The 72,089-nt window shown below is 38.4% G+C and overlaps 1 protein-coding gene across 1 annotated transcript; it reads left to right on the top strand.

Annotated features, from left to right (window-relative positions):
* The first annotated feature begins 16,205 nt into the window (after window positions 1-16,205).
* LOC127671020 (vomeronasal type-2 receptor 116-like) lies at window positions 16,206-50,163 on the top strand. The gene is made up of 6 exons (XM_052165687.1): window positions 16,206-16,420; window positions 29,077-29,383; window positions 29,728-30,534; window positions 32,375-32,602; window positions 36,394-36,517; window positions 49,235-50,163. The coding sequence occupies exons 1-6, from the start codon at window positions 16,206-16,208 to the stop codon at window positions 50,161-50,163; spliced, it is 2,610 nt and encodes an 869-aa protein (XP_052021647.1).
* Window positions 50,164-72,089: the final 21,926 nt, after the last annotated feature.

The following is a 72,089-nucleotide window of genomic DNA, read 5'->3' as shown; positions in this document are numbered from 1 at the left end:
AAAAGCAAAAATATTATTAGATCTTACTACATAAGCCTATACTCAACAAAACTAGAAAATCTGGATGAAATGGACAATTTTCTAGACAGACACCAGGTACCAAAATTAAATCACGATTAGACAAACTATTGAAATGTTCCCATAAGCCCTAAAGAAATAGAAGCAGCCATTAAAAGTCTCCCAACAACAACAAAAAAAAAGCACAAGACCAGATGATTTTATCCCAATATTCTTCAAAGTATTCCACAAAATAGAAACAGAGGGAACACTATCCAAGTTGTTTTAAGAAGCCACAATTATGCTTATACCTAAACCACACAAAGACCCAACATTGAAAGAAAATTTCAGACTAATTTTCCTTATGAATATTGAAGCAAAATACTTAATAAAATTCTCACAGTAAATTAAAGAACACATCAAAACAACCATTTACTATGATCAAGTAGGCTTCATCCAGGAATGCAGGGATGGCCCAATATATAAAATGCTCACCAACACAATAACTCATTATAGGCACAAACTCAAAGAGAAAAACCACACAATCATTTATTTCATTAGATGCTGAAAAATCATTTGACAAAATCTAGCACCCTTTCATTGTAAATGTATTGGAAAAGTCAGGAATTCAAGGCCCATACATAAATATAGTAAAAGCAATGCAGAACAAATCAGTATCCAACCTCAAACTAAATAAAGAGAAACTTGAAGCAATTCCACTAAAATCAGGGACTAGACAAGGCTGTCTACTCTCTCCTTACCTATTCAATATAGTACTTGAAATCCTAGGCAGAGCAATTAGACAACAAAAGGGGGTCAAATAGATACAAATTGGAAATGACAAAGTCAAAATATCACTATTTGCAAATGATATGACAGTATATTTAAGTGACAACAAAAGTTCCAACAGAGAGCTCCTACAGTTGAAATTTAACTTCAGCAAGTGGCTGAATATAAAATTAAGTCAAACAAATCAGTAGCCTTTCTCTACTCAAAGGATAAACAGGCTGAGAAAAAAATTAGGGAAACAACATGCTTCACAATAGTCACAAATAATATAAAAACCTTGTGACTCTAACCAAGCAAGTGAAAGATCTGTATGACAAGAACTTCAAGTTCCTGAAGAAAGAAATTGAAGATGATTTCAGAAGATGGAAAGATCTCCCATCCTCATTGATTGGCAGGATTGATATGGTAAAAATGGCCATCTTGCCAAAAGCAATCTACAAATGAAATGCAACCCCCATCAAGATTGCAACTCAGTTCTTCATAGAGTTCGAAAGGGCAATACGCAAATTTATCTAGAATAATCAAAGCTTCAGGATAGCAAAAAAATGTTCTCAACGATAAAAGAACTTCTGTGGGAATCATCACCATCTCTGACCCCAGGCTGTGTTACAGAGCAATAGTCATAAAAACCACATGGTAGTGGAACAAAGACAGGCAGGTATATCAGTCGAATAGAACTGAAGACACAGAAATGAACCCCCACACCTATGGTCACTTGATCTGTGACATAGGAGCTTAAACCACCCAGTGGAAAAGAACATTTTCAACAAGTGGTGCTGGTCCAACTGGAGATCAGCATGTAGAAGAATGCAAATGGATCCACTCTTATCTTCTCGTACTAAGCTCAAGTCCAAGTAGATCAAGGACCTCCACATAAAACCAGATACACTGAAACCAATAGAAGAGAAAGTGGGGAAGAGCCTCGAGAGCATGGGCACAGTAGAAAATTTCCTGAAGAGAACACCAATGACTTGTGCTCTAAAATCAGTAATTGACAAATGGGACCTCATATAATTGCAAAGCTTCTGTAAGGCAAAGGACACTGTCAAGAGGGCAAAACTTCCGTCAACAGATTGGGAAAAGATCTTTACCAACCCTCCACACAATAGAGGGCTAATACCCAATAAATACAAAGAACTCAAAAAGTTAGACTCCAGAGAAACACGTAGCCCTAGTAAAAGCGGTGTACAGAGGTAAACAAATAAATCTCAACTGAGGAATATCAAATGGCCATGAAGCACCTAAAGAAATGTTCACCATCAAATGATCAGTGGAGCAGCTGGGACAGGAGCCCTCCTGTCACCGTTTGCACCAGGGAGCCCTGCAGCTCCACTTCTCTCTGTGCACTGCCCACCAGGAGAGTGGGATCTCTCAGCAGAGCCTTCACTACTGGACATGGAGGCGAGATCCACACTTTGTCTCCAATAACTGTCTGGAGGGGAATGTTTAGGAATGCACAGGGCATCCAGTGGAGCAGCTGGGACAGGAGCAGTCCAGTCACCATTTGCACCCTGGAGCTGAGAGGCTCCACAGCCATCTGCACACAGATCCTGTCAGAAGAGAGTTGGTCTCCTAAGCGTGCTGACACAGGCTTACAGGCCCACAGGAGGGACAAGATCCAGCCAAAAAAAGGAAGAACAATGAACACCAGAGATAACCAGATGGCAAAGGCAAGCGCAAGACCATAAGCAACAGAAACCAAGCCTACTTGGCAACATCAGAAACCAGTTCTCGTGCCATAGCAATCCTGAATACCCCAACACACCGGAAACGTGAGAGCTGAATTTAAAATCATATCTCATGATGCGGATAGAGGACTTTAAGAATAACATTAGTAACATCCTTAAAGAAATACAGGAGAACACAGGTAAACAGATAGAAGCCCTTAAAGAATTACAGAAAAGCACACTCAAACAGGTGAAGGAACTGAACAAAACCATCCAGGATCTAAAAATGGAAGTTGAAAATTTAAGAAATCACAAAGAGAGACAACACTGGAGATAGAAAACCTAGGAAAGAAATCAGGAGTAATACATGCAAGCATCACCAACAGAATATAAGAGAAAGAAGAGAGAATCTCGGGTGCAGAAGATAGAAAACATTGACACAGCAGTCAAAGAAAATGCAAAATGCAAAAAGCTCCTGACTGAAAACATCTAGTGTAGAGAGCCTTAATGGGGGGCCATGCCACCTGGCAGGAACTTGACATTGACCAAGATGAAGTTCTTCTCCCAGCCTCTGAGCAGAAATTCCTGTGTTAACCATAATCCTCTCCACCTAGGGTGGAGCACTTGGACCAAGGTGAAGTTCTTTGTTCCTCCAGATTTACAAATTCCTGAATTAAGCAGGTGACCCACCCAGCTGCCTGAGCAGTGGAGCCAATGCCAAGTGAACAGCCAGACCAGTTCCCCAGAACATACCCTGGAATTTGGGGGAAGAGTCTTTCCTGAAACCTTAAAATTCTGAGTCCTCCATTAAACCTTGAGGCTTTGAGCAGGTGCTCTTGTCTTGGTCTCCATCTCTTTCCCCCACCTTCCCATGCATCCCCAGCTTCCCTTCCAGGGAACCTGTTCCACATAACTGCAGGGAATTACAGATTGGCGCCCGACGTGTATCCAGACACAGGAAGGTCTCCTGAGGTGACCTTGTCTTGGCGAAGCATTGCAGAAAATAGAAAAAGACAGTATCCTGCATGGGGAGCAAATGCAGGAGCTAAATACGAACACTAGTCTAAAATGTCATCTTTTGTCGGTGTTGTTTTCGGTGCAGAAGGATACGGGCTAGGTCGGACAGTGTAGACCCAACACTGAGCTTGCTTAGGAGGTGACAGTGGGAAATGCGATAGGAACTTCAAAACCGGCATTTGTCCGAAGCTTTCAAGAGCTGCTTCAGGAGAAAAGAGCAGGGTTTGAAAAACAATGGTTAGAAGGTTTTTTAGATCAGATAGATTCTTGTTGCCCATGGTTCCGAGAAAAAAAAAAAACTTTTTCTTTTTCATGTTGACCTCCAGTTGAGCCAGCACCACTTGTTGAAAAGGCTATCTTTTTTGCCCTGGATGGTTGTAGCTCCTTTGTCAAAGACCAAGTGACCATAGATGTGTGGGTTCTAGGTTTTCAATTCTATTCCATTGATCTAGTTGCCTGTCACTTTGCCAATACCATGTAGTTTTTTTTCTTTTTTTTTAATTTATTGATATATTTATTTACATTTCAAATTATTTCCCCTTTTCTGGACCCTCACTCCCCACTCTTTATATAAGAGAACCTGGGAAAAAATTGGAAACGCACTAAGAGCTGCCGAGACAGATAATACTACTCTCTGCCTCTGGATGCTTATAAAAGATGCTACTGATGAAGAGATCTCGCAGGCACCAGAGGAATCTCAAGAAGGAAGCCTGCCAGAGAAGACTTCCTCAGAAAAGTGTCTTCTCTACCCTAACTTAGAAAGATCTAGAGACACTACTGATGAGCTAACATTAGAGGAGGAAGCTCATTCAGATGAAGGAGCTGCCTAATATTAGGGTGAGGATTGGCCTCCTAGTGCAACTTCTGCTCTGCCTGTGGCCTCTACTGTAGGAGATGATACCAAGATGGACATGCAACTACATAAATTGGAGTTTGAAATTAAGTTGCAGAAAGGGTATCAAGTGCAGGAAGGAGCAGTGATCCTCAGACACAATAATCGCCATTAGAAAGAGTTGTAAGTCAGGTTACAGGGAAAGACAGGACACATCTAACTTTGTCGTTGAGATCATAGGCCAGCAGAATATAGTAAGACATTATCAGACCTTGGAGTTCAAAGTGATAAAGGAATTAAAGACAGCTGTGGCACAGCATAGCCCTCGCTCCTTTTCCACAAGCTTTATTGGCTACTGTGATGCAGTCAAACTTAACCCAACAAGATTGGAAGATTCTATGTAAGGCTACTTTGTCAGGAAGAGATTTCTTGCTTTGGAATTCTGAGTGGCGTGAAGCTAGTAAGAGAACTGCCGGGATGAATCAGGTAATCCAGATGGAATACGAACATGCTACTAGGAGAAGGTCAATATGGAGGCAATGCTGATCAGATTGGGTTCCCTGTTGGAGTGTATGCACAGGTTACAATGGCTGCCCACCACTCGTGGAATCAATTAATGACTAAAGGTGATCTCAGTGGAAGTTTAGCAAGCATTAGACAGGCACCTGGTGAACTTTTTCAGGGTTTAGTGGATAGGTTACTGAAATCAGCAAAAAGAATTTTTGGAAATTCTCAAGCAGAATCTTTGTCACACAATTGGCTTATGAGAATGCTAAAGCAGCTTGTCACACCACCATTAGACCTTACAAGGGACAGATAGACTTAGCTGGGTATATTCGCCCTTGTACAGAGATTGGGCCTTCGTACAATCAAAGTCTAGCTATGGCTACAGCTTTGCAAGGAACCACCATGCAAGTGATACTCTCACAGAGACAGAGAATAAAATGTATTTTAAATGTGGAGGTTTGGGTCATTTTAGAAGTGATTGCCCTAGGAACAGAGGCGCTGTAAGTGGGCAATCAAGTTATCCCCAGGAGTTTGTCCTGGATGCAGGAAAGGTAATCACTGGGCCAGGGACTGTAAATCTAAGATATATTCAGAGCTGTCCCGTGTCGGGAACCAGGCAGAGGGGCCAGCCTCAGGCAGAGGGGCCAACCTCAGGCAGAGGGCCAGCCTCAGGCAGAGTGGCCAGCTTCAGGCAGAGGGGCCAGCCTCCCCCCAGATGCCCACAGCAAGCATTTTGTGGGACCATGAAGCTGCTGCCAGGCCAGGGAAATCTGATTTTGAATTTTCAGGGCAACAACAGGCAGCTCAGGATTGGACATCTATTCCACCTCCCATGTTGTATTAACCACAGAAATGGGAGTTCAGACCCAGCCTACAGGAGTTTTTGGATCTTTTCCTGCAGAAACTTGTGGGTTGCTTCTAGGATGAAGCAGTACTATTGTAAAAGAACTGCAGAGTTATCCAGGTGTCACAGACAATGATTATGAGGGAGAAATTAAAATTATGGCTGCTTCCCTTCATGGTATTATAACTATACCTGCTAACCAAAGAATTGCTCAACTTAGTTCCCTTGTATCAACTAACTACCTTCCTGATTCCAGTAAGAGAGGACAGAGTGGCTTTGGTTCCTTTGTTGTGTACTGGGTTCAATCTATTACTAGTAAGAGATCTAACCTTAAATTAATAATTGAGGAAAAAATAGAAGGATTAATAGATGCTGGTGTTGATGTGACAATTATTAGAGGACAAGACTGGCCTTCAACTTGGGCCTTGTCAGATATGCTCACTCACCTCTGAGGGATTGGTTATGCCAATAACCCAAAGCAAAGCGCTAAACTTCTAACCTGGAAAGATGAAGAAGGCAATTCCGGACAAATTCAGCCTTATGCCAAATTTGCCTACTACCCTTTGGGGGAAGAGATCTCTTGTCACAGGTGGATCTTATAATGTGTACTCCTAATAAGATAGTGGCTACCGCTTTACAGTAAATTGCTTTCACTGTGTTTGGTATGGGCCTTGAATTCCTGATCTCTCCAAGACTTTTATCATGAAGGGATGCTGAATTTTGTCAAAAGCGATTTCAGCATCTAATAAAATGACCATGTGTTTTTTTCTTTTTTTAATTTTGTTTATGTAGTGGATTACATTGATGGATTTCCATATATTGTACCATCCCTGCATCCCTGGGATGAAGTCTACTTGATGATGGTGAATTATTGTTTTGATGCATTCTTTGATTTGTCTGGCCAGAGTTTTGTTGAGAATTTTTGCATAAATGTTCATAAGGGAAATTGCTCTTAACTTCTCTTTCCTTGTTTGGTCTTTGTTTGGTTTAGGTATAAGCAGTATTGTGGCTTCATAGAATGAATTGGCTGGTGTTCCTTGGCTGGTGTTCCTTGTGTTTCTATTTTGTGGAATACTTTGAAGAGTATCGGTATTAACTTTTCTTTGAAAATCTGATAGAATTCCCCACTTCCCCACTAAACCCATCTGGTCCTGGGCTTTTTTTTTTTTTTTTTTTTTTTTTTTTTTTTGGCTTGGGAGACTATTAACAACTGCTTCTATTTCAACAGGATTGATTTAACTATTTAGATGGTTTATCTGATCCCGTTTTAACGTTGGCACCTGATAAGTGTCTAGGAAATTGTTCAGTTTGTTCAGATTTTCCAATTTTGTTGAGTATTAGCTCTTGTAGTAGTATCTGGTGATTTCTTAATTTCCACAGTTTCTTTTCTTTTCTTTTCTTTTTTTTTTTTTTTGAGACAGGGTTTCTCTTTATAGCCTTGGCTGTCCTGAAACTCACTCTGTAGACCAGGCTGGCTTTGAACTCAGAAACCCGCCTGCCTCTGCCTCCCAAGTGCTGGGAATTAAAGGCGTGTGACACTACTGCCCAGCTAGTTTCTATTGTTACATCTCCCTTTTCATTTCTGATTTTATTAATTTGGGTAGTGCCTCCGTGCCCTCTGGTTAGTCTGGCCAAGGGTTTATCTCTCTGGTTGATTTTCTCAAAGAACCACCTCCTGGTTTCATTGATTCTTTGTATAGTTCTTTTTGTTTCTATTTGGTTGATTTCAGTCCTGATTTTGATTATTTCCTGCAGTTTACTCCTCTTGGTTGTATTTGCTTTTTTTGTTTTAGAACTTTCAGGTGTGTGGTCAAGCTGCTAGCGTAAGCTCTGTCCATTTTTTTTTTTTGGAGGCACTTAGAGCTATGGGTTTTCCTCTTAGCACTGCTTTCATTGTGTCCCATAACTTTTGGCATGATGATGTGTCCTCATTTTCATTAATTTCTATAAAATCTTTAATTTCTTTCTTTATTTCTACCTTGAGCAAGCTATCATTGAGTAGAACATTGTTCAGCATCCCTGATTATGTATATTTTCTGCTGTTTTTGTTTGAACTAAAGTCCAGCCTTAGGCCGTAGTGATCTGATAGGGTGCATGGAATTATTTCAATATTCCTGTATCTGTTGAGACCTCTTTTGTGACCAATTAATTATAAGGTCAATTTTGGAGAAGGTACCATGAGGTGCTGAGAAGAAGGTATATTCTTTTTGTTTAGGATTGAATGTTCTATTAATATCTGTTAGATCCATTTAGTCCATAACTTCAGTTAGTTTTGCTGTTTCTCTGTTTAGCTTGTGTTTCCATGATTTGTCCATTGCTAAGTGTGGGGTGTTGAAGTCTCCCACTGTTATTGTGTGGGGTACAATGTATGCTTTGTGCTTTAATAAAGTTTCTTTTATTAATGTGGGTATCCCTGCATTTGGAGCATAGATGTTCACAACTGAGAGTTCATCTTGGTAGATTTTTCCTTTGACCACTATGAAGTGTCCCTCCTTATCTTTTTTTGACAACTTTTGGTTGAAAGTTGATCTGATTTGATATAAGAATGGCCACTCCAGCTTGTTTCTTGGGACCATTTAGTTGGAAATTTGTTTTCCAACTTTCGACTGTGAGGTAGTGACTGTCTTTGTTACTGAGGTGGGTTTCTTGTATGAAGCAAACTGTTGGGTCCTGTTTACATATCCAGTCTGTTAGTCCATGGCTTTTTATTGGGGAATTGAGACCACTGATGTTAAGAGTTATTAAGGAAAAGTGATTGCTACTTTCTATTATTTTCATTGTTTAAAGTGGTATTCTGATTGTGTGGCTATCTTCTTTTGGGTTTGTTGAAAGAAGATTACTTTCTTGCTTTTTCTAGGGTGTGGTTTCCCTCCTTGTGTTGGTATTTTCTACTCATTATCCTTTGTAAAGCCAGGTTTATGGAAAGATATTGTGTAAATTTGATTTTGTCATGGAATATCTTGTTTTCTTTGTCTATGGTAATTGAGAGTTTTGCAGGGTATAGTAGCCTGGACTGACATTTATGTTCTCTTAGGATTGGTATGACATCTGCCCAGGATCTTCTAGCTTTCATAAATTCTTGTGAGAAGTCTGGTGTAATTCTGATAGGTCTGCTTTTATATGTTTCTTGACCTATTTCCCTTACCGCTTTTAATATTTTTTCTTTGTTTAGTGCATTTGGTGTTTAAATTATGTGATGGGAGGGGTTTCTCTTTAGGTCCAGTATATTTGGAGTTATGTAGGCTTCTTGTATGTTCATGGGCATCTCTCTTTTTAGTTTAGGGAAGTTTTCTTCTATAATTTTGTTGAAGATATTTACTGGCCCTTTAAGTTGTAAATCTTTTCTTTCTTCCATACCTATAATCCTTAGGTATTTAATTTTCTCATTGTGTCCTGGATTTCCTGGATGTTTTGGGTTGCAAACTTATTGTATTTTGCGTTTTCTCTGATTGTTGAGTCCATGCTTTCTATGGTATCTTCAGCCCCTGAGATTCTTCTTTCTCCTGTATTCTGTTGCTGATGTTTGCATCTATGACTCCTGATTTCTTTACAAGGTTTTCTATCTCCAGAGTTGTCTCCCTTTGTGATTTCTTTGTTGTTTCTCCTTCCATTTTTAGACTCTGGATGGTTTTGTTCAGTTCCTTCGTTTGTTAGTGTTTTCCTATAATTCTTTAAGGGGTTTTTGTGATTCCTCTTTAAGGGCTTCTACCTGTTGACCCATGTTTGCCTGTATTTCTTTAAGGAATTTTTGTGTTTCCTTTTTTAAGGGCTTCTTGTTGAGTCACGTTCTCCTGTATTTCTTTAAGGGAATTATTTATGTCCTTCTTGAAGTCTTCTGTCAGCATCATGAGATGTGATTTTAAATCTAGATCTTGCTTTTGTGTTGTGTTAGGGGTATCCAGGATTTGCTGTTGTGGGAGAACTAGGTTTGAATGATTCCATGTTGCCTTGATTTCTGTTGGTAATGTTCTCCTGTTTGCCTTTTGCCATCTGGTTATCTCTGGTGTTAGCTGGTCTTGCTGTCTCTGACTGTGGCTTCTCTGTCCTGCAAGCCTGTGTATCTGTACTCCTGGGATTCCCATTCTCTCTGTGCACAGTGGTATGCACGCACTCCTGGGAGACCAGCTCTCCTGTGGTGGTGTTTGTGGATGTAGCTCTGTGGTCCAGGATCATCACTATGCCCCCAGGCCTCTTCACACTCCTGCAGAGGGACCAAATACCCTGAGTGCAGTGGGCTCTTTATGATGTATCAAGAGACGTTGTCTTCACTATAGCACACCCAAAGTCCCTGAGTGCTTCTGGTTCTCAAATGCTCTGAGTGCAGCTGATCCTCTAGAATGTATCAGAAAATGGTGTTTTCACTATGGCAGACCTGGGAAGAGTTGGCCCCAGCAGAAATGACAGGCAGCAGCGGCACATATCAGATGTAGGGTTGGTAAAGATCTTGTCACATTCTGAAGGTTGTTGCTTTGTCCTATTGACAGTGTCCTTTGCCTTACAGATAACAGGAAGGTCATGAAGAAGGAATATCAATCTGCGGATGCTTCGCTTCTATTTAGAAAAAAGAACAACATTATCACAAGAGGTAGAGGGTGGGAGGGACTTTGAAGGAAGAGAGGAGGGAGAGAAAAAAAGATGGAGCAGGATCAGATGTGGGAGGAGACTGGGGATGTGTACAGAGGGTCAGGAAATTGAACAGAGGTCTGTAGCAATGGCAGATGGGAACTGGGGGTAGCCAACAGGAAGTCCCAGAGCAAGGAAAGCAAGAGGCTCCCAGGACCCAATGGGGATGACTTTAGCTGTAATATCTAACAAAATGGGGAGAGAGAAACTATAGAGACCATATCCAGAGGTTAGGCACAGCCCCTGGTTGAGGGATGGGTCACTCGCCCTTCTTAAAATTTTAATGTACAATTACTCCTGTCTAAAGGAAATACAGAGACAAAGAATGGTACAGAGACTGAAGGAGAGGCCATCCATAGATTGCCCCACCAGGGAATCCATCCCATATGCAGCCACTGAAATCATTCACTATTGTTGATGCCAACAAGTACTTGCCTGATATGGCTATCTCCCGAGAGGCTCTGCCAGACCCTTACTGATACAGGCATGGATGCTTGCAGCCAACCATCAGACTGAACATGGGGACCCCAGTGGAGGAGTTAGGGGAAGGAAGAATAAGATGATGAGGTTTGCAACCCCATCGGAAGTACAACAATATCAACAAACCAGAACCACCGAACCCCCAGAGCTCTGAAGAATTAAACCACCAACCAAAGAATACACATGGAGGGACCATGGCTCCAGCTGTATTGGGAGCAGGGGATGGGATTATCTGGCAACAATGGGAAGGGAGGAACTTGGTCCTATGAAGGTTTGATGCCCCAGTATAGGAGAATGGTAGGGCGTAGAGGCAGGAATGAGTGGGTGAGTCGGGGAGAATCCTCATAGAAGCAGGGGGAGGGAAGGTGGGATAGGTTTTTTTTTTAAACTGTGAAGGGGGATAGCATATGAGATTTAAATAAATAAAATGACCAATAAAAAATTAAAAAAAAAACAACAAGAAGAAAGAAATACCAAAGTAGACTGGGAAAGACAAGGGTACATCAACCCACCAAAATGAAATGTTTCCTTTTGGAAATTTTTTGTTTCCAAATTCAACTAAGAAATAATCCACCCACTAGAAATGAGACACCAATTATTTGTCTAATAAAAAAGATTGAGCCATGAAATGCACATGCAAACAATGTGAATACATTACTTAGACTAAACTCTTTCTATTTGCAATATATTTTATATACCTATATTCATATGAGTGTAACAAAAATTCATGAAAAGTAGCCTGTAAAAGTAAAAGAAAGCAAGGATTATATATTAGTAATTTGGGAAGAAAGTAAGGGAAGGAGAAGGCAGAAAAATATATTTACTGCATAATAATCACAAACTATAAAAGTACTATTTAAATGGAAAAAGCAATTTTCAATAAATGTAAGTTTTAATAACACTGTAGAGTCAACCATATTATCCCTCCTCACACAGGACCTAAAGCATTTCACTCAATGTATTAGCCATGGTTTTGGTTACTATATATGTTATTGAATTGTATTCATACCTGTGTCCACCAAAATGATGTTATCCTAATTTGACTAGATGAACATAAAACAAATTTCCAGATAGAAACTAACATATATCAATTCCCAAATACTTCATTAGCCATTGAGAAGAAACAAGTCAAAGAATTCATGTACTTTATCTCTATGTAGCTCATGGGCTTTGTGTACCAGTTGATAAGGGTGCTAGTATGTACGAGTTCTATTCCTGACACTTGGTGTTAGATAATATGTAGAGGCTTCCTCCTTAGTGAATACTGATTCATCTTTTTAGCAGTCCTTGCATGCCTGTATCTATTTACCTTGGGCTGGATTTTGTGAGACTAACTCTTATACTTTGTGATATCAACCAGTGTTGTCATTATAAAGATCTTGTTTAGGCACCACTCTGGAAATCAGTTTGGCAGATCTTCAGAAAATTGTACATAGTACTGAGGACCCAGCTATACTACTACTGTGCACATACACAGAAGATGCTCCAACATGTAATAAGGACACATGCTCCACTAAGTTCATAGAAGCCTTATTTATAATAGCCAAAAGCTGGAAAGAACCCAGATGTACCTCAACAGAGATATGGATACAGAAATTGTGGCATATATATACAATGGAGTACTACTCAGCTATTAAAAACAAAGAGTTCATGAAATTCTTAGGCAAATGAATGGAACTAGAAAATATCATCCTGTGTGAGGTAATCCAATCACAATAGAACACACATGTTGTGCACTTGCTGATAAGTGGAAATTAGCCCAAAAGTTTGGAATACCCAAGATACCATTCACAGACCACATGAAGCACAAGAAGAATGAAAACCAAAGTGTGGATACTTCGGTCCTTATTAGAAGGGGATCAAAATACTCCTAGCTCACCATCAACTAATGGACTAGGGTCCCTAGTGGAGGAAATGGAGAAAGGACGCAAGTAGCTGAAGAGGTTTGCAGCCCCATAGAAGGAACAATAATATGTACCACCCAGTAACCCCAGAACTCCCAGGGACTAAAATACCAACCAAACATTACACGTTCAGGGACCCATGGCTGCAGCTACATATGTAGCAGATGATGATATTTTCTGACATCAATGAGAGGAGAGGCCATTGGCCCTGAGAAGGATTGATGCCCCAGTGTAGGAGAATGCCAGGTCAGGAAAGTGTGGGGTTGGTAAGCATGTAGAGGGGTGATGGCATAGGGTGTTTTCAGATGGGTATGAGGAAAGGGGCTAGCATTAGAAATGTAAATAAACCAATCGAATACAAATTTCCAACCTTAAAAAATAAAACATTTAGAAGGGCAAAATAAATTTTCATTAAATAGAAGTTTTAATAACAATGTATTGTTATCCATATTAGCCATCCTCACACTGCATCTGCAGCAGGACATTCAATGTCTCAGCCACGTTTTGGATTACTATATGTATTATAGAGTTCTATTAATATTTTTCAGCCAAAATGACATTATCTGGGCTTGATTACATCAACAACAAAAGATTTCCAGAAAAAATTACCAGATATCAATGCCTAAAGAATTCATAAACAATTTAGAAGACATTCTTCTTTAATTTTGCCCAATGAAGTTCTATGTACCAGTTCATAAATTTACTGGTATGTATCTGTTTTTCCTGACCTCTATGGGTTAGATTATAAATATGGCTTCATCTCCATAAATTGTGATTTGCTTTCTTTACAGAAGTTCTTGCTTATCTGTATCATTCACCTACACGTGCGGATTTAGCCATTATACATTGTTTTTATTGTTAAGGAATTATTTAATATATTTACATTCCAAATTTTGACGCTATCCCAAGTTCCCCCTCCCAGAGTCTTCAAGCCACATCCCCTCCAGTTTTATTCTAAGAGCCTATTCCCCACACACCCTACCCACAACCACCACATCACCCTGGTCATCACCCTTCCTTGGGGTCAAGTCACTGCAGACCTTGGCACATCACTCCCACTGACTCCAGACAAGGCAGTCCTCTGACATTTAAGCACTAAGGGAGATGGACCAGTTGATGTTCTTCTTGGTTGGTGGCTTAGTCACTGGAAGCTCCCAGGGATTTTTGACACTGTTGGCCTTCATATTGGGATGCAATCAATCCCCTGCAGCTTCTCCAATCCTTCCCCTAACTCTTCCATAGGAGGCCCTGATCTCAGTTCATTGGTAGTCTCTAAGTATCTGCATCTGCCTCAGTCAGCTGTTGGTAGAGTCTCTCAGATGACAGCCATGCTAGGTTTCAATCTGCAAGTACAACATAGAATCAGTAATAGTGTCAGGGTTGGATAGGTGTGCATGGGTCTGATCCCAGATTCGGCTAGTTCCTGAATGGCCTTTCCTTCAGTCCTTGCTCCAGGTTTGTCCCTGCATTTCTTTAAGACAGGAACAATTCTGGGTCAATTTTTTGAATGCTGATTGGGGACCCATTTCCTCCTCTGAAGGCCCTGCCTAACTACAGGAAGTGGTCTCCTCAGGTTTGATTGCCCCACTGTTGGTCCTTGTTATCTAACATCACCCATATTGACACCTATGACCCATTCACCTCCCAGGTCTATAGGATTTTCTAGAGAAACACCTTGATCTCTGCAACCCCCAGCAACTGCACATCTCTATTCCTTCTTCTGACCCTCTGAGCTTCTCTCTAGTCTCTCCCTATACCTGATCCTGCCTCATTTTCTACTCCCCCTCTCCTATTAAACAAATAAAAATAAAACCTTGGGTCTAGCACTGGGGTTATTTGAGCATTTAAATGTTCATGCTGCTGTTGCAGAGAACCTGATGAAAAGCCTCTAGAATATACTTAAGTAAACTCAAAGACATCTTAAACGATAGATCAGAGGATCATTATCCTCTGTCCATAAGACATTCCTGAAGTTATGCATGCATGAGCACACATGGACACACACATACTTACAAATAAAGTATTATGTACAATTAGCCATAGATTCTTATCATGGAACAAATAAAAATGTATGATTTATGTGGTAACCATGTGTATTCCTGGAAAATGAGACAAATAACTAATAGTTTCTGCTTAGCACATTGCCTCTTTAGAACAGATACATTGTAACTATGCACTACACATATGGTATTGGTGCACTCATGATGACAATGGAGTTGACTCTAAAATTCATCAGGTATGTTCTTATGTCACAGTTAGAATTAAAGAAAATGTGAAGAGAAAGCACAGTAATATGCTCATATTAACAAACCTTCCATTACTATATTACCTGTGTTCCTTTCTTGTATTACAGGTGCAGGAGACAACATAATGTATCAAAATTCATTGAAGAAAGTCATTGCCTATACATTATTTTAGTTATTATGTTGTACAACCTTCATGGCAATCAAACTAACAGGAAAATGCAAGCATGTCTGCACTATAGAACAATGTATTTATTCTGCCTTAAAATTGTTTTATTGATTGAAAATAGTCCCTGCTTATGATACATTTGTTGAGTAACTCCATGAAAGAAACATAGAGACCCCCTCAGCATATGATATGTTCTTTGGAGAAATGGGGGGAATTTCTCTAATACCCTCATGTCAAAAAAAAAAAAAGGTAATGAGTGGTTAAGAGGGCCATGAATTATATATATATATATATATATATATATATATATATATATATATATATATATATATATATATATATATATATTCAGTGTTCCAGAATGGATTAAGATCAAATTATTAACCTGATTTCTACTTTGAAATTAAGTTATGCATCTGAAGTAATAACTTCACCTTGGTAGTAGGTTAAACAAGAATGTGACACAAATGTGACACAAAGGGTATGCAGGAGTAAACTGGCCAAATATTGGTATGTAGACATGCATGTATGAAAGATAGAATTGTCTCAGAACCCTAAGAACCATAGGAGAGTAAAAAGTGAACTTAAGACCAATACTATTAAATTTTGTGGAGCATGGTGCACCTTTAATTAAGTTCATCAGTCCTTAGTATGGGTCTTTAATGAGTATTTATATTTTCCAACAGTGATTTCCTTTGATGTGATTTGTGGGCATTATCTTGAATGGCTCTCCAATAAATTCTTTCTTGGTAAACGTTTTAGGCCATAAACACAGAGGCAGAAAGCAACACTGGGGTGTTTCAGTCTTGGAGTAATTATTGTGATTCCTAGTGGAAATGAAAGTATGTCCTTTGATGCTGTAACCTGTTTGTCACTGAGTGAGGTGACTCATATGAATAGCCTGAAGGATAAAGTGTCATAGAACTCTCACAGGGTAAATGGAAGAATCCTAGCACATACCTCTGGCTGATTAGAGTGAAATATTCTGTCATCATGTCAACAACAACAGTGCAAACACACTCACACACACAGTCACGCACATGTAAACAAATATGAACACTGAATATATATATGTCACACACCATAGGTTGTACCATCCCACGACTTAGATCTTGGCAGAAACATCTCTTAATATGCTCTTCTCTTGGCTTTTTATCTTCTGGTTTTTACAGATGCGAACACCCATCTGGATCATTGCAGCCCCTTTCGGCCTAACAAACTCAGAACATGTACTGCACTATAATGGGTCTGTGGTCCTTGGTGCATTTTTTCCTCTCTTAACCGACTCTACTATAACTTTAACAATAGATTGGAAAACATTACCCTTGGGCACATCTAATGATTTACGGTAAGTGATTTGTATCAACTCATTTTTAAATATTCACTTGTCCTACGTTAAGTGTGGATTTGAACACTATTCCAAGAATTTCTCCTCATGAGGTTTCCTTCATATACTCCATTTCAAGATCCTCTGTTTAATTTTCTTTTATTGATGACTCCTTATGTTCTCTTAAGTGAGAAGAGAAATATCTCATTACAGAGTTTTGTGTTTCACACTTGGTCATTGCAGTTTGATCACCTTTCACCATGCTGTCTGAAATTCCTCAGACTGTGAGTACATATCATGCCAGACCTGTACTACAAGGGATGTTGGCAGTACCTGACACAACACTTCAGAGAATCGGGGAGTTTCATTTGTGATTGTATTAGAGCAGGTAATACCTTTGAAATCTGTGACATTGTAATACCTCCTCAGGTTCTAGAGTGATCAGTGTTGCTTGTGTCAGCTGACACAGATCTGAATGCAATGATGGCAGAATTAGAAATTTATCTCTCTTCACTTTTATTTTCTATCCTTAACATTTTGCAGAGTATTGAAAGCTAATATTTTTTAATTCATATGATTTCAGATTTTTATCCATTACAACCTATTTAATTTATAAATTTCCACTATGCAATACTTGATTTCATGAATTTATTCATACAGTAATATTCTGAGATTATGTCACTGAAGGCCCTTTCCTAGACAGTCTAAAATCTGCTGGAACAACAGATCTAGACAAAGTTTGCTTCAACTTCCTTGGTAATCTCAGACATAAATAGCAATGTACAATACATTTTCAAGGAAATAAAGTGTATATTGTAGCATGCTGAAATTTCTATCAGGGTATATATAAACTAAAGAACTGAAATAGAGAAACAAAGTACACACTCAACTCTGAATTCAACCTGGGGAAGGAAAACTGTGCAATGAATGTCCTGCTCCTGGTTAGTTGCTGGAAAATTGCTGAATGCTTAAGTGAATTTAGTCTAAGTAGAAACATTGCTAACACTTTGCTTGCAAATTGGTATGGTGGTAAATTGTTAGGTCAAGACAGTGTAGAAGGGAAATGATTCAGAAATAAAACATCATTAGGTGAAGAAGACATCTTTTCATATTTTGAAATAAATTTTAATATTAAAGATGATCAAAGTAATCCAAAAGTTCACAAATAGCTGAAATATTTCATGTGGCTCTCTAAATGCCCCAGGTATATATCTTTTTTAACTTTGCAAGAGCCATGGATGCACTTACACTGTTGTGCAGTTGCACCACGTCAGGAACCACTTTGCACTATGCCCCATGTCTGTCCAGACAGTGTAGTGGGAGCAATCTCACTGCAAAAGCACATTTGAAGTAGAACAGCTCATCAAATACTAACAAGTGCAAAATGACTTGTCAGATGATTTAACAGGATATGAGATAAGACAAAAGAATTTGGGAAGTGATTTCTTTTTTCATGTACGATAAATATATTTACATATTAAAGTATAAATATATTAAATATATTTATATTCGCCTTTTTTAATGTAATTTAAAAATATCTAGTTTTCTAAAAGAAAGGGTATCTGAATATAAAGTATTCATATAAAGTAAATATAGAGTAAGATCTATTAAATTTCATTCATGCTTCTGATTAAATCTTTTATAATAGAGTGATGCGGTGCACAGTTATTTTGAAAAAGGATCTTTCTGGTATTCTTCCTTTTCCGTTTCTATGTGCACAAGTGCAAGCATCAGGATCACAATGAACACAATGATCATGTGCTTTAGAGTGACTAGAATTATGAACCTTAACGCTGAAGTTTCAATTTACATGTGTGTAATTGAACTCATTTTCTGATTTTTTATTATCAATCCATTTTGCAATAGTTTAGTGGAAGGTATTTTGTTAATCAAAAAAAATTTGGAGTCATAAACAGCAGGCAAGCATGAAAACCCCAAGCTGAAATGTTTCCCAATAAAATGAAGTCTTCATGTTTGATCCATTTTACATACTGGTGTTTATAAAAGTATAAGTTTTTTCAGCAAAATTATTGTTCAGTTACAAGGATATTTGGTGGATATCAAACCACCCAAAACATCCTAATCATTAAACCGTAGTATTTTTGGTGTAAGGTGATTTAAATTAACAAAATAACATGACAATAGTACTGTGGAAGTGAAAGTACATGGTAATAAACAAAAGAACAAGTTCTTTTTTTTTTTTTTTTTTTGATTTTTTGGAGACAGGGCTTCTCTGTATAGCCCTGGCTGTCCTGGAGTCGAACTCAGAAATCTACCTGCATCTGCCTCCCAGAGTGCAGGGATTACATGTGTGTGCAACCACCGCCTGCAAAGAACAAGTTCTTTATACACACACGACACTATTATTTGTTACATTGTGAATATTCTTACATTGTCCCTTAAGGACTATTTCTTACTCACTGTCTCAAAATCTGTACCTCAGAGCTAATCCACTTGTCAGTGAGAACATGCCATGTTCATCTTCTTGGGTCCGGGTAAGTTTGCTCTGGATAAATTTTTCTAGTTCCAAATTCCATGATGCCCTATTAAAGAGTTGTGTACTATGGCAGTATGTAAACTTAACACATTTTTGTCTATTCTTTGGCTGAGGGATATCTAGATTGCTTCTGGTTTCTGGCTGTTATGCAGTAAGTTGCAAGGATCATGGTTGAACAAATGTCCCTGTGGTATAATGTAGAATATTTTGATGTAAGCTCAGCAGGGGTATGGCTGGCTATTGAGTTGTTGATGAAAAAGATCTCTGCAAAAGTTTGCTATGAATGGAGGAGCAAGCACACCCTTTCCTTGAGGTCCTCACCAGCCTCAACTGTCACTTTTGTTTCTGATCTTAGCCAAGCAGACATGAGTAAGATGAAATCACAGAGTCATTTTGATTTACATTTTTCTGTTGAATTTTGAACATTTATTTAAATGTTTCCCAGACACTTAAGAATTTTCTGTTGAAAATTCTGTTTAGGTCTGTACTGCATTTTAATTGAAATATTTGATTTGTTGTTTTCTAGTCTCTTGAGTACTCTACATATTTTGGATAATAGCTATCTGCAAGAAGTGCAATTTGTGAAAATCTTTCTGCATTCTGAAGACTACTGTTTTGAACAACTGGTCTTTCCTTGGCCTTACCAAACATTTTTTATTATCATTTTATTAGCTGTTATAATGTACAGTAACTGCATGATTGGTGTTCTGTTCAGAAATTCTTTCCTCTTCAATCCATGCAATGGTTTGCCCTAATTTCTCTAGGATTAGATTCAGTATTTCTGGTCTAATGTTAATATCTTTGATCTATTTGGAATTTAGGTTTGTGCAAAAAGCTAGATGTGCATCTATTTGCATTCTATAATCATTGGCATCTAGTGAGACCACAACAATTTATGGAAAATACTTTCTTATTTACAATTGTATACTTTTTGGATTTTTATCTGAGATCAAGTGTCCATAGGTGTATGGATTCCAATAAGGGTTTTTCGTTTAATTCTATTAATAGACCTGTTTGTTTTAAGCTAAAACAATGATGGTTTTATTACTATTGCTCTGTAGCACAGTTTGAAATCAGGGAAAGTAATACCTTGGGATTTTCTTTATTGTACATAATTGTTTTATCTACAGTGGGATTTTATTTCTACGTATGAAGTTACATATTCTTTTAAGTTTTGAAAAGTATTCTGTTGTAATTTTGATAATGATTAAGTTGAAATAGGAGATTTCTTTTGATTAGAAGGCCATTTTCATTACGTTGATCCTACTATTACATCAGCTCTTGAGATCTTTCTGTCTTCTGACATCTTCAATTTATTTTCAATGACTGAACATTTTTATTATACATGTTTTTAACTTGCTTGGTGTTTGTTACCACAAGATTTTTATATAATTTGTGGCTGTTGTAAAGGGTGGTTCACTAGCAATTTCTTCCTTGGTCTTTTTATTGATTCCTTATTGGATGGTTATTGATAATTTTTAGTTAGTTTAGTATATGCGACTTTGGATTCACTTATTTATATTATCATATCATCTGTGAATAGTAATATTTTGATAGCTTCCTTTTCAATTTGAATTCCCATAAACTCCTTTTCTGTTTTATTGTTCAATATACAACTTCAAGTACTATATTAAATAGTTCTGGAGATAGTGGACAGCTTTGTCTTTTCCTGATGTTTGAAGAATTGCTTTCTTGGATTTAGGCTTGGTGTAAACTGGCTTTCTTAAGTGTATGTCCCTTATACCACAGATCAGTAGAAAACTATTTATCTTTAAAGGTTTCTCCATATTTTCAAATGATGTTTCAGCATTTAATGACATGATCATGCACTTTTTTCAGGTTTTTCATACTGTGGATTACATTGAAAGATTTTTTATATATTTAACCATTGCTTCATCTCAGAGATAAAACCCAGTTGATCATAGTATATGATGTTGCAATACCCTTTCAGTTCCTTTGCAAGTACTTTATTTAGTAGTTTCACCTACTTTCAGTAGAAATTTTTCTACAACAGGCTTTCTTATACTCTGTGGTGTCATTAGAGTGTCAGTGGCATCATAAAATGAATTGGGCAATGTTCCTTTTGAATATATTTCTAGGAAGATTAGCATTAGTCTTTCTTTGAGAGTCTTGTTGAATTCTCCTCTAAAACCAACTGACCTTCAGTTTTTGTTTTTGTTGTTGCTTTGCTTTAATTGAATGATTTTAATGACTTCTTCTATTTCCTTTGAGGCTACAGGTCAATTTGCACTGCTTATCTGATTTTCATTTAACTGTGGTAAGTAGTATTTATGAAGAAAACTGTCCCTTTCTTTTACCAATTGTGTGGAAGATGGATCTTTAAAGGAGGAACTAATGATTATTTGAATTTCTTTGTTATCATTGGTTGATTGCCTCTTTTTCTTTCTGAATTTGTTAATTTGGGTACAGCTTTCATGTCTTTTAGGCAGTTTGGATAAACATCTTTTCATCTTGTTTTGTTTTAGGGAATCAACTCTTGTTTAACTGATTGTTTTGTTCTTTCTGTTTAAGTTATAATAATTTCAGCCATGTGTTTGACTATTTCCTACCATGCACTTATCTTGCATGTGTTTGCTTCTTTTTGTTGTAGAATATTCGGGTGTGCTGTTAAGTTTAATGTAGAAGATCTCTCCAATTTCTTTATGAAAGTACATACTGCTTTAACATTTCCTCTTAGCGTAACTTCATTGAGTCCCTCAACTTTGAATATGATCTCTATTCATTTTCATTGAATGGCAACGAAGATTTGAATTTCTTCCTTTATTTATACCTTGATCCAGTAGTCATTCTGAAGAGATATCTTCAGTTTCCATGAGTTACTGTGCTATTTGTTGTTCTGTCATTCATGATAGCTTACAAATGATGTCATTGTTGATAGCCTGTTAATTAGTACTTGCCTGATCAAATATAAAGGTTTATTTCAATGTTTTTATGAGTTTAAACATACTTTGTGAATAAATATGTGGTCATTTTCTAAGAGTGTTAGAGGAGGTGCTCAGAAGAAAGTATTTTCTTTTGTGTTTGGGTGAAATACTTTTTATTTATCTGCTATGTCCATGTGGTTCATATTGTCTATTACATCTACAATTTCTATGTTTAGTTTTTGTCTGGTATGTCCAGACTATTGGTGAGAGTGGAATATTGAAATCTTGCACTACAAGGGTGTGAAGGATGATGGGATTTGAGCTTTAGTAATGTTTCTTTTCAAACATTGGTGCCCTTGAATTTGAGGCATAGTTGTTGAGAATTGAAGTATAATATTGGTAGATGTTTCCTTGGTAAGTGTGAAGTCTACTTCCCCATCTCCTTTTGGCAATTTTAGCTGGAAGTCTATCTTGTTAGATGTTACCTTACTGATCTTTGAGGATATTGGTTGGGAAACTCCTTCCAGGCCTTTATTCTGAGGTAATTTTTTTATCTTTGATGTTGAGGAGTGTTTGTATTATAAAAATAACATAGTAACATATTGATTTTGTAGTCATTTTATTTGGTTGTGTTGTTTTTCAGGGAATTATGTCCATTGGTAATGAGAGACAATGATTAATGATTATTAACCCTTGTTAGTTTATTTTAGGTATTGATATTTGTGGTAGTGGTGGAGTGTATGTTTGCTTTGCTTCTTTTGTTATGCTGGTATGAGATTATTTATTGCCTGAATTTTCAGGGCGACATTTTCCTCCTTTAGTTTGAATTTTTCTACAAGTACATTCTGTACTTTGTCTTTCTCATGGACTATCTCGTTTTCTTCATCTATTGTTAGTGAAGGTTTCACTGGGTAAAATACTATCCATGGATATCTGTGGTCTCTTGGAATCTATATGAAATCTGCCTGGGCCCACATGGCTTTTAGAGTGTCTCTTAAGAATTCTGAATTAATTCTATTTAGTATGCCTTTATATATTACTTTACATTTTCTCTTTTAGTTTTAATCTTTTTTTGTATTTCTTCTTTTCTTTTCTTTTGTGTACTTAGTGTTTTGATTATTATGTAGCAGGAATGTTTACTTAGCTTGACTTTTTGGTATTTTGTAAGCTTCTTGCAAATTATAGGCAACTCTTTCTATAGGATATGACATATTTATTCTAAGGCTTTGTTAAAATATCCTGGATTTCTGACATTGGGATTTTCTACTTCTCCTATTTTTATGTGTTTAAACTTTGTTTTTTATATTGTCCAAGATTTTTCTGGATGTTTTGGGTCTGGAATTTTTTTTTTAAATTTAACATTTTATTTGAAAGATGTATCTATTTTATCTATGCTGTCTTCTGTTTTCTTATACAAATACATTATTTATCATTTTTGTTTATATTTAAAATGAGAATTCCCTTCCCAGTTACACTTCCACAAAGCCCCTCATCACATTGCCCTTCACCCCCCTACTCTTTACCTCTATGAGGGTGCTCCTCCACCCACTCACCCCCTCGTGCCACACCAGTCTAGCATCCCTTTACACAGAGAATCATGCCTCCTTCCCCTCCCTTGATGTCAGAGAAGGCCATCCTCTTCTCCATATGTATCTGGAATCAGGTCTTTTTTTTTTATTCGATATAATTTTTTATTTACATTTCAAATGCTTTCCCCTTTTCTAGCCCCCCACTCCCCGAAAGTCCCATAAGCCCCTTTCTCTTCCCCTGTCCTCCCACCCACCCCTTCCCATTTCCCCGTTCTGGTTTTGCCGAATACTGCTTAACTGAGTCTTTTCAGAACAAGGGGTCACTCCTCCTTTCTTCTTGTACCTCATTTGATGTGTGGGTTATGTTTTGGGTATTCCAGTTGTCTAGGTTAATATCCACTTATTAGTGAGTGCATACCATGATTCACCTTTTGGGTCTGGGTTACCACACTTAGTATGATGTTTTCTAGCTCCATCCATTTGCCTAAGAATTTCATGAATTCATTTTTTCTAATGACTGAATAGTACTCCATTGTGTAGATATACCACATTTTTTGGATCCACTCTTCTGTTGAGGGATACCTGGGTTCTTTCCAGCATCTGGCAATTATAAATTGGGCTGCTATGAACATAGTAGAGCATGTATCCTTATTACATGGTGGGGAATCCTCTGGGTATATGCCCAGGAGTGCCCGGGAATGCAGGGTTGGTTCAATATACGGAAATCCATCAATGCAATCCACTACATAAACAAACTCAAAGAAAAAAACCACATGGTCATTTCATTGGAATCATGTCTTGTTTCATGTACAATCTTTGGTTGCTTGTTTAGTCCCTGGGAGGCCTGGATGGTCCAGTTACTTGATGTTGCTCTTCATATGGGGTTGCAATCCCCTTCAGCTCCTACAGTTCTTCCCCTTCTCTTCTATTGGGGTTTCTGTGTTCAGCCCATTAGTTGCCTGTTAGTTTCTCCATTAGTATTGATCAGTTGCTGGCATAACCTCTCAGAGAACAGTCATACCAGGCTCCTTCCAGCAAGCCCTTGACATCAACGATATTGTGGGGGTTTAGTTCTACAGGTAGGATGAATTCCTAGTTGGGGTGGCCTCAAGATGGCTTTTCTTTCAGTCTCTCTTCCATTTTTGTCTCTCTCTTTCCTTTGGACAGGAATATTTCTGGGTTTAAAGTTTTGAATTACATGGGTGGCATCATGATTCAACTGGGGGTCATGACGATCTACTGGAGGTTGTCTGTACAGGTTTTGTATCTCTTTCTTGGATATTGCTACTAAAGCTATCCCCATTGCATCCTGGGAGCCTCTCACTTTCTTGGAGTCTGGGACTGTCTTCTGGCTATCCCCATTTCCCCATCTCCACTGGTACTTGTTTCTGTTTTATTTTCTGCCTTCTCCCCTGTCTCTTCCATTACCTGCTCATGCCCCTTCTTTTGCCCTCCTGCTCCTCTATCCCTCTCTGGTTGCTCCTGTTCTCTAACTCTGTTGGTGTGCTTTACAGTTCTTTAATTATGTTTAGGTATGGAATTGAATTCCGGATTTCTCCTATACTTTTAGCATGAGGGGGTGTTTTATTTTGTCAAAAGTTTTTCAGGATCCAATGAGAAGATCATGTGGGTTTTTGTTTGTTTGACATTGTTTATATAATGGATTAAGTTGATGGATTTCCATGTATTGAACCATCTCTGCCACCCTGAAATGAAGCACAATTGATCATGGTGAATAATCATTTTGATGTGTTCTTGGATTCATTTTGCTAGAATTCTATTGAATATTTTTTCAGCAATATTCATTATGGAAATTGTTAACTGTTCTGAAGTTCTCTTTCTTTGTTGGGTCTTTGTGTGGTTTAGCGTAAATGAGGCTTTGTAAAATGTATTGGGTAGTGTTCCTTCTGTTTTTATTTTGTAAAAGAGCTTGAGATTATTGGTATTAGGACGTCTTTAATTCTGATAGAAATCTACCCTCAAATCTTCTGGCCCTGTGCTTTTTATTTATTTATTTTATTTTTTTGGTTGGCAAAGTTTTAATGACTGCATCTCTTTCTTTCTTCCTTTTTTTAATTGAGTATCTTCTTCATTTACATTGCCAATGGTAAAACCTTTCCCAATTTACCCCCTTCCAAAACACCCCCTCTCCAAAGATTCCCTACCCCTCCTCCCACCCTCTGCCTCCATGTATATGGCCCTCTACACGATACACTCCCACCTTCCCCCGCACATTCCCCTTGTTCGTTTCCCTTTGTTGGGGCCTCTATTGAGCCTTTACATGACCAAAGACCACTCCTCTCACTGATGCCTAACAAGGCCTTCCTCTGACACATTTTTGGCTGCAACCATGTGTACCCCTTTGTTGATAGTTCAGTCCTTGGTAGTCTTGGGGTGTCTGGGTGTCCGAAGTCATTGTTCTTCCCATGGGGCTATATACCCCTTCAGTCCTCCGGACCACCGTCCATATCCTCCGTTGGGGACCCCAAGCCCAGTCCAATAGTTGGTTGCTCACTTCTGCCTCTGTATTTGTAAGGCTCTGGCAGGGCCCCTCTGGAGACAGCCATGGCACGCTCCTTTTGGTACATGCTTCTTGTCATAGTATCAGGGTTTGGTGACTGTTTATAGGATGAATCGCCATGTAGGGCAGTCACTGGGTGGCCTTTACTTCAGACTCTGCTCCACACTTTGCCTCCCTTATTGCTCCTGTGAGTGTTATGGATACAGAAACTATGGTATATATACAAAATGGAATACTATTCAACTATTAAAAACAATGAATTCATGAAATTCTTAGGCAAATGGATGGAACTGGAAAGTGTCATCCTGAGTGAGGTAATCTAGTCACAAATGAATGCACATGGTATGCACTCATTAATAAGTGGATGCTAGTCCAAAAGCTCAAAATAAACAATTTACAATTGACCCAGAAGAGGAAGCTCAAGAAGAAGGAGGACTTAAGTGAGGCTGCTATGGTTCCTCTGAGAAAGGGACTTCCAGTTTTTTTGAGTATAGGCTATGGTATTAGGACCTGATAATTTCTTTAAATTTCCTCCATCTCTGTTGCTATGTCTCCCTTTTCATTTATGGTATTGTTAATTTGGATACTGTCTCTGTGTTGTCTAGTTAGTTTGGCTAAGGATTTCCACTATCTTGTTGATAAAGACACAGCAACTGCTTTTGCTGATTCTTTATATAGTTCTTTTTGTTTTTACTTGGTTGATTTCTTCCTCGAGTTTGATTATTTCCAGCTGTTTACTCCTCTTTGGTGTATTTGCTTTTTTCTGTAAGAGAGCTTTCAGGTGTGCTGTTAAACTGCTAGTGTATGGTCTCTTCAGTTACTTTTTGGAGGCACTCAGAGCTATGAGCTTTCCTCTTAGCACTGCTTTCACTGTGCCCCATAAGTTTGGGTATGTTGTGTCTTTCATTTTCATTGAATTCTAAGAGTCTTTCATTTCCTTCTTTATTTCTTCCCTGACCAAGTTACCATTGAGGAGATAGATGTTCAACTTCCATGTGTACATGGTCTTCCTGTTTTTGTAGTTATTGAAGATCAGCCTCATTCTGTGGTGGTCTGGTAGAATACGTGGGATTAACTCAAAATTCTTGGATCTGTTGATGTTTATTTTGTGTCCAAATTATATGGTAGATTTTTGAGAAGGTACCATGGTGAGAAGAAGGTTTATTATTTTGCTTTAGAGTTAAATCATCTGTAGTTATCAGTTAAATCCATTTGTTTCATAACTTCTGTTAGTTTCACTGTGCCTCTCTCTTTATTTTCTGTATCCATGATCTGACTATTGATTAGATTGAAGTATTAAAGTGCCCCACTATTATTGTGAGGTACACTGTGTGCTTTGAGCTTTAATAAAATTTCTATTATGAATGTGGGTGCCCTAGCATTTGTAGCACAGATGTTCAGAATTGAGAGCTTTCCTTGGCAGATTTTTCATCTGATGAGTATGAAGTGTCCTTCCTTATCCTTTTTTTTTAACTTTTGGTTGTAAGTAGATTTTATTCAATATTGGAATTGCTACTCCAACTTCTTTCCTGAGACCATTTGCTTTGAAAATTGTTTTCCAGACCTTTACCCTGAGGTAGTTTCTGTTTTTGTCTGTGAGGTACGCTTCCTGTATGCAGCAAAATGCTGTATCCTGTTCACATATCCAGTCTGTTAGTCTATATCTTTTTATTGGGGAATTGAGACTATTGATATTAAGAGATGTTAGGAAATAGTGATTGTTGTTTCCTGTTATTTTTGTTGTTAGAGATGAAATTATGTTCTTTTCTTTTGGGTATCTTCTTTGGGGTTCCTTGAAAGAAGATTACTTTCTTCTGTTTCTAGGGTGTAGTTTCCCTCCTCCTGTCGGAATTTTCCATCTGTTACCCTTTTTAGGGCTGAATTTGTAGAAAGATAGTAGCCTGGGCTGGCATTTGTCTCCTCTTAGGGTTTGTATGATATCTACTGAGTGTCCTGCTAGCAAGACTCCCTCCTTTGATTTCTACTGTAAAGTATCCCTATATCTCCTGGAAGTTTTGCTATTCACTTTCTTCCCAGCTATTGGTAGTCAGATATATCTTACATCCAAAAGGCAAGTAAGGAAGGTTGAATGTTCACAAAATATCAGGCCAGAGATGGTCTGTAGAAATAGCAATACCAAGAACTGACAACTAAGCTAGCGCTTTACTCCCTGAACGATTAGAATTCAGCAATCCAATAATAGTGACAAAACATCACACAATGTGCCCCAACATAGAAACTTGCCACCAGTCTTGATCCTCTTCCTAGTTTTCTTTCTTTCTTTCTTTCTTTTTTTTCTTTTTGTTTTTTGGATTTGGTTTTTTTTTGAGACAGGGTTTCTCTGTTTTGTGAGACAGAGTTCCCTGGCTCTCCTGGAATTCACCCTGTAGACCAGGCTGGCCTCGAACTCAGAAATCTGCCTGCGTCTGCCTCCCAGAGTGCTGGGATTACAGGCGTGTGCCACCACCACCCAGCTCCTAGTTTTCTTAAGGAGATGAGTCTGGGATAGTAGACAAAGACAGAAACCTAGTAAGCTTGAGTATGTCTGAGACCCTGGCACCCTGGTCTTCAGGCACCCACCAGAGATTGTAGGCATCTCCTAACTCCCTACTACATTTCTGAATTGGATATTTGCCATATTTTCCACATAAGGACATAAGACATGTGATCACATACCACAAAACATAGTTTTCCTTGCAAATGAGGTACCTAGTGGCTCTGAGAGTTTACACAATATGATTCCCTTTCTAGCCATTCCATCTTGCAAAAGGTATTTAATCTCTGGCCCACACAGAGAACGTTGCATCCATGTATTTTCCAGGGTAAACCAAAAATGAACAGTGTGTTCAAAAGCCAAATCTTGCCACAGATAGACTGTAATCACAAAGTGAGCTCTTTCATAATAGTATATCACATGAATCTGGTGATTTCACGAAAAATAAACTATTTTACATAGTTTGGCATACTGGAAGATAAGAAGAGTGGATAATTTGTGAAGAAATATATTTTATTCTACGATGAAATTATGTTATATTTCCACATCTGGAAGTCAGAGAAAGCAAACTCTCTTGGATATATAATTAACAAGTTTTGCTCTTCAGTATATGTTTTGAAATGAAGAATTTGTTGAAGGACTGTGTGTTCTAAGCAAACACAAGCTTTTAGAATATAATAGCTATTGCTCTAAAGTTATAGGTATAATAGTTATGAGTTCCCAATATGAATGCTGTGATACTTCTATGCAGGGTGGATATACGAAACTACCAACTTGTTTTGGCAATGTTATTTTCCATCAATGAAATCAACTTGAACCCTCATGTTTTACCAAACATGTCTCTGGGACTTGAGATATATAATCTCGCAGATGCTGAAAAGAACAATCTGAAGAGTGTATTCTATTGGCTCACAGGTTTGAGCATATTTATCCCTAATTACAATTGTAGAAAAAAGTGGAAATCGGCTGCTACACTTACTGGAATATCATGGAAATCATCTGAAATCATTGGGACATTGTTGGGTCTTTACAAATTTCCTCAGATGAGTGCACATGATGTGAGTGGTGGGAAGCCAGTTTTCTTTTCTCAGAATTAGCTGTTTGCAAAATGAAAAGGAGAGATTTTGATTAATTGGAATTAAAGAGCAAATACAAAGACAAATATGGACACAGTCTGTTATTTTTTACTTTGATGTAGAGTAAGGAGGGTGAACAGTACACAAGGCAATTTAAAACTTTAATACTTTTCAATAATTGTTCTGGAAACACTCAGGAGATGAGATGTGACATTAAGAACTATTGTGCAGAGTATCAACTTTATAACTTAAATCGGGTTTTTAAGACTAAGACTATTTAAATGGCATTTATTGTTCTCCTTTTTAAAATACTGATTTCCTTTCAGCTTACTGTTGGGCCTTTTGATCTTGCAAAGATTGACACAAATCAGTTTACATCTCTGTACCAGGTAGCCCCCAAAGACACAGCTCTGTTCTGTGGTATTGCCTCTTTGATGCTTCATTTCAGCTGGACCTGGGTGGGACTGCTCATCACAGATGACCACAAAGGTTCTCAGTTTGCATCAGATTTTAGAATGGAGATGGAAAAGAACAATGCCTGCATAGCTTTTGTGGAAAAAGTATCGTTTGTGGGAGAATCAACATATCATTCGCTAACCTATTATCAGATGCGTACTCTAGAGTCATCAGCAGATGTGATTGTAATTTATGGACCCATTAATTTCCTATTAACTGTAATAGTAGATATCTATAGAAAATACATGATGAATAAAATCTGGGTTATGAATAAAAACTGGATTAGCCCAAGTATTCATCCATATACAGTGTTACATTTATCCCATGGGGCTCTCACTTTTTCACCCCATCATGGGGAGATTGTTGGTTTCACAAAATTTATGCAGGAAGCCAATCCTGTTAAGTACCCAGAAGATACTTTTCTTCATATCTTGTGGATAGTTTTTTTCAATTGCTCAAAATTGCATTCTGCACGTAAAATTATCGAAAACTGTCTACCCAATGCCTCTTTGGGATTGTTGCCAGGGAGTCTTTTTGAAATGGTCATGACTGAAGAGAGTTACAATGTGTACAATGCTGTATATGCAGTGGCCCACAGTCTCCATGAGAAGAATCTCAATCAAATACAAGTTCAACCACAGGCAAATATTGATAGGACTCTGTTATCCCCCTGGCAGGTAATTTGCCTTTCTTTGTATTCTAGATTCACCAACATGACACAGATGCTTTAAAAGCTCTCAAACTAGTAATGCTATATTATTTTTCTATTCAATAACCTATAAGACATAGTGCATATTTCAGTGCTTAGATATCAATATAGTTCAATGTCTATGTATATGATGAGTGGCCTGTAGAAGATTCTGTTCAACAGACTAATTCTTCTTCTTGTAGAAATAGCAGAGATAGCTGGGCATGGTGGCACATGCCTGCAATCCCAGCACTTGGGAGGCAGAAGTAGGCAGATTTCTGAGTTCGAGGCCAGCCTGGTCTACAGCGTGAGTTCCAGGACAGCTAGGACTACACAGAGAAACCCTGTCTTGAAAAAGAACAAAAAACACCCAAGCAAACAAAAAAGGAAATAGCAGAGATATTTGTCTTGCTAATTTCTCAGTAGAAAAACCAAGATTTTCATTAATGTGCCGATCCCTGAAGAATCTTCATATCTTAGAGTTGGGAATACCCAGGGGATGCTACACCATCTCAGAGAAGTTGATGGGGGTTGGGTGGTGAGATGGATTAGTCTAAGAAGAGGAACTGCAATCAGGATGGAACTGAATAATTACATTGAAAAGCATACAAAAACTATAAAAAAGGAAATGTAGATCCAAATTCTAAAGTAGATTTAGAAGTAGAATGGGAATTGCCAAGAAAAGGTGATTAGAGGGTAAAGGCAATGAAAATGTTGTTTAGAGGATACTCCACTTTAGATAAATAAGAATAATTTGTTGTTTCACAGCATGACATACAGTTAGCTGTGATGGGTCGTCATAGTTGTCAATGTGACTGTATCTGCAATCCAAATCCAAATGCCAAGCTGCTGGGTCTCCTGGAGTTACCCTGGTTAAGCTGTCTTGAGAGGCATGTGTCAGGTGATTTTGGGCCATTAGGTCATTGGATCTAGGGAAATTTTGTGTGATTTTTATTCATAGGAACAATAAGCACTCTTTAAGTCAGTGAAGCATACAGGACAACTGTGTACCTCTGTGTTTCAGAGAAGTCAACATACATGTAAATCATGGCTACCAATTCATGTTAGGCTATGCTTTCTAGTTTGAAAACTGCCATAGTATTCTATGTTGCTAAGTTTATAAAACATTTGATTGTTTGAAATGCATGTACTCATTCTTGCAAATAAACCAGAACAAAAAGAAAAAAGAAAAAAGAAAAAATCCAGGTTTTCAAGTTCATTTTACACAAAATATATACAAAATTCCTGTATGCCATTAGAATAAGTATGTACTCTAAATCAGCCCACTCCTGATTATCCACCAAACTCAAATAACCTCATCTTAAACATTGAGGCTGTGAAAATGTCAGTGAATATAAGGATATACCTAGTTTTTCAAAGATGTTGAGATCTGTTCACTCCATAGTCCTTGAACATTTGGTAGTACTTGGAATAGTAATAAGATAGTTTCTTTAAACCATGGCAAAGTAATAGGGTCTTTTGTAGCATTTTATAGATTCTTGGAATTATATTTTATTGTATTAGATAATAGTGATAGAAATGAAGTAGTTTCAATCTTTTGAAAAGGGATAAAAAGTTGTGACTTGTTTGCTGTATTATCTTTGATCATTTGGTTCTTCTTGGCCTGGCATATTCTATGCAAACTGACATTTAAGACAAAAATTATATTTATTTTCTCCTAAGCTTTCTTTTGTTGTGTTCAATCTCATAGATAATTAATTAAAACAGTGTTAACGTCATACATTATTGCCAGGAAATAACTCCTTATTCATAATTAAATTATAAATCCATAATTTCAACTTCATCATAAGATTTCTCATATCTTTTAGCTTCACCCTTTTCTGAAGAATATTCAATTCAAAAACTCTGTTGGTGACCCTGTGGTTCTGGACTGGAAAAGGATGGCTGATCCAGAGTATGATATTAACAACATTTGGAACTTTCCATCAGGTCTTTCACTATTGGTGAAAGTAGGAACATTTGTTCCTAGTGCTTCCAAGGGGAAACAGCTGATGATATCTGAATACATGATTAACTGGCCCATAGGATTTACAGAGGTGTGTTTCTAAGTAAATTTTATATGCTTCTTGATGTAGTAAATCTTGGTTGTTAATATTTACCCCATCAATACACTCATAACTATTATTATTAAGAGTTTTACTGATCGCTCATTCTTGTGGAAGTGTTTTAAATATTTTTAAATTATCTAATCATTTTGACCTTTAAAGAAAGGTTATCAATTGCTACTTTCTGACATCATTGAAACAAAAGAGATATCAGGCTGTTTACATTAACTTCTAGAGTCCAATGTAATTTTTTTTCAAAGTAACATAAATTGAACTTCCCTGAGAAGAGGAATCTTAGTATAGATAGTATTTCTGAACTTCTTTCATCAAGAAAAACCTGTCGAGTATTATCATAAAACTTGGTAGTATAAGCGACCATTAATATGGGAGATATTTCCCTAATTCATTAAAAAATGGGATTAGAAAGAAATTAGTGAAAAAACACCCTTACCAATAATAACCACAAATAATGTAAACTATTTTTGCGTAACTCTAACCAAGGAAATCAACGACGTGTATGAAACCAAATTCAAGTCCTTGAAGAAATAAATTGAAGAAGATGTGAGAAGATGGAAACCTCTTTCATCCTCATGGATGAATTTGATTAACCTAGTCAAAATTGGAAGTTTAGAGTGTTACCTAAATTTTACAAATTTAATAAAGGAATCTACAGATACAGTTTAATTCCTATGAAAATTCTCACACAATTATTTACAGACCTTCAACGAGCAATTCTCAATTTTATATGGAAAAACAAAAACCAAGGATAGCTAAATGAACCTGAACAATAAAAGAACTTCTGGTGAAATCACCATCCTTGCCCTCAAAATGTAATACTGAGCAATGGTATAAAACCTTTATGATTTCCTATAAAATGAAAGTAGTTGATCGGTGGAATGAAATCAGTTCCCTGTAGTACATTTACGGACACTTGATTTTTGACAGAAGCTGAACCTTACAATGGAAAAAAAGAAAGCATCTTCAACAAATGATGTCTGTCCTACTGAATATATGCTTGTAGAAGAATGCAAATAGAGCAATATTTATCACTCTGAAGACACCCAAGACCAAGTGCATCAAAAACCTTAACATAATACCAAGATACACAGAGTCTAATAGAAGAGAATGTGGGAAATAGCTTTGAACCCATTGGCAGAGAAGACAATTTCCTGGATGGATCATGAAACCATTGATAACTGAACCTGAAATACTTCCATAAGGCAAAGGACATTATCAATAGGACGAAAGTGGCAGCTGATAGACCGAAAAGATCTTCATTAACATTACATTCAGTAGAAGTCTGATATTCTAAATAATAAGTAATTCAAGAAATTAGATTCCTTAATTTGAAAAGCTAATAACAAAATTTTTAAAATGTGGTAAAGAACTAAATAGAGAATTCCCAAAAGAGGAGCCTTGAATGTCTTAGAAGCAGTTAAAGAAATGATCAACAACCATAGTCATCAGGGAAATGCAAGTGAAAATGACCCTGAGAAATCATCTTACACCAATCAAAATAGCTAAGATAAAAAGAAATGCTCAAGAGATAGCATATGGTAGTAAAGATATAGAGAAAGGGCAGCACTCCACCATTGCTGGTGGGATTGCAATCTTGTACAATCACACAGGAAAACAATCTGTCATTTTCTCAGAAAACTGGAAATAGTACTACGTGAAGAAGTGTATATATACTGCTTCTAGGCATACACCCAAAACTGCTCTACCATATCAGAAAGACACTTGCTCTCCTATCTTTATAGCATCCTTATCCATAATAGCCAGAAACTGAAAACAACCCAGATAAGCCTCAATGGAAAAATAGATTCAGAAAATGTGGTTCATTCACATAGTGGTCTACTCTTCAGCCACTAAAACACTCGGCCATTATAAATTTTCAAGGAAAACGGATGGAACTAGAAAAAATCCTCCTCAATGAGGTAACCCAGACCCAAAAGGCATGCACTGTATTTGCTCCCTCTTGAGAGGACATTAGTCATAAAGTACATGATAGCCCTGATTCAATCCACAGACCCAACAAAGCTAAACAAAGCAAGATACTGAAGCGAGCATACTTGAATCTCACTTAGAAGTGGTTTTTAAATATTCATGATTGGTAGATGGAGGAAAGACCTGCGTGTGAGAGGGAAGGTGGTAGGGAATGGTGGTCTCAGTATCAGGTGTTGGGAGAGTTAGAAGAATGAAAGGCAATCTGTAGCTGCCATCAGTGGAGGATTTGGGGGAATCACAAGGAAGTGTCAGAGTCGTGGCTTTAGGAAGGGTACCAGTAGAAAATTCAGGTGACCATAGCTGAGAAAAATAGCAGATGTGTGGAGATGTGTAACATGAAGAGGACAAACAACTCCTATAACCATGCTTGCCCTGCCTTGGGAGGGATAAGGACAGCAACACAGACACAAAAATTTTGACCCCAAATCTGTCCTATTTAAAAGAAATGCAAGGATGGAAGAGAGATTGATAGAATGGCCAACCAATAATTGGCCCAATTTGAGATCCATCCTGGGGCAATACTCAGTCCCTGAAATAGTTAATGATATTTTGTTATGCTTGCAGAAAAAGACCTAGCACAAGTGTCCTCCAAGATGCTTCACCCAACAGTAGACAGACACAGATGAAGAGATCCACAGCCTAACACTGGACAGAGCTAAGGGTCTCTTATGGAAGGACTGAGGCCCAGAATAGTTTAGGAAGTGCACAGGAAGACCAAGAGTCTAGTAACCTCAACCCTTGGGGGCTCTGACAAAATAATCCACCAATCAAAGGCCATACATGAGATAGACATAGTCTCAACACCCTCAAAATATGAAGTAGATGTGCAGCTCAAACTCCATGTTTGTTCCAAAAAGCTGAAGTGGGGGCTGTCCTTAAGCTATCTGTGGGACTCACTCCACAACTTAGCTGTGTTCCTTGGCCAGAGTGGGAGAGTATGAAGCTAATCCTGTAGAGATATGGTGTGGCAGAGTGGCAGTAAATCCAGAGGGCCCACACCCTCTCAGCAGAGCAGGACAGGGGGAGGAGTGTTAGGGTGTGGACCAGGAGGGGCAGCATCCTATATGGAAATTGAATAAAAAAATAGTGAAAAAATAATCTCACAATGACACATAAAATGGAGTGGTGACAGGTGGTCCTTAGTTGTTTAAGAATCATGGGTGTGAAATCCATGATTAGCAGGATAGTAAACAGAAATACTGCACGTTCTCCATTTCTATTAATTTTCCAGTTTTCTGCTTTAACTCCTGTCCTTATTTCCATTGATGAGAAACATGTCTGTCCTCAGTTTACTATTGGGATGCTGTTTGATCACAATAGAAACCACAACTAAGACAACTAGAAAGGCAGTCACAGTCAGTTTTCAGGTGGCCTTTGCTTTTAAGCCTTTGGCAGACACACAACAAACTGAGAGGATGTTCTTTTATTTTTAAGTCTCATCTTGGAAAAATGGAGGCAACAAAACCAATGGGAGGAAAGTAGGATTCTCTTCAGAACATCACAGTTGGAGGGTGAAGTTCATCATGGCAGGGAATCAGGACAGCAGTGATTTGAGGAAATTGGGCAGATTCTGTCCACATTCAGGAGGAGGAAAGCGATGACTGTTGCTGGCCAAACTTCATTTCACTTTTCATTCAATAGTCAAGTTGGGTAAAACAGCAAGTTTGTACAATTTTAAATATAAATTTTAATTAATTCACCTTCTATTATAAAATATGTACTTGGGCACTGATTAGGAGCTAAGCATTTTGTATCTTGTATTAAATATTTTTCAGATGCCTCGGTCTGTCTGCAGTGAGAGCTGCAGCCCTGGATTCAGGAAAGTTGTCCTGGAGGGAAGGCCTACCTGTTGCTTTGACTGCAGTCCTTGCCCAGAGAATGAGATTTCCAATGAGACAGGTGAAGGACAAGTCTTTCACAGGGTTTTACATCCTCCCTACGGCGCACTGACAAAACTAAGTAATGAAAAAAAATTAGACAAGAGAACTATGTGTCAATTACATTACTTCAGATTAGCAACTAAATCTTTAAGTCTGTGCTCTTTCTTTAAAATTTTTTATTGTTTGTTTTGTTTACATTTCAAATATTATCTCCCTTCCTGTTTTGCCCTCAGCAATCACCCAATCTTATCCCTCCTGCATCTATGATGATGCCACCCCCACCCACACAACACCTTCCTACTTCAGAGTCCTAGCATTGTCCACCACTGGGTCATACACCCTCCACAGGACTAAAGGGCTCCCCTTCCACTGATGCCAGATAAGGTAATCTTCTGGTGCATATGCAGCTGTACCCATGGTTCTCTCCATGTGTTCTGGTTGGTTGATACTGTTCTTCCTATGGAGTTGCAACCCCTTCAGCTCCTGCAGACCTTCGTCTAAATCCTCCATTGGGATTCTTGTGCTCAGTCCAGTGGTTGGCTGTGAGCATCCCCGTCTGTATTTCTCAGGCTCTGTCAGTAGACACTTCTATCTGGCTCCTCTGAGCAAGCACTTTTATTAGTTATATTCTTTATTTATATTTCAAATGTCGCCCCCATTCCTGATTTCCCCCGGAAAATCCCCTAACTCATCCCCCCTCCCCCTGCTCACCATTCCACGGACTCTCACTTCCCTGTCTTGTGGTTCCCCTATACTGGGGCATCTAGCTTTCTCAGGACCAAGGGCCTCTCCTCCCTTTGGTGTCCAACAAGGTCATCCTCTGCTTCATATGTATCTGGAGCTATGGTTCCATCCCCGTGTACTCTATAGTTGATGGTTTAGTTCCTGGGAGCTCTGGGGGAGCTGGGTGGTTCATATTGTTGTTCTTCCTATGGCGCTGCAACCCCTTCAACTCCTTGGGTCTCTTCTCTAGCTCGTCCATTGTGCTCAGTTCAATGGTTGGCTGAGAGCATCCACCTCTATATTTGTCAATCACTGGCAGAGCCTCCCAGGTGTATCAGGCTCCTATTAGCAAGCACTTGTTGGCATCCACAATAGTGTCCAGGTTTTGTAACTGTATATGAGATGAATCCCTAGGTGGGGCAGTCTCTGGATTATCTCTCCCTCAGTCTGTGATCCACACTTTGTCTCTGTATCTTCTCCTGTGGGTATTTAGTTCCCCCTTCTAAGAAGGACCAGAGTATCCATACTTTGTTCTTCCTTCTTCTTGAGCTTCATTTAGTCTGTGAATTGTATCCTGCCCCTCTTTTCCCCTCATCATCTGCTCTGTCCTCCAATTTTCTCCCTCACGCTCCCATTATTATTTTCTTCTGTCTTCTAAGTAGGGCTGAAGGATCCACAATTTGATCTTCTTTCAGCTTGATCTTCATAGTTTGTCCATTGTATGGTGGGTATTACAAGCCTTTTACCTAATAACCACATCACTATGAGAGAGTAGTACATATGTTTCGTGTTCTTTTGCTGCTCGACATCCTCAGTAAGGATGGTATTTTCTACTTCCATCCATTTGAATGCAAAACTCAAAGTTCTCATATCTAATAGCTAAATAGCACTCCATTGTGTATTTGATGATAACTATCGTATCCATTCTTTCATTGATGGGCATCTGGGTTGTTTCAAGTTCTGGCTATTATAAAAAAGGCTGATATGATCATATTGGAGCATCTTTTGGATATATGCCCAGGAGGGGTGTAACTGGATCCGCAGGTAGTACTATTTACAATTTTCTGAGAAACTATCAGACTGATTTCAAGAGTGGTTGTACCAGCTTCCATTCCCACCAGCAATAGAAGAGTTTGCCTTTCTCCACATCCTTACCAGCATTTGCTGTCACCTGAGAGTTTGATTTTAGTTATTCTAAAGGGTGTGTGGTGGAATCTGAAGGTCATTTTGATTTACATTTCTCTGATGACTAAGAATGTTGAACAATTCACTAGGAACGTCTAAGCCACTTGAGATTCCTTATTTGGAAAGTCTTTTATTAGCTCTGTATTCCATTTTTAATAGCATTACCTGGTTCTCTGGAGTCTTTATGCTAACGTCTTTGATCCACTTCATTTGAAGTTTGGTTCAGGGTGATAGATATACATCTATTTTCATTCCTCTACATCAGACATCCCAGTAGCTCACCACTATTATTTAGATGCTTTCTTTTTTCCCCGTTTTATGATTTTGGGTTTTTGTCAGAAATTTAAGTGTCTGTAGGCATGTGGCTTTGAGGATTGATTCCATTGATCAATCTGTTTGTTCCTAGAGTAGTATCATGCAGATTTTATTACTATTACTTAAGGTCAAGGATGGGGTTATAATAGAACCTCCAAAAGTTCTATTATAGTTCAGGATTCCCTTAGTGATGCTGGGATTTTGTTTTTCCATATAAAGTTAAGATTACTATTTCAAGGTCTGTAAAGAATTGTAATTTTGATGGGAATTGGATTGAATACGTAGATTACTTTTGGTTTGGTAATCATTTACATAATGTTTATTTTGATTTCAAGGGCATGAGAGATTTTTCAACATTCTGATATCTTTCTCAATGTTTTCATCAGTGATTTCAAGATAATTTCTTATAGGTTTTCAGTTGCATGGCTAAAATTACATGAAGATATTTATATTATTTATAAATATTGTAAAGTAATCTGTTTCCCTAATTTCTTTCTCAGCTCATTTATCATTTGTGTAAAGAAGGAATATGGCATTTTTAATGTTAATTTTGTATTCAGCCACTTTTTTCTGATTTTTAATATTTCTTTAATTATTATTTCTGTTTTCTTTTTTATTAATTTTTAAATTTTATTCGATATAATTTTTATTTACATTTCAAATGATTTCCCCTTTTCTGGTCCCTTACTCCCCGAGTGTTCATCAGTTGTACGTGTTCTCTGGTAGAAATTTTTGGAATTATTTATGTTTATTATCATATCATCTGTCAAAAGCAATACTTTGACTTCTTTCTTTCCAATTTGTAGCCACTTGATCTGTTTTAGTTCTCTGACTGTTCCAGCTACAACTTCAACATCTGTATTGAATAGATTAGTGAGAGTGGGCAACATTGTCTTGTCCATGATCTTAGTGGAATTAGCTAAGTTTCTGTCCATTTAATTTGATATTAGCTACTGGCTTTCTGTATGTTGTTTGTGTAAAATTTAGATCTTTGACATATATCCCTGGTTTTTCAAATACTTTAAAAATGAATTGATGTCACATTTTCTTTCTTTTAATTAATTTTTTACACTCCATATTTTATTCACCCCCATCTACTCACCAACTGTTCAACATCTCATACTTCTTTCACACCCTCTGTCTCCACATGGAGGTCCAGAACCCCACCCTGCCTGACATCTAAACTCCCTGAGGTCTCCAGTCTCTTGATGGTTAGGTGCATCATCTCATAACACTGACCCATCAGTCCTCTACTGTATGTGTGCTGGGAGCTGGTATATGCTGCCTGTTTGGTGGTCCAGTGATCGAAGGATCACATAAGTCCAGATTAATTGAGACTGCTGGTGCTCCTACAGGATCGCTCTTCTCCTCAGCTTCTTTCAACCTTCACTAGTTCAACAACAGGTGTCAGCTGCTTCTGTCTATTGGTTGGGTACAAATACCTGCATCTGACTCTTTCTGCTGCTTTTTGGGATTTCCAGTGCTCTGTCAAGCTAGGAGGTTCCTTTTTGTGAATGAATTGGTATCACATTTTCATAATGTTTCTTTCAGCATTTTATGAGATGATCAATATGTTTTTTTTCTTCAGTTTTTTTATATGGTGAATCAGGCAGAAGGATTTTCATGTATTTGAACCATCTTTGGATCTCAGGGATGAATCCTACTGAGTTATGGTTTATGACATTTTTGATGTGTTCTTGGAATTGGTTTGTGAGTTTTGATTTTTATAGATTTTTTTTTAGTATTTCTGCATCAATATGCATAAGTAAAATAGGTCCGAAATTATCTTTGTTTGTTGAGTCTGTGAAATTTTTGTATCAGTTTGACCGTGGACTCATAAAATGAGTTTGGCAGTGCTCCTGCTTCTATTTGGTGGAGTAATCCGTGAAGCATTGGTTTTAGCTCACCTTTAAAAGTCTGGGAGAATTCTGAAATTAAACCACCTGGCCCTCGGTATTTGTTTTTATTTGATATAGTTTTTATTTACATTTCAAATGATTTCCCCTTTTCTGTTCCCCCACTACACAAAAGTCCCATAAGCTCTCTTCCCTCCCCCTGTTCTCACATTCACCCCTTCCCACTTCCCTGTTCTGGTTTTGCCCTATACTGCTACAAGGAGTCTTTCCAGAACTAGGGGACACTTCTACATTCTTCTTGCACATCATTTGATGTGTGGATTATGTTTGGGTAATCCAATTTTCTAGGGTATTTTTAATCAAGAGACATTTCATGACTGCTTTTCTTTTTTTTTTTTTTTTTAGGGTTTTAGAGATATTTATATAGGATACCTGATCTTGATTTAACTTTAGTAAGTGTGGAATTTGTTTAGAAATTCAGCCAGTTCATTAAGCTTTTCCAGTTTTGTGGAGTATAAGCTTTGAAGTAAGCTAACACTTTTTTTTTTCTTGTCTGTTTTTTTGCCTCCCGTTTCATTTCTGATTTTATTTATTTAAATATATATATATATTTATGTTTGATTAGATGTTTTCTTTACTTACATTTCAAATGTTATCCCCTTTCCTCATTTCCCCTCTGAAAACGCCCTATTCCATCGCCCCTCCCCCAGCTCACCAACCTACACACTCATGCTTCCTTGTCCTGGCATTCCCCTATACTGAGGCATCGAATCTTCTCAGGACCAAGGGACTCTCCTCCCTTTGATGTCCAACAAGGCCATCCTCTGCTACATACGAAGCGGGAACCATGGGTTCCTCCATGTGTACTCTTTGGTTGGTGGTTTAGTCCCTGGGAGCTCTGGGGGTGTTCTGGTTGGTTCATATTGTTGTTGCTTCTATGGGACTACAAGTTCCTTCAGCTCCTTGGGTCCTTTCTCTAGGTCCTCCATTGGGGAACTTATGATCAATTCAGTGGTTTTCTGAGATCATCCACCTCTGCACTTGTCTGCTACTGGCAGAGCCTCTCAAGAGACAGCTATATCGGGCTACTGTCAGCAAGTGCTTGTTGGCATCCACAATAGTGATTGGGTTTGGTGACTATATATGGGATTGATCTCTCTGTGGGGCATCTCTCTCTGGATGGTCTTTCATTCAGCCTCTGCTCACACTTGGTCTCTTTATCTCCTCCCATGGGCATTTTGTGCCCCCTTCTAAGAAGGACCAAAGTATTCATACTTTGGTGTTCCTTCTTCTTGAGCTTTGTTTGGTCTGGGAATTGTATCTTAGGTATTCTGAGCTTCTAGGCTAATATCCACTTATCAGTGAGCACATACCATGTGTGTTCTTTTGTGATTGGGTTATGTCACTTGGGATGATATCTTCTGCTTCCATTCATTTCCCTAAGAATTTCAAAATTAATAAATTCATTGTTTTTAATAGCTGAATAGTGTATTCTATTGTGTAAATGTACCACATTTTCTGTATCCATCCCAGTGTTGAGGAACATGTAGGTTCTTCCCAGCTTCTGGCTGCTATGAACATAGTGTAGCATGTGTCCTTATTACATGTTGGAGAATTATCTGGGTATATGCCCAGCAGTGGTAGAGCTGGGTCATCAAGTAATACTATGTCCAAATTTCTGAGGAAACACCAAACTGACTTCAGAGTGGTTGTACCAGCTTGCAGTCCCACCAGCAGTGGAGGGGAGGGGTGTTCCTCTTTCTCCACATCCTTGCCAGCACCTGCTGTCACTTGAGTTTTTGATCTTAGCCATTCTGACTGGGGTGAGGCAGAAATTCAGGGTTGTTTTGATTTGCATTTCCCTGATGACTAAGGATGTTGAACATTTCTTTAGGTGTTTCTCAGTAAGAGAAAGACATTACAAAAATAACATCCTTCACAGTAATCACCAACAATATAAAGTATCTTGGTGTGACTCTAACCAAACAAGTCAAAGATCTGTATGACAAGCTCTTCAAGTCACTGAAGAAAGAAATTGAAGAAGACCTCAGAAGATGGAAAGATCTCCCATGCTTGTGGATTGGCAGGATTAATATAGTAAAAATGACCATCTTGCCAAAAGCAATATACAGATTAAATGCCGTCCACATCCAAATTCCAACTCAATTTTTCAGATTTAGAAAGAGCAATTCTCAAATTCATCTGGCATAACAAAAAACCGAGGATAGTAAAAACGATTCTCAAAAATAAAAGAACTTCTGTGGGAATCCAGCATCCTGGACCTCAAACTGTACTACAGAGCAATAGTGTTTAAAAAGTAAATGGTAAACTGGTACAGTGACAGGCTGGTAGACCAGTGCAATGGAATTGAAGACCCAGAAATGAAGCAACACACCTATGGTCACTTGATGTTTGACAAAGTAGCTAAAACCATCCAGTGAGAAAAAGATAGCCGTTTCACCAAATGGTTATGCTTTAACTTGTGGTCAGCATGCAGAAGAATGCAAATTGATTCTTTATTATCTCCTTGTACAAAGCTCAAGTTCAATTGGATCAAGAACCTCCACATAAAACCAGATCCACTAAAACTAATAGAAGAGTAAGTGGGGAAGAGCCTCGAGCACATGGACACAGGGGAAAATTTCCTGAACAGAGCACCAATGACTTATGCTCTAAGATAAAGAATTGACAAATGGGACCTCACAAAACTACAAAGTTTCTGTAAGACAAAGGACACTGTCAATAGAACAAACACAATGGCAACCAACAAATTGAGAAAAGATCTTTACCAACCGGATATCCGGTAGAGGGCTAATATCCAATATACACAAAGAATTTAAGAAGTTAGATTCCAGAGAACAAAAGAAACCTATTAACAGTGGGGTACAGAGCTAAACAAAGAATTCTCAAGTGTGGGTTTTATTTATTTTGATACGATTGCTATGTAGTTAATATGGTGAGGTTTTGTCTATCTTATTGATTTTCTCGATGAACTAGTTCGTGTCTTCATTGATTAATTGTATTCCTTTTGCTCTAACTGATTGTTTTCAGCCCTGATTTGATTATTTCCTCTTCTTGCCTCCTTTTCCTGGTGTTTCCTTTTTCTAGAGCTCTCACATTTATGTTTAAATTACTCTTTTGAGAATTTTCAAATTAAATTCTTTATAAAGACACTCAGTGCAATGATCCTTCCTCTTAGCACTATTTTTACTGTTTCCCAAAAATTTGGGTTTGATGTGCTTTGTTTTTATTGAAATCTAAAAATTTCTTTATTTCTCCCCTAATCCAGAGATCACTGAGTAATGAGTTCTTCAGTTTTCATGAGTGTTTAAGTTTCATGGTATTTCTGTTGTTGAAGTCCAAATTTCCTCCAAGGTTCTCTCATAACAGAAAAGATGATGTTTCAATTTTCTTGTATCCATGAAGGATGCTTTGTGACTGATTATCTGGTAAATATTGGGGGGACGAATCCATTAGGTGCTGAGAAGACAGTATATTCTTTTGTGTTTGTGTGAAATATTCTCTAGATGCCTTTTAAGTTCATTTGATTCATAATGTCTGTAAGTTTTGTTATTTCTCTGTTTAGTTTCTGACTAAATAACATGTCAATTGGTGAAAACAGGGTGTTGAAATTAAGCACTAGTAATGTTCAGAGTTTGACATGTGGTTCAAGCTTTATCAATGTTTCGTTTACAAATATTCATGCCTTTGAACTGGAGGCATGCATGTTGAGAATTGAAATATCATCTTAGTAGATTTTTCCTTTGCTGAGTATGAATTATCCATTCCCATCTCCTTTTATTAATTTTAGTTGGAAGTTATTTTAATAAGTATAAGAATGATTATTTCAGCTTACTTCTAGGGCTTTTTGTCCTGGAAATTTTTTTTAGAACTTACTCTAAGGTAATGTCTATTGGTATTGCTGAGATGTTTGTTTTATACAGCAAAATGAAAGCATCTTAGTCAGGGTTTCTATTCCTGCACAAACATCATGACCACGAAGGAAGTTGGGGAGGAAAGGGTTTATTCAGCTTACACATCCACACTGCTGTTCATCACTAAAGGAAGTTAGGACTGGAACTCAAGCAGGTCAGGAAGCAGGAGCTGATGCAGAGGCCATGGAGGGATGTTACTTTTGGGCTAGCATCCCTGGCTTTCTCGGCCTGCTTTCTTATGGAAAGCAAGACTACCAGCCCACGGATGGCAACACTGACAAGGGGCCCTTCCCTGTAATCACTAATTGAGAAAATGCCCCACAGCTGGATATCATGGAGCCATTTTCTCAAATGAAGAACCTGTCTCTGTGGTAAGTCCAACCTGTTTCAGGTTGACACACAAAACCAGCCAGTACAGATAGTTCCTGTTGTTGTACTTGTTCTGTTAGTCTGTGTCATTTATTGAGAAATTGAATCCATAGATGGTGAGAAATATTAATGGTCAGTGTTTGTTTATACCTATTATTTGATGTTGGTGTTGTGTGTATATGGGTTTGTATATGTTTAAATTGATTTTCCTTGTATGGAATTACCTATTTCTTGTGTTTCCTTCAAATTAACTATCATCTTTCTGTTGGAGTTTTCCTTCTAGCATTTTGTTGTAGGAATGGAGTTTTGGATAGATATTGTTTAAATCCAGACTTGTCTTGAATTATGGTTGTTTACTCCATCTATTGTGATTGACAGTTTTGCTGGCTATAGGACTCTAGGTTGGCATGTGTGATTGTTTCATAGGTTTTAAGATATCTGTCCAGGCCCTTCAGTTTTTAGAGAATCTATTGAAAAGGCACAATTCTAACAGGTCTGCCATGGAATGATACCTGGTCTTTTCCCTCAGTGCTTAGTCTTTCTTAGTTCTCTACATTCTGCATTTTCATTATTTTGTTGAGAGAGGACTTTTCTGGCCCACTCTATTTTGTGTTTCACAAGCATCTTTTATGTTTATAGGTATTTCTCTCTTTACATTGTGATTTTTTCTAATATAATTTTGTTGAAAATACTTTCTCACCCTGGGATCTAGGACTCTTTACCTTCTACTATTCTGATCATTCTAAGGTTACTTGTTTTCTTTGTATTCCAGATTTCTTGGCTTTTTTGTTTCTGGGATATTTTAGCGTTAACATTTTCTTTTACTGATGTGCCAGTTTCTATTTTTGTATGCCTGAGATTCTCTCCTACATCCTTTTATCTTATTGGTGATACTTGCATTTGTTGTTCTGTAAGCTTCTTTAGGGTTTCCATCTGCTGTTTACCCTCAGTTTGGATTTTCATTCTGGCTTCTATTTCCACTTTCATTTCCTGAACAGCTTTACTTACTCCCCTGCTTAACTGTAGTTTCTGCTATTACTTTACGAGATTTATTTGTTTCCTCTGTAAAGTCCTATATATGTCTGATTGTGTTTTCCTTTTCTTTTTTAAGCATTTTATTCTTTCATCTTTAACGGCCTCTATCATCTTCATAAGACTGGATTTAAGGGCACCGTGGTTCAGTTGTGTTAAGATTTGCAGGGCTTGCTGTTGTAGAGTAAGTTTGCCCTATTGGTGTCATAATATTTTTGAATTTTGTTGTTTGAGTTCGTTTCATGCCTTTAGCTATCTAGATGTTTTTTTTTAATAATAAAACAATAAATAAAACAATAAACAATTCGACAACATAAGGAGGTCAAAGCGATACAAATTGGAAAGGAAGAAGTTAAACTATCATTATTTGCAGATGACATGGTAGTCTACCTAAGTGACCCAAAAAAACTCCACTAGAGAACTCCTACAGCCATCTAGATGTTTTAGTCACTGCATGTTCCTGTTATGATATATATTGGGATGATGGCTAATCACCGTGATCTTGGTGTGACAGGCCCCTGGTGTATATTTTTGGGCTATATGGTTCTGGAATAGCAGGTCTTAAAAAGATGGCAAGAGACTTGGCAGAAAATTTTATATCTGGCAGGGACGATCTCCTCAGAGCCATGCCTGACAAAGTTCTTTGGGCAGGGATGATTAGAGAAGGAAAGAAATCTAAATGGGTTGGTTCTGGATCAACAGGCTTGATGAAGCTGGGCAGAGAGGTAGTGGGAGAATAGAAATCTGGTGCAGATTTCTGAATAATTATATTTCCTCATCTATTAATTTCTATTATTTGACTGTAAAATATTTTATATAAGGTATTTCTCTGCTACATATAGACTACCTAATTGCCTGTTAATTCGGTTATAGTTCCTGTATGCAGATTGAAGACATATAAATTCCACTTACGAATTTAATGTGGTTGTAGAAGGACCACTTCAACTGTCTCCCCAAAATGCTTCCTTTATTACAGACTGAAGTTCGGACACTTTAGAGATATGTACATTTGGAGGGATAGAATAGAATAAAGGTTTAGACCTACATCACAGTATCAGATTGTATTGATTAAAAATACAGCTACATATATGTTGAACACTCAAAAGTTAAAGAAATTCCTGATCAAAGGAATTTGAATACAGGGAAATATAATAAACATATATTTCAAGACAAACCATAAGCCTTATACAAAATGATTTTTTTCTTATAGATCAGTTGCCATAAATTAATGAATATTGTTTATAAGATACAATATTAAAAGCTAGCATAACACAGCAACAAAAATAATCTAACAACAGAGCAGAACAGATTTATGTAAAAGTGTTACATTAGCATGAATAGTCACATTGAGAAAATGTTAACTATTTGACAGGAGAGTTTAAGAAAGCATAAGAAAGATACACAAATGCAGAACTGAGTGTAAAAAGAAGTAAATGTAGTCTTTGTGTATCTTTTAAGGAAAAGTGAAACTATAATAGTTTTTGAAATGAAGCCTTTACAAAAATACGGAAAGTTATTTGTGACAAGAAATATGTGATTAAATAATATTAGGAGCATTTATTTTTCTCCTCTGAGTTTTATTCACAAAGATTTAGTTCTTAAAATCTATTCAAAGGAACAAAGAAAACATAAATTTAACTATTAAGTAGTTGTTTTCCTGAAAATCTTTCAAAAAGTTTTTTCAAATCAGTAAACTAATAGCCACGAAATTATCTCAATATGAAAAGGAACTTACATTCCCTACTCTACCCTTAATTTCATCACAGAACCCAGTAGTAGTTAAAAGAGAAAAGGCCTACTAACTTTTCTCAAACATCCATATATTCACTATAATACCTGTGAGAACTTCCTTCCATCAAAAATGAAAGGGGCTGGGGAAAGATAAGGAATGCTTTGAAGACATATTTAGTAGTTTCCAACAACCAAGATCACATGAGAAGAAAACATTTTTAAACAGAAAGACATTTATAAGTAAAAATGAATTTGTGTCATACATCCCAGACTAAAAAATCATTTTACATAAGAAATTCAATGAAAAATGTCTATTTCAAAATTGAATTCGCATCTTCTATTGGAAATTTAGAAATATTTTTGAGAACTGGCATAAAAATTGAATTAGTTATTGTCATGTAATTTGGTATTTTCTAGTTTGAAAATATATGCTTCAACTGTATTACAAAATATAAATAAAAGAGAGGTAAATCATGGTATGCAGTCACTAATAAGTGGTTATTGACCTGGAAAACTGGAATACCCAAAACATAATCCACACATCAAATCAGGTACAAGAAGAAAGGAGGAGTGGCCCCTGGTTCTGGAAAGACTCAGTGAAACAGTATTCGGCAAAAACAGAACGGGGAAGTGGGAAGGGGTGGGTGGGAGGACAGGGGAAGAGAAGGGGGCTTACAGGACTTTCAGTGAGTGGGGGGCTAGAAAAGGGGAAATCCTTTGAAATGTAAATAAATTATATAGAATAAAAAATGAATTATTGTCATATATCCCAGAATAAAAAATCATTTTACATAAGAAATTCAATGAAAAATGTCTATTTCAAAATTGAATTCGCATCTTCTATTGGAAATTTAGAAATATTTTTTGAGAACTGGCATAAAAATTGAATTAGTTATTGCAATGTAATTTGGTATTTTCTAGTTTGAAAATATGTGCTTCAACTGTATTACAAAATATAAATAAAAGAGAGGTAAAAAGCAAAAAATAAGAATACTTCAATATACAACTAAAATAAATAGGTTCTAGGTATGAGATTGTATGGGTGTTTTCATTGTCAATTTGACACATTCAAGATTTATGTAATAAAAGAAAAACCACAATTGAAAATCCTTTGAAGGGCTGGACTGTAGCAAAGATTTTTGTACATCCTCATGTTTAGTGGTTGGTGTGGGCTGCGCTGCCTCACTGGGTTGGTGCAGCTCTGAGGAGGTGATCACAAGCTACATAACAAAGCAGGTCAGGGAAAGTAGTAGAGGCAGGGCAGGCAGCACCACACCCCAGTGGAGTCACCTTTAGTTCATACCTCCTTATTCTACCTTCAGTTCCTGCATGGTTTCCTCAGTGATATATTTATAATGTATAATGTGAAAAATACCCTTTTCTCTAGAAATGGATACTCTTCATGGGGTTTTTGGAAAGAAGTATAAACCTTAACTTGTGTGATTATTCACTTTAGAATACTCATATCTCTATACCAAAAGTGACAAGGGAACATGGATGTAATAACAATCCAATGAGTTTGAAGCATAAAATGTATTAGGATAAAGGGAAACTTGACCATGCATTCATGATCAACTTCATTTCCACCAGGTATGGATCAGTGTGTGCACTGTCCAGAAACTCATTATACAAATGCAGAGAAGACACACTGCCTGGAGAAAACTGTCGCCTTTCTGGCCTATGATGATCCCTTGGGGAAGGGACTCACACTCGTGTTCCTTGGATTTTCTACTCTCACAGCTCTTGTTATTGGGGTCTTTGTAAACCACAGAGACAATCCAGTAGTCAAGGCCAATAACAGATCTCTCAGTTACATCCTGCTCATCACTCTGACTCTCTGTTTCCTCTGTCCATTGCTCTTCTTTGGTCTTCCAAACACAGCCACATGTATCCTGCAACAGAACGTGTTTGGACTTCTGTTCACTGTGACTCTATCCACTGTGTTGGCCAAAACCATCACTGTAGTTATGGCCTTCAAGATTACAGCTCCAGGAAGAAAGATCAGATGGTTGCAGATATCAGAGGTCCCTAAGTGCGTCATTCCAGCTTGCACTATGATACAAGTACTTCTCTCTGGCATATGGCTGGGAACATCCCCTCCCTTTATTGACATGGATGCTCACTCTGAACAGGGACACATCATCATTCTTTGCAACAAGTGCTCAGCTGTTGCCTTCCACTGTGCTCTGGCCTACCTGGGAGTCATGGCCTTGGGTAGTTACCTCATGGCTTTCTTGACCAGGAACCTTCCTGACACATTTAATGAATCCAAGTCCATGGCTTTCAGCATGCTTGTGTTCTGCAGTGTATGGGTCATGTTCCTCCCTGTCTACCACAGCACCACTGGGAAGGTCAGGGTAGCTATGGAAATGTTCTCTATCCTGGCTTCCAGTGCAAGCATTCTAATTGTAATCTTTGTCCCTAAGTGCTACATTGTTTTGTTTAGGCCAGAATTAAACACACTTCCTCATACCAGGGATGAAAGACACCACAGGGGCAAATATTTACTTAAAACATAGTTCACATGATTCTTCATCTAAACTGAATTTCACTGGATCTCTACCGTTCTGACCATCACATATTAGGTCACAGGTTTTCCTGTGATGGCTTTGTGGGTATGGCCTCTTCTCACCAGATATTATATTCTGAGCTTAATTCCCTGGAACCCCATGATGAAGTAAGGAATCGATTTTCTGAAGTTGGACTAGTGCATTTCCAGTCGCCAAAATAAGTAAACATTTGTAATATAACTTTAGAAAACCCTTTTGAAAACAATCATAACATTGAGATATGATTGCATGAGCTCTTATTGTTTCCACTGACTTAAATTATTACTTTTTCCTATTGAAATCTCTCACATTTTGCAATAAGGACACTCTATTCTCCAAATCATGTGATGGTCTTGGGGCTTTTTCTCTAAATTCTTATTTCTAAATCATATTAATTACTTCAACCAGTGGTGTTTTTTCCTTAAAGGACCTTTTCATTTCTCCCAGTGCTGACTATGCAATGTCTTTCTGGTGGCATTGATTTCTAACAGTTTCACATGTCATGAATTTCACACAGTTTGACTGCCACATAAAACTTCATACCACAACATTCCTCATAAATTTTCACATTTTCAAATCTTTCAGTACTGTTCTTATTTCAACTGAAGTCCTGAAACAGCAATCAGCAGAAACCATAGCATAGCTAAATGTGACCCATCTTGATGTCTGTCCTGTTAAATAACCAATTATTTCTCTGAGTCTGAGGTCAGCATCATGTGGGCGAATCCCTGACACTGCTTCACATTATGCACAATGTGTAACATGATTATATTGACCAATAAAATTCTTGTTCCTCTAGAACCATAAGTTAATTGTGCCATCACTCTAACCATTATTCTCTACCTTCTTATCCAAAATTATGAAAAGTGTCCTTTAAACTCTTCCCACCACATTTTGAAAATTTTGTGTATCTCAAAATCCTAAATTATTTCTTGACACCATATAAGGATAACAGTGGATTAAATCCCGAGTCTTTGCAAACAAACAATGTGCTCTAAAAATTATGCATAATTTTTAGCACATAGAATTCTTTACTTTTAAAATCTATTCAAAATGTGGGCATGTTACCCACATTTTTCATACTACGTTAGCAGACCACTTGCCCAAAACTCACAAAGGTAATGGTTTCCTCCTAACATGAATTAAAATTTGCTTGACCATCTTAAATCTGTGGTTCACATGCTCTATAACTCTGTGAACCTTAATATATTCCCAAATATTCTGGTTACTCCAATCATAAAATTATTTTCATGGATAATTAATCACAATAATTCTGCTACCATTATGAATCATTAAATAATTATCTCCTGATTCAAAGGTATTTGGTGGCTCTTGTGAAGAGTCCTGTGAACACAGAGGGGACATGACTCAAAGGTTAAGAATCACTGCTCACTGAATTTATAGTAATTTCAGAACTTCAAAGGCATCTTTCTTTACTTTCAAAGGAAAATAAACTAACTCCAGTATACTCTCGTTTTCTTCCCTCCTTCTTCCTTCTTTCCTTCCTTCACTCCTTCCTCTCTGCTTCCTCTCCTATGTTTTTCCTTTTCTACTGATAAAATCTTCCTTGAAGCCAAAATTATCTGTCTTCAACTAAAAGCTACTTGTCTAGATGACCATCAGCAGCTTTGGCAGTCTAAATCTTTTAGGGGAATATTTTTTATTCTCTCTGAACCAAAGACTGCTATTAATAGCTATAATGGACTCATTTATTTACTGTACTTTAATACAGTTTAAACATTTATTACCAAGTCACATATTCACCAACCATTGGCAACTTATCCCTTTTGTTAAAAATTGATTCTTTTCTTAAACAAAATATCCTGATTACAGTTTTATCCCACTCTAATCTTCCCAGTTTCTCTCTACTCTCATCCCTTCTGGATCTAGTCCATTTCTTTTTCTCATTAGAAAAGAATAGGATTCTACAAGGTAAATACAAAACATAGTAGCAAATCATATTAAGAAAAAAAGTCCATCTCATTGGACTAGGACAAGGCAAATCAACCTAAGGAAAGGAGACTAAAAGAATTCTTTTTTATATTAATTATTTTAATTGTAAACACAGATATTTACAGTTAAGGGTCTTTATGGAATGTAGAGTTTCATGATATTTAACAGATGTCCTAGAAAGGTTGAGACTCAGTCTCATATCTGTTTTATGATATAATTAGAAATTGTACTTAGCAAGTTTCTTTGTGATTATTTGTTCTAGTGGTAAAGCTACCAATGGTACTTCATATTTTTTATTTATTATTATCAGTATTATTACTAATCCCCAATTTATTTTTACAATTCAGTCTCTATCTCTTTCCCACTCTGCCCTCTGACATGTCCTCACCCCATTCCTCCACCACAGTCTCCAAGGGAATGGCCCAACCTCCAACACCCCCACCCCTACCACACACCACCAGGTCTACACATTTCCTGGGACCTCAAGTCTCTCAAGGGATAGGTGCGTCTACTCTCAGTGAGGCCATTTCAGTGAGTCCTCGTGTGTGTGTGTGTGTGTGTGTGTGTGTGTATGTGTTTGTCTGTGTCTGTGTGTCTGTGTGTGTGTGAGGGGCCTTGGGCCAGCTAGTGTATGCTGCCTGCTTGGCAGTTCATTTTCTGAGAGATCTTTTTTTTTTTTTTTTTTTTTTGTCATGCCACATTTATGTTTCATTTTTTTTTATTATTCGATATAATTTATTTACATTTCAAATGATTTCCCCTTTTCTAGCCCCCCCACTCCCCGAAAGTCCCGCAAGCCCCCTTCTCTTCCCCTGTCCTCCCACACACCCCTTCCCACTTCCCCGTTCTGGTTTTGCTGAATACTGTTTCACTGAGTCTTTCCAGAACCAGGGGCCACTCCTCCTTTCTTCTTGTACCTCATTTGATGTGTGGATTATGTTTTGGGTATTCCAGTTTTCTAGGTTAATATCCACTTATTAGTGAGTGCATACCATGATTCACCTTTTGAGTCTGGGTTACCTCACTTAGTATGATATTCTCTAGCTCCATCCATTTGCCTAAGAATTTCATGAATTCATTGTTTCTAATGGCTGAATAGTACTCCATTGTGTAGATATACCACATTTTTTGCATCCACTCTTCTGTTGAGGGATACCTGGGTTCTTTCCAGCATCTGGCAATTACAAATAGGGCTGCTATGAACATAGTAGAACATGTATCCTTATTACATGGTGGGGAGTCTTCTGGTTATATGCCCAGGAGTGGTATAGCAGGATCTTCTGGAAGTAAGGTGCCCAGTTTTCGGAGGAACTGCCAGACTGATTTCCAGAATGGTTGTACCAATTTGCAACCCCACCAGCAGTGGAGGAGTGTTCCTCTTTCTCCACACCCTCTCCAACACCTGCTGTGTCCTGAATTTTTAATCTTAGCCATTCTGACTGGTGTAAGATGAAATCTTAAGGTTGTTTTGATTTGCATTTCCCTAATGACTAATGAAGTTGAGCATTTTTTAAGATGCTTCTCCGCCATCCGAAGTTCTTCAGGTGAGAATTCTTTGTTTAACTCTGTACCCCATTTTTTAATAGGGTTGTTTTGTTTTCTGGAGTCTAACTTCTTGAGTTCTTTATATATATTGGATATTAGCCCTCTATCTGATGTAGGATTGGTGAAGATCTTTTCCCAATTTGTTGGTTGCCGATTTGTCCTCTTGATGGTGTCCTTTGCCTTACAGAAACTTTGTAATTTTATGAGGTCCCATTTGTCAATTCTTGCTCTTAGAGCATACGCTATTGGTGTTCTGTTCAGAAACTTTCTCCCTGTACCGATGTCCTCAAGGGTCTTCCCCAGTTTCTTTTCTATTAGCTTCAGAGTGTCTGGCTTTATGTGGAGGTCCTTGATCCATTTGGATTTGAGCTTAGTACAAGGAGACAAGGATGGATCAATTCGCATTCTTCTGCATGCTGACCTCCAGTTGAACCAGCACCATTTGTTGAAAAGGCTATCTTTTTTCCATTGGATGTTTTCAGCCTCTTTGTCGAGGATCAAATGGCCATAGGTGTGTGGGTTCATTTCTGGATCTTCAATCCTGTTCCATTGATCCTCCTGCCTGTCACTGTACCAATACCATGCAGTTTTTAACACTATTGCTCTGTAGTATTGCTTGAGGTCAGGGATACTGATTCCCCCAGATTTCCTTTTGTTGCTGAGAATAGTTTTAGCTATCCTGGGTTTTTTGTTGTTCCAGATGAATTTTATAATTGCTCTTTCTAACTCTGTGAAGAATTGAGTTGTGATTTTGATGGGTATTGCATTGAATCTCTATAGTGCTTTAGGCAAAATGGCCATTTTAACTATATTGATTCTACCGATCCATGAGCATGGGAGGTTTTCCCATTTTTTGAGGTCTTCTTCCATTTCCTTCTTCAGAGTCTTGAAGTTCTTGTCATACAGATCTTTCACATGTTTGGTAAGAGTCACCCCAAGATACTTTATACTGTTTGTGGCTATTGTGAAGGGGGTCATTTCCCTAATGTCTTTCTAAGCCTGCTTATCCTTTGAGTATAGGAAGGCCACTGATTTGCTTGAGTTGATTTTATAACCTGCCACTTTGCTGAAGTTGTTTATCAGCTGTAGGAGCTCTCTAGTGGAGTTCTTTGGGTCACTTAGGTAGACGATCATGTCGTCTGCAAATAATGATAGTTTGACTTCCTCCTTTCCCATTTGTATCCCTTTGACCTCCTTATGTTGTCGAATTGCCCGAGCTAGTACCTCAAGTACAATATTTAAAAGATAAGGAGAAAGGGGGCAGCCTTGTCTGGTCCCTGATTTCAGTGGGATTGCTTCAAGTTTCTCTCCATTTAGTTTGGTGCTGGCTACCGGTTTGCTGTATATTGCTTTTACTATGTTTAGGTATGGGCCTTGAATTCCTGTTCTCTCCAAGACTTTAAGCATGAAGGGATGCTGAATTTTGTCAAATGCTTTTTCAGCATCCAATGAAATGACCATGTGGTTTTGTTCTTTGAGTTTGTTTATGTAGTGGATTGCATTGATGGATTTCCGTATATTGAACCAACCCTGCATTCTCGGGATAAAGCCTTCTTGATCATAGTGGATGATCGTTTTGATGTGTTCTTGGATTCGGTTGGCAAGAATTTTATTGAGTATTTTTGCATCGATGTTCATAAGGGAAATTGGTCTGAAGTTCTCTTTCTTTGTTGGATCTTTGTGTGGCTTTGGTATCAGCGTAATTGTGGCTTCGTAGAAGGAATTGGGTAGTGTTCCTTCTGTTTCTATTTTGTGGAATAGTTTGAAGAGTATTGGTGTTAACTCTTCTTTGAAGGTCTGGTAGAATTCTGCACTGAAGCCATCTGGTCCTGTGCTTTTTTTGGTTGGAAGACTTTCTATGACTCCTTCTATTTCTTTAGGCATTATGGGGCTGTTCAGATGGTCTAGTTGGCCCTGATTTAATTTTGGTATTTGGTATCTGTCAAGGAAATTGTCCATTTCCTCCAGATTCTCCAGTTGTGTTGAGTATAGGCTCTTGTAGTAGGATCTGATGATTTTTTGGATTTCCTCAGTTTCCGTTGTTATATCTCCCTTTTCATTTCTAAGTTTGTTAATTTGGATACTTTCTCTGTGCCCTTTGGTCATTCTGGCTAAGGGTTTATCTATCTTGTTGATTTTCTCAAAGAACCAGCTCCTGGTATTGTTGATTTTTTTGTATGGTTCTCTTTGTTTCTACTTGATTGATTTCGGCCCTGAGTTTGATGATTTCCTGCCTTCTACTCCTCCTGGGCGAAATAGCTTCTTTTTGTTCTAGGGCTTTCAGGTGTGTCATTAAGCTGGTAATGTATGCTCTCTCCATTTTCTTTTTGGAGGCACTCAGGGCTATGAGTTTTCCTCTTAGCACTGCTTTCATTGTGTCCCATAAATTTGGGTATGTTGTGTTTTCATTTTCATTGTGTTCTAAAAAGTCTTTAATTTCTTTATTTCTTCCTTGACCAAGGTATCATTGAGTAGAGTATTGTTCAGTTTCCACGTGTATGTCGGCTTTCTGTTGTTTCTGTTGCTATTGAAGACCACTTTTACTCCATAGTGATCAGATAGGAGGCATGGGATTAGTTCTATCTTCTTATATTTGTTGAGGTCTGTCTTGTGACCAATTATATGGTCGATTTTGGAGAAGGTACCATGAGGTGCTGAGAAAAAGGTATATTCTTTTGTTTTAGGATAGAATGTTCTATATATATCTGTTAAATCTAATTGGTCCAAAGCTTCAATTAGTTTCATTGTGTCCCTGTTTAGTTTCTGTTTTCCTGATTGGTCCATTGAGGAAAGTGCAGTGTTGAAGTCACCCACAATTATTGTGTTAGGTGCAATGTGTGCTTTTAGTTTTAAAAAAGTTTCTTTTACGAAAGAGGGTGCCCTTGCATTTGGGGCATAGATGTTCAGGATTGACAGTTCTTCTTTTTGTATTTTTCCTTTGACCAGCAAGAAGTGTCCCTCAGGGTCTCTTTTGATGACTTTGTGTTGAAAGTCAATTTTATCTGATATTAAAATGGCTTCTCCAGCTTGTTTCCTGAGACCATTTGCTTGTAAACTTGTCTTCCAGCCTTTTACTCTAAGGTAGTGTTTGTCTTTGACCCTGAGGTGTGTTTCCTGTAAGCAGCAAAATGTAGGGTCCTGTTTAGGTATCCAGTCAGTTAGTCTGTGTCTTTTTATTGGGGCATTAAGTCCATTGATGTTAAGAGATATTAAGGAATAGTGATTGTTACTTCCTATCATTTTTGACGTTATTATTTAAATTTGAATGCTTAACTTCTTTTGGGTTTGATGAAAGGTTACTATCTTGCTTTTTCCAGGGTGAAGTTTCCCTCCTTGTATTGGTGTTGTCCTCCTATTATCCTTTTTAGGGCCGGGTTTGTGGATAGATATTGGGTAAACTTGGTTTTGTCATGAAATATCTTAGTTTCTCCATCTATGGTGATTGAGAGTTTTGCTGGATATAGTAGTTTTGGTTGGCATTTGTGTTCTCTTAGAGTCTGCATGAGATCTGCCCAGGACCTTCTAGCCTTCATAGTCTCAGGTGAAAAGTCTGCTGTGATTCTGATAGGTCTTCCTTTATATGTTACTTGGCCTTTTTCTCTTACTGCCTTTAGTATTCTTTCTTTGTTTAGAACATTTGGTGTTTTGATTATTATGTGACGGGAAGTATTTCTGTTCTGGTCCAGTCTGTTTGGAGTTCTGTAGGCTTCTTGTATATTCATGGGCATCTCTCTCTTTAGGTTAGGGAAGTTTTCTTCCTTAATTTTATTGAAGATGTTTGCTGGCCCTTTAAGTTGTAAATCTTCACTCTCATCTATGCCTATAATCCTTAGGTTTGGTCTTCTCATTGTGTCCTGGATTTCCTGGATATTTTGGGTTACAAGCTTTTTGCATTTTGCATTTTCTTTAACTGTTGAGTCCATGGTTTCTATGGAATCTTCAGCATCTGAGATTCTTTCTTCTATCTCTTGTATTCTGTTGTTGATATTTGCATCTCTGTCCCCTGATTTCTTCCCAAGGCTTTCTATCTCCAAAGTTGTCTCCCTTTGAGTTTTCTTAGTTGTTTCTACTTCTGATTTTAGATCCTGGATGGTTTTGCTTAGCTCCTTCACTTGCATGTTTGTGTTTTCCTGTAATTCTTTAAGAGATTTTTGTGTTTCGTCTTTCATGACCTCAGCCTGTTGACCAAAGTTCTCCTGTATTTCTTTAAGAGATTTTTGTGTTTCGTCTTTCATGACCTCAGCCTGTTGACCAAAGTTCTCCTGTATTTCTTTAAGTATTTTTTGCATTTCCTCCTTGTTGGCTTTTGTATTCTCCTGGATTTCTTTCAATAATTTTTGTGTTTCCCTTGCAAGGGCTTCTAACTTTTGATCCATTTTCTCCTGAATTTCTTTATGTATGTCCTTCATGTGTTCCTGTACCAGCATCATGACCAGTGATTTTAAATCCAAATCTTGTTTTACTGGTGTGATGGGGTATCCAGGACATGTTGGTAGAGGAGAATTGGGTTCAGATGTTGCCATATTGCCTTGATTTCTGTTAGTGACGTTCCTGCGTTTGCCTTTTGCCATCTAGTTCTCACTGGTGTTAGTTTATCTTGTCAGTGCTGGACTCACCAGTGCAAGCTGCCCCTTCCCAGTTGGCCTCTGGTGCACAGCTTACCTCCTGCACTGCTTGTAGACAGTGTGCTGCTGCCCAGGCTGTTCCGATCCCAAAGCAGGCACCCGAAGGCTCCCGCTGGGGCCCGCTGGATTCACTGGAGCACACTGACTTCTCCCAGCTGGCCGCCCGGAAGCCCAGCTAGCCACTTGCAGGACTTGGAGATGTAATGCTGCCGCCCAGACTGATCTGGATCCGGAAGCAGAGAGAGTAGAGCTAATGGCTTCTGCCTGAGGCCTTGCCCCAGATTGTGTCTGTGGACCAGATGGAGCCTGTGTGTAACCCCAGGGAGTGCCGATGGTGTATGCTACTGTGACCTCCCCTGTGTTCCGCTCACTCCGCTGGGCAGCCGATCCGCCAACCGGGCTGTCGCACACAAGGTTAGCCTGGCCGCCCAGTCCCTGAGTCCAGGCAAAAGCCTGGGAGGCCAAGGTCCGAGCAAAATTCCCCTAGGGCTATGACTGTTAATTGGGTCTGCCAGGTGACTAGGATGGCGGGCGTGTGCGCCCGCGCTCCCTGAAAGCGCCAGGAGAGTCTGCTTTGCTAACAATCACCTGGGCGGGTTGACTCACAGATGGCCCACCAAGCCGCCCAGTTCTTGGGGTCAGTTCTGTGCCTTTTGGGGCCTGGACCCCTGCTTTGTTAGCCTTAGGCTATGCCTGTTACAGGTCTGCCCGCCTGAGCTCTCTGTCGTCCTGCAGGCAAAATGGTGGTGGCACGCTCGCAGGCCTGGGCAAAAAACCTCCTGGCTGGGTTGGCACCCCGATGGCCCCCCGACCCGCCCAGGGCCTGGGTGCAGGCCAACGCCCGTCGGGCTCAGACCACCTCGGTGTTGGCCTCGGATTATGTTTGTGTACCTCAGTCTGTCCGATCCCTGGAGTACGGAACCAAGATGGATGCACCTCTCCTGACTGGTGGGAGGCCGAGTTCTAAAGTGGCCTCCATGCAGGACAGGCGCAGCACAACTGCAGCTGCTTGCTGCCCGGCTGGTCAGCGAAGGTCAGTGGTCGTGGGCGCAGGGCCTAACTGGTCCCTGTGACGCCTTGGTTCCACTGCTGATGGCCCTTCAGCTGGAGCAGCCACTGCTGCCACTGCTGCCGCCGCCGCCGCCACCGCCGCCGCCCTTTCTGAGAGATCTTGAGACAACTGGTCTTCCTATGGGTCGCACTACTCTTCAATTATTCCAGCCTTTCCCTAATTCAGCTACATCTTAGGATCAATAATAGTGTCAGGCTTAGAGCCTCCCCTTCAGATGGGGTCCAATTTGGACTTGTCACGGGACCTTCTTTCTCTCAATCTCTTCTCCATTGTTGTGCCTGCAGTTCTTTCAGACAGGAACAATGCTGGGTCAGCATTTTTCACTGTGGGAAAGCAACCCTATGCCTCCACTTGATCCCTGTATTTCTACCAGAGGTAGAGTCTTTTTTTATAAAGATTTATTTATTTATTATATGTAAGTACACTATAGCTGTCTTTAGACACACCAGAAGAGGACGCTGGATCTCATTTTGAATGGTTTTTAGCCACCATGTGGTTGCTGGGATTTGAACTCAGGACTGTCAGAAGAACAGTCAGTGCTCTTAACTACTGAGCCATCTCTCCAGCCCCCCAGAGGTAGAATCTACAACTTCCCTCTCCCCACTTTTGGACATTTCATCTAAGGTCCTTTCTTTGTGTCTTGAGATTCGCTCATACCACGTCTCTGGTATGTTCTAGAGGGTCTCCCAACCTCCTAACTCCTGAGATTGCATATTTCCATTTATTATGATGGCCCTCTGGGCTTCACTACCACTCCTCTCACCCCCACAATATCTGATCATGTTTCCATTTTCCCTGACCAACCCTCCATCTCTTCCACCCAGTTTACTTTGTCCCTCTGTCCTCTGTTTCTTCTCCCTCCTGAGTGAAAATGAAGCATCTTAAGTCAGGCGGTGGTGGCGCACGCCTGTAATCCCAGCACTTGGGAGCCAGAGGCAGAGGCAGAGGCAGAGGCAGGCAGATTTCTTAGTTCGAGGCCAGCCTGGTCTACAGAGTGAGTTCCAGGACAGCCAGGGCTACACAGAGAAACCCTGCCTCAAAAAAAAAAAAAAGAATTAAAAAAAAAGAAAATGAAAATGAAGCATCTTCACTTGGGCCCTTTGGCTTCTTAAACTTGAGTTCTCTGGATTGTATCCTGGGAATTCTGTATATTTTTGGCTAATATCTGCTTATTAGTGAGTACATGCCATTCATGTCTTTTTGGGTATGAGATACCTCACTCAATGTGATATTTCCCTGTTCCATTCATTTGCTTGCAAAACTCATGATGCCCTCATTCTTAATAGCTGAAGAGTATTCCATTGTGTAAATGAACCGTATTTTCTGTTTCTATTCTGTTGGTGTAGGACATCTGTGTTGGTTCCAGCTTCTGGCTATCAGAAATAAGGGCACTATGAACACAATGACGCCCGTGCCCTGTGGCGTAGTCAGGTACCATTAGGGTGTATGCCCAGGAGTAGGATAGCTGTGTCTTCAGGTACATCTATTTCCAATTTTCTGAGGAACCTCCAGATTGATTTCCAGGGTAGTACTTTCAGTTTGCAAGCCCACCAGCAACCAGGAGTGTTCATCTCTCTCCAAATCCTCACCAACAGGTACTGTCCACTGAGTTTTTTCCTAGCCTTTGTGAATGGTTTAAGGTAGAATTGCAAGGCCATTAAGAATTGCATTTCCCTGATCACTAAGGAATTTGAACTTTTGTTTAAGTGCTTATCTGTCATTCAAAATTCCTCTGTTGTAAATTCTCTTTAGTTCTATACCTGGATTTTTTTTTTTTTTATTGTGTTGTTTGGTTTTGTTGGAAGTTAGCTTCTTGAGTTCTTTATATATTTTGGATATTAGCCCTCTATCAGATTTGGAGTTAGTGAAGATTGTTTTCCCCAATTTGTAGGTTTCTGATTTTTCCTATTGACTATGTACTTTGACTTGCAGAGGTTTTTCAGTATCGTTAGGTCCCATTTATCAATTCTTGATCTTAGAACCTGAACCATTGGAGTTCTGTTTAGGAAATTTTGTTCTGTGCCAATGTGTTTGAGGATCTTTTCCACTTTCTCTTATATTAGATTCTGTGTATCTAGTTTTATGTTGAGGTCCTTGATCCACTTGTAGTTGAGCTTTGTGCAATGTGACAAATATGGATCTACATTCATCTTTCTACATACCAACTTCCACTTAGACCAGCACAATTTATTAAAGATGCTTTCTTTTATCCATTGTATATTTTTTACTTCTTTGAGAAAGATGAAGTGTGCATAAGCGTGTAGTTATATTTCTTAGTTTTCCATTCTGTTTCATTGATCAACGTGTCTGTGATGTACCAATACCATGCAGTTTTTATTACTATTGATCTGTAGTATAATTTTAGATCATGGGTAGTGATTGCCCCACACATTGTTTTATTTTTAAGAATTGTTTTTGCTATCCTGGCAGGTTTGTTTTCCATATGAAATTTAGAATTCCTATTTCCATGTCTTTGATAAATTTTGTTTGAATTTTGATGTGGATTGAAATGAACCTTTACAATACTTTTGGTAGGATGGCCATTTTTACTATGTTTAAACTATCAATCCATGAGCATGGGGGATGATTCCATTTTCTGAGGTCTTTTTAGATTTCCTTCATGAAAGACTAGAAGTTCTGGACATACAGATCTTTCACTTGTTTGGTTAGAGTTAGACTAAGATATTTTATATAATTTGTGACGATTGTGAAGGGCATTATTTTGATTATTTCTTTTTCAGCCCGTTGATCATTTGTCTAAAGGAAGGATACTGATTTTTTGGAGTTAATTTTGTATCTGGACACTTTGCTAAAGTTGTTTATAAGTTGTACTAGTTCTCAGGTGGAAGTTTTGTGGATGTTTACATATACTATCATATCATTTGCAAATAGTGATACCTTGAATTCTTGCCAATTTGTATCCCTTTGATTTCCTTTTGTTGTTGTAGTTCTCGAGCTACACCTTCAATTACTATATTAAATAGATATGGGGAGAGTTGGCATCATTGTCCTTTTCCTGATTATGGTGGAATTGCTTCAAATTTCTCTCCATTAATTTGATATTGGCTGTTGGTTTGCTATATGTTACATTTATTTTGTTTAGGTATGTGCCTTGAATTCCGGTTCTCTCCATTATTTTAACATGAGGTTGTGTTGATTTTGTCAAATGCTTTTTCAATATCTAATGAGATGATCATGTGATTTTTGTTCATTTAGATTGTTTATATACTTGATTAGGTTAATGTATTTTCACATATTGAATCAACCTTTCATCCCTGTGTTCTTGTATTCAGTTTCCTAGAATTATATTGAGTATTTTTTCATTGACATTCATAAGGGAAATTGGACTGAAGTTGTCTTTCTTTTTGGGGCTCTGTGTGGTTTAGGTATCAGAGTAATTATGGAATCATAAAATGAACAAGGTTGTGTTTTTTTCTGTGTTTGCCTTAAGAAATAATTTCAGGAGTATTATTTTTATCTCTTCTTTGAAAGTGTGGTAGAATTCTACACTAAAGCCATCTGGGCCCTGAGCGGTTTTTGGTTGGGAAATTTAATTTTTTTTAAGTTTTTTTTATTTGATATAATTTTTATTTACATTTCAAATGATTTCCCCTTTTCTTTTTTTTAATTTTTTATTCGATATAATTTATTTACATTTCAAGTGATTTCCCCTTTTCTAGCCCCCCACTCTCTTGCAAGCCCCCTTCTCTCCCCCTGTCCTCCCACCAATCCCTTCCCACTTCCCCGTTCTGGTTTTGCCCAATACTGCTTCACTGAGTCTTTCCAGAACAGGGGGCCACTCTTCCTTTCTTCTTGTACCTCATTTGATGTATGGATTATGTTTTGGGTATTCCAGTTTTCTAGGTTAATATCCACTTATTAGTGAGTGCATACCATGATTCACCTTTTGAGTCTGGGTTACCTCACTTAGTATGATGTTCTCTAGAGCAATTCATTTGCCTAAGAATTTCATGAATTCATTGTTTCTAATGGCTGAATAGTTCTCCATTGTGTAGATATACCATATCTTTTGCATCCACTCTTCTGTTGAGGGATATCTGGGTTCTTTCCAGCATCTGGCAATTATAAATAGGGCTGCTATGAACATAGTAGAGCATGTATCCTTATTACATGGTAGGGAATCCTCTGGGTATATGCCCAGGAGTGGTATAGCAGGATCTTCTGGAAGTGAGGTGCCCAGTTTTCAGAGGAACTGCCAGACTGATTTACAGAGTGGTTGTACCAATTTGCAACCTCACCAGCAGTGGAGGAGTGTTCCTCTTTCTCCACACCCTATCTAACACCTGCTGTGTCCTGAATTTTTAATCTTAGCCATTCTGACTGGTGTAAGATGAAATCTCAGGGTTGTTTTGATTTGCATTTCCCTAATGACTAATGAAGTTGAGCATTTTTTAAGATGCTTCTCCGCCATCCGAAGTTCTTCCGTTGAGAATTCTTTGTTTAACTCTGTACCCCATTTTTAATAGGGTTGTTTGGTTTTCTGGAGTCTAACTTCTTGAGTTCTTTATATATATTGGATATTAGCCCTCTATCTGATGTAGGATTGGTGAAGATCTTTTCCCAATTTGTTGGTTGCCGATTTGTCCTCTTGATGGTGTCCTTTGCCTTACAGAAACTTTGTAATTTTATGAGGTCCTATTTGTCAATTCTTGCTCTTAGAGCATATGCTATTGGTATTCTGTTCAGAAACTTTCTCCCTGTACCGATGTCCTCAAGGGCCTTCCCCAGTTTCTTTTCTATTAGCTTCAGAGTGTCTGGCTTTATGTGGAGGTCATTGATCCATTTGGATTTGAGCTTAGTACAGGGAGACAAGGATGGATCAATTCGCATTCTTCTGCATGCTGACCTCCTGTTGAACCAGCATTATTTGTTGAAAAGGCTATCTTTTTTCCATTGGATGCTTTCAGCCTCTTTGTCGAGGATCAAGTGGCCATAGGTGTGTGGGTTCATTTCTGGATCTTCAATCCTGTTCCATTTATATGCCTGCCTGTCACTGTACCAATACCATGCAGTTTTTAACACTATTGCTCTGTAGTATTGCTTGAGGTCAGGGATACTGATTCCCCCAGACTTTCTTTTGTTGCTGAGAATAGTTTTAGCTATCCTGGGTTTTTTGTTATTCCAGATGAATTTTATAATTGCTCTTTCTAACTCTGTGAAGAATTGTGTTGGGATTTTGATGGGTATTGCATTGAATCTGTATATTGCTTTTGGCAAAAGGCCATTTTAACTATATTGATCCTACTGATCCATGAGCATGGGAGGTTTTCCCATTTTTTGAGGTCTTCTTCCATTTCCTTCTTCAGAGTCTTGAAGTTCTTGTCATACAGATCTTTCACATGTTTGGTAAGAGTCACCCCAAGATACTTTATGCTGTTTGTGGCTATTTTGAAGGGGGTCATTACCCTAATTTCTTTCTCAGCCTGCTTATCCTTTGAGTATAGAAAGGCCACTGATTTGCTTGAGTTGATTTTATAACCTGCCACTTTGCTGAAGTTGTTTATCAGCTGTAGGAGTTCTCTAGTGGAGTTTTTTGGGTCACTTAGGTAGACTATCATGTCATCTGCAAATAATGATAGTTTGACTTCTTCCTTTCCAATTTGTATCCCTTTGACCTCCTTATGTTGTCAAATTGTCTGAGCTAGAACCTCAAGTACAATATTGGAAAGATAAGGAGAAAGGGAGCAGCCATATCTAGTCCCTGATTTCAGTGGGATTGTTTCAAGTTTCTCTCCATTTAGTTTGATGCTGGCTACTGGTTTGCTGTATATTGCATTTACTATGTTTAGGTATGGGCCTTGAATTCCTGTTCTTTCCAAGACTTTAAGCATGAAAGGATGCTGAATTTTGTCAAATGCTTTTTCAGCATCCAATGAAATGACCATGTGCTTTTTTTCTTTGAGTTTGTTTATGTAGTGGATTGCATTGATGGATTTCCGTATATTGAACCAACCCTGCATTCCCAGGATAAAGAAAACTTGATCATGGTGGATGATCGTTTTGATGTGTTCTTGGATTCGGTTGGCAAGAATTTCATTGAGTATTTTTGCATAAAGGAAATTGGTCTGAAGTTCTCTTTCTTTGTTGGATCTTTGTGTGGTTGTGGTATCAGCATAATTGTGGCTTCGTAGAAGGAATTGGGTAGTTTTCCTTCAGTTTCTGTTTTTTGGAATAGTTTGAAGAGTATTGGTGTTAACTATTCTTTGAAGGTCTGATAGAATTCTGCAATGAAACCATCTGGTCCTGTGCTTTTTCAGTTGGAAGAATTTCTATGACTCCTTCTATTTCTTTAGGCATTATGGGACTGTTTAGATGATCTATTTGGTCCTGATTTAATTTTGGTATTTGGTATCTGTCAAGGAAATTGTCCATTTCCTCCAGATTCTCCAGTTGTGTTGAGTACAGGCTCTTGTAGTAAGATCTGATGATTTTTTGGATTTCCTCAGTTTCTGTTGTTATATCTCCCTTTTCATTTCTAAGTTTGTTAATTTGGATACTTTCTCTGTGCCCTTTGGTCAGTCTGGCTAAGGGTTTAACTATCTTGTTGATTTTCTCAAAGAACCAGCTCCTGGTTTTGTTGATTCTTTGTATGGTTCTCTTTGTTTCTACTTGATTGATTTCGGCCCTGAGTTTGATGATTTCCTGCCTTCTACTCCTCCTGGGTGAAATAGCTTCTTTTTGTTCCAGGGCTTTCAGGTGTGTCATTAAGCTGGTAATGTATGCTCTCTCCATTTTCTTTTTGGAGGCACTCAGGGATATGAGTTTTCCTCTTAGCACTGCTTTCATTGTGTCCCATAGATTTGGGTATGTTGTGTTTTCATTTTCATTGTGTTCTAAAAAGTCTTTAATTTCTTTCTTTATTTCTTCCTTGACCAAGTTATCATTGAGTAGAATATTTTTCAGTTTCCATGTGTATGTGGGTTTTCTGTTGTTTTTGTTGCTATTGAAGACCACGTTTACTCCATAGTGATCTGATAGGAGGCATGGGATTAGTTCTATCTTCTTATATTTGTTGAGGTCTGTGTTGTGACCAATTATATGGTCAATTTTGGAGAAGGTACCATGAGGTGCTGAGAAAAAGGTATATTCTTTTGCTTTAGGATAGAATGTTCTATATATATCTGTTAAATCTAGTTGGTCCAAAGCTTCAATTAGTTTCATTGTGTCCCTGTTTAGTTTCTGTTTTCCTGATCGGTCCATTGAGGAAAGTGCAGTGTTGAAGTCACTCACAATTACTGTGTTAGGTGCAATGTGTGCTTTGAGCTTTAATAAAGTTTCTTTTACAAAAGAGGGTGTCCTTGCATTTGGAGAATAGATTTTCAGGATTGAGAGTTCTTCTCGTTGTATTTTTCCTTTGACCAGCAAGAAGAGTCCCTCAGAGACTCTTTTGATGACTTTGGGTTGAAAGTCAATTTTATCTGATATTAAAATGTCTACTCCAGCTTGTTTCCTGAGACCATTTGCTTGTAAAATTGTCTTTCAGCCTTTTACTCTAAGGTAGTGCTTGTCTTTGACCCTTAGTTGTGTTTCCGGTAAGCAGCAAAATGTAGGGTCCTGTTTACGTATCCAGTCTGTTAGTCTATGTCCTTTTATTGGGGCATTGAGTCCATTGATGTTAAGAGATATTAAGGAATAGTGATTGTTACTTCTTGTCATTTTTGACGTTATTTTTTAAATTTGATTGGTTAACCTCTTTTGGGTTTGATGAAAGGTTACTATCTTGCTTTTTCCAGGGTGAAGTTTCCCTTCTTGTATTGGTGTTTTCCTCCTATTATCCTTTGTAGGGCTGGGTTTGTGGATAGATATTGGGTAAACTTGGTTTTGTCATGGAATATCTTAGTTTTCCATCTACGGTGATTGAGAGTTTTGCTGGATATAGTAGTTTGGCTGGCATTTGTGTTCTCTTAGGGTCTGCAGGAGATCTGCCCAGGATCTTCTAGCCTTCATAGTCTCAGATGAAAAGTCTGCTGTGATTCTGATAGGTCTTCCTTTATATGTTACTTGGCCTTTTTGTCTTACTGCCTTTAATATTCTTTCTTTGTTTAGTACATATGATGTTTTGATTATTATGTGACAGGAAGTATTTCTGTTATGGTCCAGTCTGTTTGGAGTTCTGTAGGCTTCTTGTATATTCATGGGCATCTCTCTCTTTAGGTTAGGGAAGTTTTCTTCCATAATTTTATTGAAGATATTTTCTGGCCCTTTAAGTTGTAAATCTTCACTCTCCTCTATGCCTATAATCCTTAGGTTTGGTCTTCTCATTGTGTCCTGGATTTCCTGGATATTTTGGGTTACAAGCTTTTTGCTTTTTGCATTTTCTTTAACTGTTGAGTCCATGGTTTCTATGGTATCTTCAGCATCTGAGATTCTTTCTTCTATCTCTTGTATTCTGTTGTTGATATTTGCATCTATGTCCACTGATTTCTTCCCAAGGTTTTGTATCTCCAAAGTTGTCTCCCTTTGAGTTTTCTTAGTTGTTTCTACTTCTGATTTTAGATCCTGGATGGTTTTGCTTAGCTCCTTCAGTTGCTTGTTTGTGCTTTCCTGTAATTCCTTAAGAGATTTTTTTGTTTCCTCTTTCATGACCTCAGCCTGTTGACCAAAGTTCTCCTGTATTTCTTTAAGTGTTTTTTGTGTTTCCTCATTATTAGCTTTTGTATTCTCCTGGATTTCTTTCAATGATTTTTGTGTTTCCCTTGCTAGGGCTTCTAACTTTTGATCCATTTTCTCCTGAATTTCTTTAAGTCTGTCCTTCATGTGTTCCTGTACCAGCATCATGACCAGTGATTTTAAATCCAAATCTTGTTTTACTTGTGTGATGGGGTATCCAGGCCATGCTGGTAAAGGAGAATTGGGTTCAGATTTTGCCATATTGCCTTGATTTCTGTTAGAGGCGTTCCTGCGTTTGCCTTTTGCCATCTAGTTCTCACTGGTGTTAGTTGGTCTTGTCAATTCTGGACTCACCAGTGCAAGCTGCCCCTTCCCAGGTGGCCTCTGGTGAACAGCTTACCTCCTGCACTTCCTTCAGACAGGGTGCTGATGCCCAGGCTGTTCAGATCCCGAAGCAGACACCTGGAGGCTCCCACTGGGGCCTGCTGGATTCACCGGAGCACACCGACTTCTCCCCGCTGGGGGCCCGGAAGCCCCTCTTGCCTCTTGCAGAACCTGGACATGTGGTGTTGACGCCCAGGCTGATCTGGATCCAGAAGCAGAGAGGTCTGAGTGCTCCTACCAGAGGCCTCCGGACTGGAGCCTAAGCTCTGTGTCACTGGTGCAAGCTGTGCTGTGAGCTCCCAGACTGCCTCTGGGTGCACACCAGGTCTCACGCACTTCCTGGAGACCGAGTGCTGTGGCCCAGCCTGTTCAGATCCCAAAGCAGGCACCTGAAGGCTCCTGCTGGGGCTCCCTGTATTCACAAGAGCACACCGACTTCTCCCCGCTGGCCGACCGGAAGCCCCTCTTGCCTCTTACAGGACCTGGAGATGAGGTGTTGCCACCCAGGCTGATCTGGATCCGGAAGCAGAGAGATCTGAGGGCTACTGCCAGAGGCCTCCAGACTCGGGAAGTTTAATTTTTCAATTTCCTTAGATGATATGTGATTTGATGGTGTACCTGATCCCAATTTTATTTTGTTACATGGTATCTGTCTAGGAAATCATCCATTTCATTAGATTTTCCAGTTTTGTTGAGTATAGGCTTTTCTACAAAGATATGAATTTTTTTTTTTAATTTTTCGGCTTCTGTTGTTATGGCCCCTTTTTAATTTCTGATTTTGTTTATTTAGATTCTGTCTCTGGGCCCTTTATTTAGTTTGGCTAGGGGGTTTATCTATAATGTTGATATTTTTAAAGGAACAGCTTTTGGTTTCTTTATTTGTATTATTCTCTTTGTTTCTATTTTTTTGATTTTGGTTCGTAGCTTGACAATTTCCTACCCTCTGCTCCTCTTGGGTGTGTTTGTTTCTTTATGTTCTAGGGCTTTCAAGTGTGCTGCTAGTGTGTTAGTGTAGGATCTCACCAGTTTCTTTACTAGGGCCTTAAATGCTATGAATTTTCCTCTTTGCCCTGCTTTCACTGACTCATAAGTTTGGGATGTTGTGCCTTCATTTTCATTGAAATCTAAAATGTTATTCATTTCTTTCTTTACTTCTTCCATGACGAAGTTATCATTGAATAGAGAGTTCTTCAATTTCCAGATGTACATGGGTTTTCTGGGGGGTTTTGTGTTGTTTTTGAAATCTAGCCTTAATCTGTGGTAATCTCATAAAATGCACGGGATTATTTCAATCTTCTTGTACCTGTTGAAGCTTGTTTTGTAACTGAGTATATGACTAATTTTAGAAACAGTAATATAAGGTATGGAGAAGAAGGTATATTCTTTTGTTTTAGTGTAAAATGTTCTCTATATATTTGTTAGATGAATTTGAGTCATAACCCGTATTTGTGTCACTGTGTCTCTGTTTAGTTTCTGTTTCAATGATCTGTCCTTTGGTAAGAGTGGGGTGTTGAGGTCTTCCACTATTATTGTGTATGATACAAGATGTGTTTTCAGCTTCATTAAAGTCACCCCTTATGAATGTGGATACCCTTACATTTGTGGCACAGATGTTCAGAATTTAGACTTTCTCTTGGTTGATTTTTCCTTTGATTAATATGAAGTGTCGTTTGCCATCTCCCTTGAAAATTTTTGGTTGAAAATCTATTAGCTATTAGAATGACAACTCCTACTTGTTTTTTGGGACTGTTTGCTTGGAAGACTTGCTTCAAGCCTTTAACTCTGACATAGTGTCTACCTTTGTCATTGGGGGTGTGTTTCTTATATGCAGCAAAATGCTAGATCCTGTTTGCATATCCAGTCTGTTAGCATATGTCTGTTTATTGGGGAATTGAGCCTGTTGATATTGAGAAATACTAAGGATGGAATATTTTAGTTCCTGTTATGTTTGTTGTTGTAGGTGGCATTATATGCTTGTGATTCTCTCCTTTTGATTATTTTGTTCTGAGATAACTCTTATCTTCTTTTCTCATTGGTGAAGGTAGCTTCCTTGTTTTGGAGTTTTCCTTTTAGAATCCAAGTAAACATCAAAGCAATCATCCACCATGATCAAGTAGGCTTCATCACAGGGATGCAGGGATGGTTCAATATACAGAAATCTATCAATGTAATCCACTATATGAAGGAACTCAAAGGAAAAAACACATTATCACTTCATTAGATGCTGAGAAAGTATTTGACAAAATCCATCACCCCTTCATGATACACGTAATCCACTATATAAAAAAACTCAAAGAAAAACATCACATGACCATTTCATTAGATGCAGAGAAAGTATTTGACAAAATCCAATACCCTTTAAGATAAAAGTCTTGGAAAGATTAGAAATTCAAGGACCATATCTGATAATAGAAAAGCAATACACAGCAAAGCAGTAGCCAACATCAAACTAAATGGAGAGAAACTTGAAGCAATCCCTCTAAAATCAAGAACTAGACAAGGCTGTCCACTCTCGCCCTACCTGTTCAATATAGTTCTCAAAGACCTAGCAAAAGCAATTATACAATTAATGAAGGTAAAAGGCAAACAAATTGGAATGGAAGAAATCAAAATATCACTATTTGTAGATGATATTTGCCTAAGGGAGTACTACTCAGTTATTAAAAACAACAAATTCGTTGAATTCTTAGGCAAATGGATGGAACTAGAAAATCCCATCCTGAGTGAGGTAACCCAGTCACAAAAGAACACACATGGCATGCACTCACTAAAAAGTGGATATTAGCCCAGAAGCTTGGAATACCCAAGACAGAATTCATAGACCAAATGAAGCTCAAGAAGAAGGAAGACTTCAGTACTTCTTCGAAGGGGGAACTAAATACCCACAGGTGGAGATACAGAGACAAAATGTGGAGCAGAGACTGAAGGGAAGGCCATCCAGAGACTGCCCCACCTGGGGATCCATCCCTCATACAGTCACTATTGTGGATGTCAGCAAGTGCTTCCTGAAAGGAAGATGATATAGCTGTCTCCTGAGAAGCTCTGTAGGTGCCTGACAAATACAGAAGTGGATACTCACAGCCAACTAATGAACTAAGCACAGGGTCCCTAATGGAGGAGCTAGAAAAATGACCCAGGGAGCTGAAGGATCTTGCAGCATCGTAGGAGGAACAAAAATATGAACCAACCAGCACCCCAGAACTCCCAGGGACTAAACCACCAATCACAGAGTACACATGGAGGGACCCATGGCTCCAGCCACATATGTTGAAGGGAATGGCCCTGTCAGACCTCAATGAGAGGAGAGGCAGTGGGTCCTGTGAAGGCTCCACGCCCCAGTGACAGGGAATGCCAGGATAGGGAAGCGGGTGTGGGTTGGGTAGTAAGCAGGTGGGGGAGGGATGGGATAGGGGTTTTTGGAGGGGAAATGAGGAGAGGGGAAAACATTTGAAATGTGTATAAAGAAAATATCTAATAAAAAAGTGAGTGAAATAAAAAGTAACAAACACATTGAAAGTAAGAGCATTGTTACATCAGAGCAGGAGGAGGGAGCAAGATTAGAAGGAGAATGGAGAGTTTAATATCTAAAATATAACGCAACTTTGTAAAATAAGAGCAATATGCACAATGCAGAGAGAAAGAGGCAAAAAGAAGAAACTACAGAGAGAGTTGAAAGAGCAGGTAGG

Source organism: Apodemus sylvaticus, chromosome 20, assembly GCF_947179515.1.
Source record: "Apodemus sylvaticus chromosome 20, mApoSyl1.1, whole genome shotgun sequence".
Classification (NCBI taxonomy): Eukaryota; Metazoa; Chordata; class Mammalia; order Rodentia; family Muridae; genus Apodemus; species Apodemus sylvaticus.
Note: the sequence above shows the minus strand (reverse complement) of the source record. Positions and strands in the feature narration are given on the sequence as shown.

Excerpts from the sequence above, each read along its gene's own strand:
- LOC127671020 (XM_052165687.1), top strand. The coding sequence starts at position 16,206 with ATGCTCTTCTCTTGGCTTTTTATCTTCTGGTTTTTACAGATGCGAACA. Across the intron at positions 16,421-29,076 it reads GGCACATCTAATGATTTACG|GGTGGATATACGAAACTACC; the intron begins GTAAGTGATTTG and ends ACTTCTATGCAG. Across the intron at positions 32,603-36,393 it reads GGCCCATAGGATTTACAGAG|ATGCCTCGGTCTGTCTGCAG; the intron begins GTGTGTTTCTAA and ends AATATTTTTCAG.